We start from the raw sequence: 59208 nt of genomic DNA on the forward strand, positions 1-59208 counted from the left end.
CTAAGCGTGTCATCGATTTCCTGGGAATGGAGTAAGAGGAGGAATTTGGAGCACTCCACAGTTATAAATTCATTTTTATTATGACAATTTATGTCACCCTTAACTTAATGGCGTAGTACATTCCATAACCATCTGTTCACTATGTTTACTTCGTCAGTAAAGATAAGCAGCGCAGTTTAATATAAAGCCGCCTGGATGAATACGATTATTCCCAGCCGACCGTAAAACCTGTGATATATAGAAATGTTCTATCCCCCTGGTATACATTGCTTTCTTATTCCATTTATAATGCAGCAAAAGGCAACACCGTGGATTTAGGTCTGTTTTAGTAAATACTTGTATTTAGTAAATAACAATTCTGAAGAATCTTTTCTTGGAGATCTGCATTGATATGGTCCTCTGTTATTTCTCCTGGAAACATAGCATCATACGAACTGGTAGGTATTCACATTTCTCTGCCCAATAAGGGCTCATTCACACGACCGTATAAATGAGTCTGCATCTGTTCCACAAGTTTGCCGTGTGCTGTCCGCATCCGTAGTTCCGTTCCGCAGCCTTGCAAAAAAAGATAGAGTATGTCCTATTCTTGAAAAATGAATGAAATGTCGCACTAAGGCACTGAAACAACACCAGGTGCTCCTGCAAATTAAGACCACTCACTCAATACAAGAAAGCAGTGCCCTGCTCATTTACATGTTTATGTCCTATTCTTGTCCGCAATCCCGGAACAAGAATAGGCATTTTCTATTATAGTTGCGGCCATGTGCGGTCCACAAATTGCGAAACACACAGGGGCCAGTATCCGTATTTTGCAGATCCGCAAAACACTACGGACATGTGAATGCGCCCTAAAGCATCTCTCTACACAGTCTGACATTGTCAGGAATGATTGAATACGGTCACAGTGTGTAGGGACACTCCCCATTTGCAAAGGGAATGGTAGCAACCATTTGTCATTTTACGAGAGGAATTACAGAAGAAAGGTACAATTCAGCACTGCCCTGCCGCCCGCCACTTGTCACCAGGGCCGCGCCACCTGAGGCGATCGCCTTGCCTCGCTTAATTGGCGGTGCGGCCCTGGCTGTGTGCCATGAAATGGGTCCTGTACCAGCAAATTTCAAAGCATTCCTACAAGGAAACGGCTAAAGTGAAGCCACCTATACTTAAAGAAGTTTTCCCAGACTGAATAGGTCAGCAGTATCTGATCGGTGGGGCTCGTGGATCAGCTGTTTGAGAAGGCACTACCACTAGCTTAGCACCGTGGCCTTCTTGCAGCTTTGCCTAGGCCATGCGATGTCTCGTTCATGAACTGAATGGGGCTGAGCTGCTATACAATGTACGACGCTGTGCTTGGTGAGCTGAGACAAGGCCGCGGCATAGCTGCCGGTGCTGATGCCTTCTCTAACCGGGTGTCTTGAGTGTCGGACCCCCACCAATCAGATACTGATGACCTATCCTGAGGATGGGTCATCGGTATATAAGTCTCAGAAAACCTCTTTAACCCCTTAGGCTGGGTTCACACCTGAGCGTTTTACAGCGCGTTCCTACGCGCTGTAAAACGCTCAACAAGGAGAAACCAATGATTCCCTATGGGAATGGTTCACACTTGGGCATTTTACAGCGCGTACGATCGCGCTGTAAAACGCCCGACGCTCCAAAAAGTACATGAGCGACTTTTGGGGCGTTTGTGGCCATAGGACACTGTAGTGAATCACACAAACGCGCGTCAAACGCGCGTTTACTATTACAAAAACGCGCATAAAAATGTGCGTCAAAAACGCGCGTAAAACGCGCGTTTGCGCAACGCTCAAGTGTGAACCCAGCCTTAGTGACCAAGCCTGTTTGGGCGTTTTTTCTTCCTTTTTTCATGGTCTCGTTCCAAGAGCTATAACTTTTTTATTTTTTCGTCTATATAGCTTTATGAGGGCTTGTTTTTTTACGGGACAAGTTGTAGTTTTTAATGGCACCATTTTGGGGACACATAACTTTTTGATTAACTTTTATTAACTCTTTCTGGGAGGGAGATGGGGGAAAATAGCAATACTGCCACTGCGTTTTTACATTATACATTTTACGGCGTTTATTTTTCGGTACAAATAACATAATATCTTTATTCTCTGGGTCAGTACGATTACAGTGATACTAAATACTTATAATTTTTTTTACGTTTTACAACTTTTTTTTCCAATAAAACCCCTTTTATTAACCCAAAAAATGATTTTGCATTGCCACTTCACAAGACCCATAACTTTTTTTTTTCTTTTTCTATGGAGTTGTGTGAGGGCTTTATTTTAGAGGGACAACTTGTATTTTTCATTGGTATCATTTTGGAGTAAATGGCGCTTTTTGATCACTTGTTATTATGTTTTTTTTCGGTGGAAACTAAGAATAAATCAGAAATTCTTTTTTTATTTTTTCTGTTTGTTTTTTACGGCGTTCACCATAGGGGATAATTTATGTAATATTTATGTATTCCGGGTCATTACGGACGCGGCAATACCAAACATATGGGGGATATTTACTTTTTGCAATTTTTTTCATTGAAAAGCGTATTTTCAATGGAAAAAATGCATATTTTTTTTATTTTATGGATTTTTTTTTATTTAATAAATGTATATTTTTTTTCTATTTTTTTTACTACTTAAAAGTCCCACAAGGGGACTATAATATACAGTATTTTGATTGCTTTTAAAATGTAATGCATTATCTCTATAAAGCATTACATTTCAATAGCAATGCATTTCAAACATTGACCAGCAGGTGGCGCCAGAGAGGCACAGCCTGCTGGAGAGAACTGAAGACAGGCTCGGGCCCTGATCGGAAGTGAGGTAAGCTTCCCAACACATCAGCACCCCGCGATCTTATTTTCAGGGTGCTGATGGGAGACAGAGGGAGTCCGCTCCCTCTGTCACCACTTTACATGCAGCGGGCGCCATTGCGCCCGGCATGTAAATGGTTAAACAGCCCAGATCGGCACTTCTGCCGGTCCGGGCTGTTAGAGCAGGGTCCCGGCTCTCATGTGAGAGCCGGGTCCGTGCTCCCCGCTGCACGGGGGATCCATGCAGCTCTTAGACCGGGCCGCCGTAAAAACGCGGCGGCCCAGCCTAAGGCCCCTTAGTGACCGCCGTAAAAACACGTATGGGTGGTCACTAAGGGGTTAATGGGACATTCCTGTCAAATACATTTTATATCACATATTAACAGCCTATATGTGAATATGCAGTGGAATTTTTTGTTATAAATAAAAGGTTTTCTGGATATAGTTTTTTCAAGTCACTCCATGAATTTTACTTTCTGTCCTGGCCTTTTTACTTCTTCTTTGTTTGAACTTTTAGCATGGCAGACAGTCTCACTTCACTTTTTCAGTCAGGCCATCACTGGGACCAGAGAAAGCCCCCGGTAGTGACCTTGCACTGAAAAGTGCAATGCTCTTCTGTGGACATCTTTTATCAAGTCCTATCAGGAGAACTATAGAGATGTTATCCCAATCTTCAAAAACGCTTCAAAACGGCGGTTGGGGCGCAGCTGGGCAGAAGTGAAGCTGAAACGCCGCCCCTTGGGCAGAAAGAAGAGCTTTTATCTACTTTTAGAACTTGTGTGAACATCAGATACAGTTTTAGGTCAAATTTATGCAGAAATATAGAAAATTCTATTGGGTTCACCAACTTCCAAGCACCACTGTACTATAAGGGAATGTGCCCCAATGTCCACATATTGGAAGTCCCATTCCCTTGATTCAGTACAGTCTACACTGTATAAGCACAACGTTTGAAATCCAGTGTTCCTCACTGGATGCGGTCAATGGCCGGGTTTGGTCACAGAAGCACCGTACAGTCAGTGAAGAGAACTATATTGGAGTAAGGTAGAGAGACTTCCCATATCAGGCAGATTCCATGATAACATTATATAAATTAGATACCTTTAAGACTGTTTGCCGAAATGGCAGCAGAAGATGCGAATATTCAAGATGCCTATGTTGTCCAATGATCCACCAAACAGAATGTTTCCAGAACAAAAGTGATGGGACATTTTACCCCATTCTTGGAAAACTGGATTGCAACTCCACTCATGTGATCTATGTACTTGAATGCCCCTGCAATCACATATACGTTGGGAGAACAATACAAACGCTAAGAAATAGATTGAATAAACACCGATCCAATATCAAAAAATTATATTAGAAACAGCGTCTCAAGACACACTGCAGACTTTCATGGAGGGAGCTCAATAGGTTTCAGAATCACCCCAATCTAGCAAATACCCATATGCCAGTGGGAATATATCTAATATATAAGAAACATTCTATGTTTCTATAGGGGCAAAGGTTTAAAAGTAATATCAGGAAGTATTACTTTACTGAGAGAGTAGTGGATGCATGGAATAGCCTTCCTGCAGAAGTGGTAGCTGCAAATACAGTGAAGGAGTTTAAGCATGCATGGGATAGGCATACGGCCATCCTTTATATAAGATAGGGCCAGGGGCTATCCATAGTATTCAGTATATTGGACAGACTAGATGGACCAAATGGTTCTTATCTGCCGACACATTCTATGTTTCTAAATGTACTGGTTCTTTAAATTGAACAGTCTAAATCCACACGGACTTAAAGGGAACCTGTCACTGGGATTTTGTGTATAGAGCTGAGGACATGGTTGCTAGATGGCCAATAACACATCCGCAATACCCAGTCCCCTTCTGTACGTGAGAGGAGTCAGGGACAGGACTCATCTCAGGTTAATTTGCATATGTATCAAATAGTTTTTTTACACAATAAAAGCACATAGAGCTATGGGGACTGGATATTGCGGATGTGCTAGCGGCCATCTAGCAACCCATGTCCTGAGCTCTATACACAAAATCCCGGTGACAGGTTCCCTTTAATGAGGCGTGGAAATCAACTTATAAGCCTCATCCCAATCACCACAATACATTGCCACAAAAAAATTATTTTCATCAATACCAGCATTCTCATCCTTCAGCTTTTTTTTTTTTTTTTTTTACTAGCCATTTTATGTGTTTATATCCAGTTCTTATCCTTTTATAGTTATTTATAGTTTTCCTTCCACCTACATTATACATACGGTATATAGGCTTCCAGCTTATACCCATGTCCCCCTTTCTCTACCACCTCTATATACAGTACAGACCAAAAGTTTGGACACACCTTCTCATTCAAAGAGTTTTCTTTATTTTCATGACTATGAAAATTGTAGATTCACACTGAAGGCATCAAAACTATGAATTAACACGTGGAATTATATACATAACAAAAAAGTGTGAAACAACTGAAAATATGTCATATTCTAGGTTCTTCAAAGTAGCCACCTTTTGCTTTGATTACTGCTTTGCACACTCTTGGCATTCTCTTGATGAGCTTCAAGAGGTAGTCATCTGAAATGGTTTTCACTTCACAGGTGTGCCCTGTCAGGTTTAATAAGTGGGATTTCTTGCCTTTATAAATGGGGTTGGGACCATCAGTTGCGTTGTGGAGAAGTCAGGTGGATACACAGCTGATAGTCCTACTGAATAGACTGTTGAAAAACTTTGAAAGTGTCCCCGAGTGCAGTCACAAAAACCATCAAGCGCTACAAAGAAACTGGCTCACATGCGGACCGCCCCAGGAAAGGAAGACCAAGAGTCACCTCTGCTGCGGAGGATAAATTCATCCGAGTCACCAGCCTCAGAAATCGCAGGTTAACAGCAGCTCAGATTAGAGACCAGGTCAATGCCACACAGAGTTATAGCAGCAGACACATCTCTAGAACAACTGTTAAGAGGAGACTGTGTGAATCAGACCTTCGTAGTAGAATATCTACTAGGAAACCACTGCTAAGGACAGGCAACAAGCAGAAGAGACTTGTTTGGGCTAAAGAACACAAGGAATGGACATTAGACCAGTGGAAATCTGTGCTTTGGTCTGATGAGTCCAAATTTGAGATCTTTGGTTCCAACCACCGTGTCTTTGTGCGACGCAGAAAAGGTGAACGGATGGACTCTACATGCCTGGTTCCCACAGTGAAGCATGGAGGAGGAGGTGTGATGGTGTGGGGGTGCTTTGCTGGTGACACTGTTGGGGATTTATTCAAAATTGAAGGCATACTGAACCAGCATGGCTACCACAGCATCTTGCAGCGGCATGCTATTGCATCCGGTTTGCGTTTAGTTGGACCATCATTTATTTTTCAACAAGACAATAACCCCAAACACACCTCCAGGCTGTGTAAGGGCTATTTGACCATGAAGGGGAGTGATTGGGTGCTGCGCCAGATGACCTGGCCTCCACAGTCACCGAAACTAAACCCAATCGAGATGGTTTGGGGTGAGCTGGACCGCAGAGTGAAGGCAAAAACGCCAACAAGTGCTAAGCATCTCTGGGAACTCCTTCAAGACTGTTGGAAGACCATTTCAGGAGACTACCTCTTGAAGCTCATCAAGAGAATGCCAAGAGTGTGCAAAGCAGTAATCAAAGCAAAAGGTGGCTACTTTGAAGAACCTAGAATATGACATTTTCAGTTGTTTCACACTTTTTTGTTATGTATATAATTCCACGTGTTAATTCATAGTTTTGATGCCTTCAGTGTGAATCTACAATTTTCATAGTCATGAAAATAAAGAAAACTCTTTGAATGAGAAGGTGTGTCCAAACTTTTGGTCTGTACTGTATATATTCTTTCTAACAATAAATTAGGAAGCTCCTATATACTTCCTTTCACCCTACAACTCTTCATATAGGTTATGTCCCCTTAGTACCATAGGTACGTGCCTGGTATGTCAAACAGGCTGTACCATTTAAGAGGAAAACACCAATGTTAACCCTGAATGTACCACCATTCTAGGTGGTTAATAGTGAAGCCACTGTCTGTTTTAAAGTACTGGTGCTAAATAGTACTTCCATTTGAGTAGTGGGGTGATGAAACAAATCCCCCCCCCCCCCTTCCCTTACAAATAAAGGGCAATAATTTGGATAGTCAGATAGGTCACCAGCACCTGCGGACGTGGCAAACACACACCCTGGCATAAATAAACAGGGGTGGGTTTAACATATTTTTCTTGATCCACATAGTGGGATTGAGGCATCACTCTCCCACTATGGTTTCTGGACCGACAGTCCAGTAGAATCTTACTGGTACAATATATGCGGGACGTGGGGGCACTGCATTCTCCTCTGCTCTTCACGCATTTTGGAGCAAGCGATTATATGCATCGCCTCCTACCGGCCATATCCATCGTCTCTCACAGTGGGTCGCGTGACTGTGTTTTTAACACTTTAGTAGGCTATTCTGTTTGTGTGTCTGTGTCCCATCACATGTGAATCACATATATCAGTGACACTTTTTAATGAACTAAACAATAAAAGTGAAGTATTAAATTTGTACTTGGGCCAAGATAGGTTGTTATTGCCCGTGTAGGCATTTGTAAATAAAGTTGTTATTAACCTTGCCCAGGTTAGGTCCTAAATCTATTATTCATATAGGTTATGACACGAAATAGTGACACTGAGTACTCATGTAAGTCTAGACAGTATCATATTATCATATTCAATAGTAATATATCACATGCATTTACCCCCTTTTTGATATATATATATACAGGTGAAACTCGAAAATTTTTAATATTGTGCAAAGTTCATTTATTTCAGTAAAGCAACGTAAAAGGTGAAACTAATATACGAGATAGACTCATTACATGCAAAGCAAGATATTTCAAGCCTTTATTTGTTATAATTTGGATGATTATGGCTTACAGCTTATGAAACCCCAATGTCACAATCTCAGGTCCCCTTTGCTCAGGGGGTATGGATTTATCAGCTGACTAGAGTGTGACACTTTGAGCCTAGTATATTGAACCTTTTCACAAAATTCTAATTTTAAGCTGCATTAATGCAATTCCTTAAAATTAGTATTACTGAAATAAATGGACTTTTGCACGATATTCTAATTTTTCGAGTTTCACCTGTACATAAAAAGTTTTTTTTATGTATATTCCTTTTGGTATCATCTCTTATGTATTATATATTTAATTGCGCTGTTTACATTACTAATTTTAGTCCCTCATTTTTATGTATTTATAATGTATTACCTATACATTCATTTTTTTTTTCTCCTATGTATCGTGCATTTAATTGGATTGTCTATATAACTTATTTATTTCAGTTCCCCATTTTTATCGATTTATTGTATTGCCTACACATTCTATTGGTCCCCCCCTCCTAAGTTTTAGTATATATGCACCCTTTTGCCCCTAAGTAGTTAGATTGGCTGCGGTGCCTGAAGATAGGATGAGCGTTGTTCTCTCCATGACAACGCATCACGTGACTCCAAGCACCCCGGGCAACACCCACAGCCTTTTCTACATACTGAATATTCTCCGTCCAAGTCCCAGAGCCACATGATCGGAACATACCATGTGACTTACACGTGTCTAATTTCTATTGACAGAGTGGCAGGTCTTTTAACTCCTTCCATTCTCCTCTCCGGTCATGTGACCACCCTAGGACACGTGACCCCACACGATAGGCCAGACCGCTTCCAAGCGTTGCTGGTTAATATGGCGATAGTCATGTGATCGCTGACTTTGCGATCACATGACCCAACCCAGTATTACATCGTCCTTTGCAGTTTATACTAATATTAAATAATAGGAAAACACTGCCATGATCTGTAGTATAATTACACTACCACCCTCCTCCTCCAGACGTGTGCTGTTAATATATATAAACCATGAACTATATACCTGTCACATATGCTAATTAGACAGCACCTGTGGGTGGTCCCATGAGTTGGTAGCCACACACTGGTGCAGTTTTTTGGTGGTTTTTATGTGTATATATACCCCACACTGTATCAGCTATTAATGTCAACCTGATGAAGGGGATCTGAACTCCCCGAAACACGTTGTTTTTTATTTGTGCACATTTTTCAATGGAATAAAGAAACCTTTCTACATTCAAGACTGTCTGAATTGGGTTTGAAGCACCAGAGCAGGATTTCCTTTTTACCATATCAGGATATCAAGCAGATTCCATGATAACATTATATGAATGAGATTCTTTTAAGACTGTTTGCCGCACTTTTGGAAAATTTTCAACAAATGGGGCACGTGGATTAGGGTTTTCTTTGTTAACCCACCCCATGAATGCACATGTCATGTACTTGGGTGGACTTACAGCCTCTTAAATTTCACATTTAGCCGTTTATACTATCCAACAGAGGCAGCAAGCATTGTTTGTTAGATAAGTATGGTGAGAACGCTCTGGGCATTGAATATAACAGAAAGCTTAGGTTGTTCTTTAAGGGATTAACTTTTTCTTTCTTTTTTTTTGCATCTCGTACAATAAGGGATTGGGTTGTCCTGAGAATGAAGACATGAATTTGAACAATGAAATAGACTTATGTTGAGTGAAGATAAAGTCCACCTTAGAAAGGGATTATTTTATTTCTGTCTGTTATCTTCATGTTGTAGCCTCGATACCATAATGTTCATATTGTACAACTTAATCATTTCAACTATAATACATAGGGATAAAGTCCTGAAGTGATTGAAATGCCTATTTGCCTCATCCTTACGTTCACATTGGCCATAAAATACAAATGTCTGCAAAATAATTTAAAGGTGCTGTCCACAATAAGAGAAACATGGTGGCTTTCTTTTCAAAAAAGTTACCACACCTGTCTACCGCCTGTGTGTGGCATTGCAGCTGATCACCGTTCATATCAGCAATACAAGACACGACCCAGGCAGTGGAGCTATTTTTATAAAAAAAAATATCAAATGTTCTTAATCCAGTACAGCCCCTTTAAACAATTTTTTTATGTAAAGGTTTACACATCTACAAGCTGTATCTACAGTAATTAGGGACCAGATGGGCCGTGACAGCAAAAGGGCCCTCACACTAATAAGGGTGTGAGGGTATAAGGAAGAGGAAGGAAAAACATGTTATTTGATTACACTGGCTTGTAATTTGAGAAAGGAGGCCAGGAGACCACAATGCAGTCCATACAATACCAATTCTGAACCTTTCTTTCTGGTTTCATAGAATAGACATTGACCGTTATGTGGCAAAATGTTGGAGAACTTTGTAGGAAAAGACTTCTCACAATTGTAGATTCTGAACTAATGTGAAATTGTTAAATGGTGGTACACAATAGGGATATATACAGTGCTGCCATAATTATTCATACCCCTGGCAAATTTTGACTTAAAGCTACTTTTATTCAACCAGCAAGTAATTTTTTGACAGAAATGACATACAGTAGGTGTCTCCCAAAAGATAATAAGACGATGTACAAGAGGCATTATTGTGGGAAAAAAAACATTTCTCAGCTTTTATTTACATTTGAGCAAAACATACAAGATGTTCCGCACTGTGGAAAATCTCAGAGGACGTGGTCGGAAGCCAAAAGTGACACCTGTGCTGGCCAGGAAGATAGAGAGGTGAAAAAGAATTTAAGGATCACCACCAAGGCCATCCTGGTGAATATGGGCTCTGCTGGTGGCAATGTCTCAAGGCAGACAATCCAACGGACACTGCACACTGCTGGGTTCCACTTCTCCAGATAAGGCACACAAAAGCTTGCTTGGCCTTTGCAAAAGCTCATCTGGACAAAGAAGAAGACTTCTGAAACTTGGCCTTGGGCACCAGTGGACATTTCAGCATGATAATGACCCAAAACACACAGCAAAAGTGGTGAAGAAATGGTAGCAGACAACAACATTAACGTTTTGGAGTGGCCCAGCCAGAGTCCAGGCTTGAATCCAATTGAGAATCTGTGGAGGGAGCTAAAGATCAGGGTGATGGCAAGAAGACCCTCCAACCTGAAAGATTTGGAGCTCATTGTTAAAGATGAATGGGCAAAAATACCTGTGGAGACATGCAAAAAGCTGGTCTGCAATTATAGGAAGTGTTTGATTGCTGTAATAGCCAATAAAGGCTTTTCTATTGATTATTGAGAAGGGTATGAATAAAAATGTAAATAAAAGCTGAGATTTATTTTATTTTTTTCCCACAATAATGCCTCTTGTACATCATCTTATTATCTTTTGGGAGACACCTATGTCATTTCCCGTCAAAAAATTACTTGCTGGTTAATCAAAATTTGCTAGGGGTATGAATAATTATGGGCAGCACTGTATTTGAGCTATATGGGTAAAGCCTCATTCACAATTCAGTGTTTTGGTCAGTGATTTTCATCAGTGATTGCGAGCCAAAACCAGGACTGGAGCCTCCAAAGACATAAGGTATAAGGGAAATATCTGCACCTGTTCTGTGTTTACAGCCGCACCTGGTTTTGGCTAAAAATCACTGATGGCAATCACTGACCGAACACTGACTGTGGTCTGGGTTGACAGGATATATTGGTTGTAGTTCAACGGGAAAAGAAGAACAGGAGGATTGGTCTTTACTTAGTCTTTCAAGACTCAGACATGGTTAAATGTCAACATATGTACCCAATATTATATCAAACGTGTTTGCGGTTCTATTCCCTTCTTTGAAAGGATTATACCATACCAGAACTTATTTCGACTCTACCACAACATTAGAAATTCATTAGATTATGGCTTTGATTGTGTATCTGTAAAAACGTTCTGACCTTTGCGGTATGGAAAGTTTGTGGAATGGATTACAGACATATGCCAGGCTCCTGAATGAAATGAGACGCCTTGATCCAATGATAGACGGGTTTCTTTATTAGTGTTTTTATACTTGCGTGGATCTTTTCAGTATAAACTTCAAATCTGTTTATGGTTTTGCATGCTAGATTTAAAATTTTGTGAAAATTGTTCCTGGATTTGTACTCTTCATGGATGGAAAATAGAGATAAAGAGGTCCTCATATGCTTTTATTTTATGTCCATGTCATATAATTAAGCAGCGACTTGGTGGCAGCCATGTGATCATCTATAACCATCTGTTAACAGATTTTTACCATATTTTGCCTTCTTACATATTGCATAATTGTCTATGTAAAATAGGCAAAGATGGATTCCATTCGCCCCATTTACCCAGAAAGTGCATTGCCTTCCAATATCAAAAACACAGGTGAACAGCACTCCTAAGTACTAATGCTGCGGGGCTTGTCTCCAGGGGAGGTGGTAAAAATCCCCCCAAAAAATAACTTATGAATGTCCAAAAAATAAAAAAATGGAGACAGCACGTCTAAAAGGCGGAACTTTATTCCAGAGGCAACGTTTCGGCTTAGTGATAGCCTTTGACAAAGGCTATCACTAAGCCGAAATGTTGCATCTGGAATAAAGTTCCGCCTTTTGGACGTGCTGTCTCCATTTTTTTATTTTTTGGACATTCATAGTGCATTGCCTTCAAGATCCCTCAAATTAATAAAGGACTACTTATTAAACCCTAGAATAGTTTGTCACTAGTCCATGCAAAACTCATGGAGAAATAAGTATTTTCTGTACAAGCATGGTCCATCACAGCACTTTATTTTATGTACATACTAGGGAGATGTTGTATTATGTTGTAGAATGTAGATTTTTTACGTGTCCTCTGTTTATTCACATATAAATAATGGTCGGGGTGCAGCCACACATTCAGGTTTCTGGATGCAGTTTTGGAATCCAAGACCAGGAGTGACTTAAAAAAGGAGCAGGAGTATTATCTGTCCATTATTTTTTCTCTCCTTTTATAATCCACACCTGATTGTGGCTTCCAAAACTGCATCAAGAAACTTGACCGTGTTCCCTAACACATAAAGAAACATATGGTTGGGTAGGCATACCTTTATCAAGTGTGGTACAGCCCATTTGCAATTTTTCATTTTTCTTTATTTTGTAACACACTTCAAACCTCAGATTGATGCCACTATTTGTAAACCAAAAAACTATTGAATGATTTGTGTATCTGTTCGTGGTTTCGGATTACAAATATTGACGCACAATACCAACCAGAATACACCCTTCTGAAATTAGCCTAAGGCCTCTTTCACACGACCGTATGGATTTTTCATTGTTTTGCGGTCCGTTTTTCACGGATCCGTTGTTCTGTTTTTTGTTTCTGTTGTGTTTCCGTTTCTGTTCCGTTTTTCCGTTCCGTTTTTTCGTATGTCCTATACAGTATACAGTAATTACATAGAAATAATTGGGCAGGACATAAAATTTTCAATAGATGGTTCTGCCAAAACAGAACGGATACGGGAGACATACGGATGCATTTCCATATGTGTTCAGTTTTTTTTGCGGACCTATTGACTTGAATGGAGCCACGGAACGTGATTTGCGGGCAATAATAGGACATATTCTATCTTTCAATGGAATGGAAAAATGAAAATATGGAATACATATGTCACCGCCAGTTCTGTGAGAAGGTCTGACAGACGTTCTTCTCTATCTCTTGTTTGACAATCTTTGTTTTGGTTTCACTTTGTCATCTCCTTTCCTTCTGCCAGGTGTCACTTATTTAGACTAATCGTCTTCCTTTATATTCCCTCCCATACTGCCTCACTTTGTGGTTTATACTACTTCCTGGATGAAGTGTTTACTGCTGGAGGCAGCTGCTGCTGTTTGTTCAGATAAGTATTTTCCTGTATTGTGTTTCCTTGCTGGCTTGATTCTAGGTGACCCTGACTCCGTCTGTATTAAGTGCAGGGAGCCGGTGGTCGTGTCCCCTCACTATTATAGGGTTTTCAGATGTCACACAGTCTTAGGTACGTGGCCATGCAATCGTCTACCATTGAGACCCTTGCATGTGCACAGCAGTCAGGGAGAGCTCTTAGGGTTTTATAGGGCTCACCTATATGCTCCTTAGTTTGGGATCAAGCCAGGCAGTCGTTTATTTATAAGTTCCAGCTATCTGCAAATTTATCCATGACAGCACATGGAATAAATTTTTTTTTTTTGCGCAATATTTGAAATGAATGGTTCCGTATACCGACCGTATACTGAATGCAAAAAACGACCCGTAAGTGGAGAGAAAAAAACGATCGTGTGAAAGAGGCCTAAGACTACTGAGTCTTTAGAAAGACCACAAATAAAAGCTTAAAGAATCACTCCCACAAGAAATGTGTATTCTCTGTTCTGTTAGAAAGGCAAATGAAGTAAACTGTAGTGAAAGTAATCTTCTTACCAATGATGGTATTTGTAAGTTATAACCTCCCTTCTGATCCTCAGCTGTGTCATATGAGCAGCACTGTGGTCTCCACCAACTGACACAGGACAGGAAGTCAGTTACTTCTCTATTCATCCCTATGAGACTAACATAGGAATACATAGAGAAACTGACTTCCTATCCACACATAAGATGCTGTGTTATTTGGAGAGGAAAATTGATGGTCACGTGACACAGCTGAGGATCATAAGGAAGGTTATAACTCACAAATACAGTCTCTGGTAAGAAAATTACCTTCACTACCATTGAGAATTAAAAACAAATGTATGTTCTTCTGTATCAGTCAGCACAGAGAAATAAACTCCTATATTGAAAAGTGTCCCATAGTCAGTTTACTGCGAGGTTAATATTTTATCTGAATTGCAATTCTCATTATTAATAGTAGGTGTAGAACTGAGATAAGAGTATAACAGCCCTATTGTTCTCTTGATGAACGTAGATAATAAAGTCCACAGAAGAGCACTGCACTTTTCAGTCTGATGCTCTAATTAAGTCACTACAGTGGACGCTCTCTCTGGTCACATTGATGGTCAAGCAAGGCTGTTTGCCATGCTGAAAGCCCAAACAAAGTAGAAGATAATGAGCCAGGACAGGAAGTTGAATATTTTGAGTGACTTGAAAAAATTGTATCCAGAAAACTACCCACCCTCTTGTTATATAACTACAATATTCACCTATTTTTATTATTATGTGATTAAAAAAATTGTAATGAAAGTGTCCCTTTAAGAACCATACCATACAGTCTATTTATTTTTACTTTATGCACTTATATAGCTTCCAATTTCCACATGTTTGCAAGGGAAGGGGCATTTAAATTTGTAGATGTTAAGAAAATCTTATTTCCTAGACAAATAAATTTAGTTTTTTCCCATTTTAGCACCTTACTCCTGGAAAACAGATTTGTCCAATTCATGGTTGTATGAGGTCATTGGACAGAATAGTGGTTGTGTGATAATTGCTATAGGAAAGGTTAACTGGCTGGGGACATCATTAGCGAGGTGTTAGAATATCATTATCGCTCAGGAACAGGCTAAACACTCTAATGTAGCACAGACAAATGAAGAAATGGGTTTCGTACTCATACTTTTATATGGTAGGATGATGTCGTGCCAGGGTAAAGGGTTCATTATCGGGAAACTTTCCATGTACAAATGTAACTAAATGCAAAGAAGTGAAAAATGTATCCCACGTAGACCATTATGTTTTCATGTCATTTTGTCCACTTTCTTACATCATGCACCCTTTCTATGTTAATTTGGCCAGACAAGCAGAGGCTTCAAAATCTTATATTAATCAACAGGGGCAGACTGGACATAGACCTCACAGGGAAATTTCCCAGTGGGCTGATGCTCCGGAGGGACTCCTCAGCCCTTCTCACATAATGATCTGATGCTCTCCTGAATTCAACGGCATCTCCATCTTCAGGACAGTGATGCACTTGCAGCGAGGGTGGTGGTATTTCTCGCCCAGTTTCCTTGGGGGACACAGAAGACCTTGGGTATAGCTCATCTCCCTAGGAGGCGTGACACTAAGAAAAAACTGTTAAGCCCCTCCTCCACAGCTATACCCTCAGCCTGGAGAGAAAGGCTGCCAGTTTTTGCTTAGTGTCCAAGGAGGCAAGACACTCCCTGCTACTGCAGGGCTGTTTTCTCCTTGTTTAAATTTTGATTTTTACTTTTTCTTTTCTTTTTGTTCCAGACAATCAGGGACAACAGAGTCGCACTTGACCTCTCTGTTTCTCCCGGGGTCGAGCTGCGCCAGTGCCGGTCATCCGCACTGCTGCCTCCCCCACAGAAGGCAAGGTGGACCAGGGCAGCCCAGCTCCCCTGCATCCCGCCAGCGCAAGGGTCGCCCGCACGCCAAGCCCCTCTTCCAGCGTCCTGCCACTACGGTGCCAGTAGCTGAAGGGGCGACCCTGCTGGAACAGACCGAGGGTGAAGACGGCTATGGTGAGAGAGTGGCTTCTCCAGCCCTACGACCCCCTCCCCCCACCCCGGTCTCCTGCGTGACTGACCCCCATACTTTAGCCTATCCAAGCAGAGTGGCTATTGGGTGGCTGGACCTAGGCTGGTCCCTGGGGTGTCGCAAGGCGGCAATCTGCTACAGCACTCACCCATTCCCTCTCTCCCCTCCATAGATCATAAGGGACGCGGCAGCCTCACTACAGGATGGAGGTCCGCGCAAAGAGGGGGCGCTTACCGGTGCGTGCTCAGGGCAGCCGCAAAACTTTAGTCCACGTTCGCGGCCCGCTGGGCCGCACCATCCGGTGCTCCTTCCCGGGCCCCTGACTCTTCCTGGCCGCGGGGTGGCTCCCGCGGCCGGCGTTACATGTGCGAGCTATGCTCCAACTAGGCCCGGCCGACCTTCGGTCCGGTCGGCCGGACGCCGCAAATTTTGGCCCAGGCGTCGCGGCCTGCTGGGCCGCACCTCACGCTCCTCTCGGGTCCCTGATTCTTCCGGCCGCGGGGTGGGCACCCGCGGCCGGCATTGGCTAGAGCTGTGCTCCAACAGGCCCCGGCCGGCCGTCGGTGCATTCCGGCCGGCCGGGCGCTGCATAGTTTGTCAGGCTTCGCGGCCTGCCGACCGCAATTCCGGCACTCGGGGTGGTCTCCCGCGGCCGGTATGTGGGCAACCGCGGCCGGCTTAGGCCGGCCGGTACTTTAAATGCTTGCGGCCCCGGTCATCCGGGCGCCGGTAAAATTTAGGCCCCGGCTTCACAGTCTGCTAGGCCGCAAATTCAGGCCTCTGTGGGGGGGGGGCGGGAACTCTCCAGGCGCGAATTCTTCCCGCCTGGAGGTTCCCCCGCCCCCAAGAGTTCACAGCGCCGAGCCCCCCCCCCCCCCCCCCCACAGGCCAGATGCCTGTTAACCCTTTGGGTACTGGCCGGCTCCGGATGGGCCTGTACGGCCTGTGCCCCTGTATGGTTGCCCCCCTTTCTGCCTCAGGGAGGCTGTAATATTAATAAATAATAATAATATAATAAAAAAAAAAAAAAAATTATAATTTTGTTTTGAATAACTGGTCTTGTGGGCTGCGCAGGACGCGGCAGCCTCATCATTCGGTATGCTGTCTGTAGGCATGCCCCCCTTTCTTAGGCGGTATGTCGCGCTCCCCGGCTGCGGCGCTGGCCAGGGCATGTTCCCCCTCCCAGGCGTTTTCTTGCCCTCTCCCGGGATACGGCGCTGGCCAAGTGCATGCATAAAAAATTTTCGGACCAGTATGCGTCACCCAGTTCTGGTGGCTGCAGGTGCATGGCCCTCCTTCCTAGGCGGAATACTGCACTCTCACCGGATGCGGTGCTGGCCATGTGCACGACCCCCTTCCACAGGCGGGACGTTGCACTCACTGGATTCGCTGCCGGCCATGTGCATGAACCCCTTCATAGGCGGAATGCTGCACTCTCACCGGTTACGGTGCTGGCCATGTGCATGAACCCCTTCCATAGGAGGTATACTGCACTCTCCCCGGATACGGTGCCAGCCATGTGCACGTTCCCCTTCCATAGGCGGAACACTGGACTCTCACTGGATTCGTTGCCGGCCATGTGCATGAACCCTTCCATAGGCGGAATGCTGCACTCACCGGATACGGTGCCGGCCATGTGCGTTTACCCCTCCCATAAGAGGTACACTGCACTCTCCACGGATACGGTGCCGGCCGTGTGCACGTTCCCCTTCCATAGGCGGAACACTGAACCTCACTGGATCCGTTGCCGGCCATGTGCATGACCCCCCCCCCCTTCCGTGGGCGGTGTGCCGCACTCTCACTGGATTCGCTGCTGGCCTTGGACATGTCTCCTTTCCTCAGGCGACATACGTACACTCTCACTGACTGTGTTTGTTCTCTCGCCAGTGCGTTGCTGGCCATGTGCATGGCCCCATCCATGGCGGGGTGCTCGCACTCTCACTGGATGCGATGCTGGCCATGTGCATGGCCCCCATTTCTGGGCATGAGCATGCCCTCTAACTTGGGTGGAATGCTTGCACTCCCATGGAATCTGTGCTGGTCTTGTGCATGGCCACCCCTTATTCCATGGGCGGCATTTTGCACGCTCACGCGATCCACGGCTGTCCGTGTTTATGCGGTGCTGAACTGGTACACGTCCCCCTTCATTGGCGGAGTGGTGCACTCTCACGAAATTCGGTGTTGGGTGGATTTTTGCACAATCACTTAATGATAGAATAACCCTGTGCATGCCCCCTTTCCCTAAGTGTACCTTCCTGCGTTCTGCTGGACATGTGCGGCCATGGGCATGGCCCCCTTCTGGGCGGAATATGGTATGTCCTACTTTTCCATAGTAGGTACTGGCCTTGGTATCCCCCCCTTTTGGGGCGGGCTTCTGCACTCTTGCCGACTGCTGTGTTGGCCAGGTACATTTCCCCCCTTTTCTGGGCGGACTGCTTGCGTTCCATTGCATGCCGTGCTGGTCTTGTGCATGACTGCCTTTCAGGTTGCACTTGCACTTCCGTTGGTATGGTTGGACTCTGGCTGATCCTTCGCTGAGTGACTATTTTTTTGCAGTGAGCGGACTTTCTTGTGCGCTCTGTCCGTTGTTTGGGCCGGGTATGCCTTCTCCTCCCATGGGTGGGTTGGTCTTCTCACTGCTTACGGGGCTACTCGTACGTATGCCTCCCTTTCTCCTGCAACATACCTTTTTTCTCTTGAGATACGATGCTTGCAGCTAGCCTTGCGCTATCTCTCTAAAGAGCTCGTTCTGTCCACCTGTGTGAGCCTACGGTGGTGTTCAACAAACAGCTAATGAATGCCCAATGTGTTCAAAGGTATATATATATACCTTATATATAAGTAGACGAGCTCTACTTGTTCGCTACTGCACCGAGCTGGGTGGTACTCATTCCTTTCGTCCCTTCCGCCCGGGGTGTGTTCGTGGTCCCTAGATGCGTACCGTTCGTCCTCCCGCGGCATTGTTTCCCTGCGTTGGTGGTCACATAGTCGAGAGTGCTGTCTGCAGCGTCCCTCGAATTCTGCGTTTTCTCTGGCGGGACTACGGTTCCCTCGCCTACGACCATTCCTCCTCTTCAGATGCGGTGTGGTGTGAGTCCTTCCGGTTGGTGCCCTCTGCGCTTCAGTCTGATCTGTTACCAGGTTCGGGCCGCTCTTCTCGGGAAGATCACCCAACTTCTCTTGGGTGCTCGCGTACCCAGGTCCGGAGGACCTCCATCTTGGGTTCTTCAGGGTATTCGCCTTCTGCGGGCGGTGAACCGGGCGTCGGTGTAGCAGGGTTCTGCTCTTGAGCTGTCCTATGGCTTCCCTGTTGCCCACCCCTCCTTTCGGTTGGAGGGTGTTATGCCGGCCTCTGTCTCGACTGCCTTTTCTCGCCGGCTCTGTTTGGCTCCCGCTCGGTACAGTTCACTCCGATGTGGCTTCTGTCCCGGCCATGCTTCAGAGGCTTTCCTTCGCTGCCCTCCCCTCTGGGGAGAGCATGGTTGTTCATGTGGATGGTTCCGGTGTTCCTTTTGGCCTCGTACTGTTTCCCTTGTTCGCACTGGCTGTACTAGCTGTGTGCCTATTTACCGGGTCTGCCGCGTTCTGTCCTCCAGCTGGGTGCAGATTGAGTTTTTTTTCCATTCTCGGCAATGGTTCTGCCATGGATTTACCTTCTCGGTAACTTGGGAGGACTACCATTCGGTCAGGGTTGCCCTTGGATCTCCCACACTGGGACTGTAGAACGGCTTCCGTTCTGGCCGTGTTACTGGTCTGCGCATGATCTCGTTGGGTTTTCACCCGCTTGCCAGGCGACTCTAGCGGGCTCGTTAGTGTTCGCTCCTGGCCGTGTTTCGTCCAGGTTCTGTTGTAGGACTTAGGGTTTTTACCTGGGGTTCTGTGGGAAGCTGGGCGTTTTCCCCTCTCTGCCTTTCTTTCTCCATGGTTCTGTCTTTCTCCAGTCCGACCTGGGACTGGGACCCTGTTGCTTCAAGTGTCGGCGCTGTCCCTCCTCTTTCAGCGTTCCACGGCCCTCTGGGCCTGTCAAGACCTTCTTCCATGGAGCGGCTCTTGGGTTCCCTTTGTACTGCCCTCCGGTACCGCCCTGGGATCTACATACTGGGTTCTTGGCGCTCCTATCTTTCCTTTGGAGCCGTTACAGTAGTTCTCTCTACTCCTTCTGTCCTGTGCGGTTGTGTTTCCGTAGCCGTCGGGTCTCTGACGGGTGCCTGAGTGGCGGTCCTTCTTGTTCCGAGCCTTCTGTCTTTCCATAGGACAGGGCTGTTCTCCATCCCGTCTCTTCCTTCCTTCTGAAGGTGGTGTTTGTCTTTCAGTTCCGCGAGGCATTCGTCCTCCCCTTCCCGCCCCCGGGAACGGACACTTCACCGTTTGGACGTTGTTTGGGCCTTGCGTTTTTGCTTGGAGATCTCCGGCTCTTGTCGACGTTTGGTCTCTTGTGTTTCTAGGAGGTCCGTGCAAGGGTTGCGGCCTCCAGGGTGGCTTCCTCCGCTTTCTCAGAGTGGCTATTGTTGTGGTTACCGCACAAGGGCAGGGTTCTGCCTTTGGTGTCACTGTCCATTTCACCAGAGCGGTCGGTGTCCCCTGGGCCGGAGGCATTGGGCTTCGGCCATGCATTTGTGCAAGGCGGTCACTGGTCTTCCTTGCACACCTTACCGAGTTCTACAGGGTGCATACTCGGGCTTCAGCGGATGCTGTCTTGGGCTGCCTGGTCTGCAGGCGGCGGTTTCTTGATGCCTTCGGGTGCTTCGCCTTGGTGCTGTAGTCCCTCCCCTCTTGGACTGCTATTGAACGTCCCAAGGTCTTCTGTGTCCCCCAAGGAAACTGGGCGAGAAAACGAGATTTTTGTATAACTTACCAGTAAAATCTCTTTCTCGCTCTTTCCTTGGGGGACACAGCACCCACCCATTCTTTGTTTTTATCTACGCGAGTTTCCGAGTTTGTTTTACCCGTTGGGTAGTTGGCTTGTTGGTTCCACTTCTTGGGCTTTGCCTTTTCTCACTACTTGGACACGCAACTGGCAGCCTTTCTCTCCAGGCTGAGGGTATAGCTGTGGAGGAGGGGCTTAACAGTTTTTTCTTAGTGTCACGCCTCCTAGGGAGATGAGCTATACCCAAGGTCTTCTGTGTCCCCCCAAGGAAAGAGCGAGAAAGAGATTTTACTGGTAAGTTATACAAAAATCTCGTTTTTGTGCTGTGGTATTTGGTTCTGCAGGGGTGGTATTTTGTGCTACACTATTGTTGGCCCTGCCTACTTGTGTTGTCCTGACTTCTGTCAATTTGGACTCACCTACAACATACAGCAATTTTTACGCTTCCTGGGCCACTTTAAGTTCCCAGTCCACCCCTGGCTCTAAATATATAAAAAAAAAATCCTATTGTAGTTAGGACTGGGGCAACCTAGTCTAATAATGCTTAATACACCTTCTTTAACCTTCTTAATACATCTTTACATATTTGGTATCTATACTATATTCAAGGGGTGTACACAGATACTCCAAGGCAACGCAAAGTGCAACGTCCCAGTTTTTTTTTCTATTTAGAAGAAGAAATTTTAATTAAAAAAATTGTAATAAAAATTTCGCTCCATCCCATCCACTTTTTCTGACTTCTATGTCGGAAAAAGTGAAACAGATGCTTAATAGATATGGCGCTCATTCTGATCATCATATTTTTCAATGTATTTACACCAAAAATACATTGCTAAATCTCCTGCTTCCCTTCTATTATAAAGCTGGTTGCCCCATTTTCTGCTTCTGTTTGCAGCCTCCACTAGGGGCAGTGTAGGCATTTTCTGTTTGTCACTCCCCTGGAGTCCAATAAGAAGAGCATGCATTAAAGTGAGTCTGTCAACTCCAAACTTGGTTTCTAAGTAGGCATACCGCCATGTAGGGTAGAACCCCTGAAACATAACCATACTTTTCTTCTAAAAATCTGGTCCTCTAATCTCAAGTAATGCTTCTTTTCATTTTTATGTAAATTATACTGCACAGCGGCATATTTGCATTGAAACTGATTTTGGAAGTGACAGAAAACCTTTAAGCTCCTAAGTCTCCTTTCACATCAGCATTTTGGCTTTCTGGTTTTGGATCCAGCAGAGGATCTCAAAACCTGGCCAAAACAGATGCATCAGGATGTCTTCCGTTCCGGTAGCATTTCGTTTTGTGACCGGACACAAACCGCTGCAAGCCACAGAACAAGCCGGATCCTTCACTAAAAACAATGTAAGTCAATGGTGCCGGATCAGTTTTTTTTTTCCGGATCCTAAAAAACCCCGGATCCGTCACCCTTTATTGACTTACATAGTTTTTAGTGACGGATCCAGTTTGTTCCATTTCGATTTAACATAACCGCGATCTAAGAGAACGGATGCATCCTGGTGTGTTGAATCAAACAGAATCGTTTTGGACCCAGACAAATATTTTTGGTAGGGATTTGCTATGAATTTCAACGTATTAGGGTGAAAACCACTGTAAAAATCTGCAGAAAGAATTTAAAATCTGCATCACATGTCAAACTGTACAGATATTTTTTTCTGCAGTGTGTGGATAGGATTTGAAAAGAAAATCTCCTCCACTTTTCTGCTACTCTGATTATCTGTGTGCTATCCGGATCTATGCTATTTTCAGCAATATCCACCACTTTTGCCCATTTTTTGTCCATGACTGATCCGTTCAAATGCATAGGTCCAGACAAAAAATAAAAAGGATGCACTATGATGTCTGTTACGTCTGTGTTTTGCAAATGGAAATCTGAACAGCCCTCTGAATCCAGTCTAACTGTTTTATGGTCCTTACGTGGATTTAGTTTAGAAGATGGAGTACCTCAGTCATAAAGTGTATATCACTAGCACTAAAGAAAAGCTAAGGTGGGGTTCACACCAGTGCTTCAATTTCCAATGTTCTGCTCTGTTATAGTAACGGAATGGTCAAATGACAGTAACGGATGGTGCCCGATGGATCCCATTGACTATAATGGGATCCATCAAGTTTCCAAAAATCTAATGCTAGTGTGTATTTTTAACAGACTGGAGTAAAGAGATTTACACATAAATTGCACTCTTTTCTAGGTACTCGAAGTAATAGTATTCTGTGTCCTGCTGTACATCTACAAGAGGAAGGGGGTGAATCACATTGTGGTCCTGCTACTTTTAGTCGCTCTGCTGGGTGAGTTTTCATTGCTTTCTGATAATTAGTGTTGAGCGAACTTGTTTTTCAAGTTTGGCGTGCAAGGTTTGGGTTAGCTAAGAATTCCGTTATTCCATAACTTATGGTCCGTGGTAGTGGAATCCATAACGGAATTCTTAGATAACCTGAACCCGAACACAAGTTCGCTCATCCCTACTGATGATATCTAGATCTGAGCATCATGTTCTTCTCTCTTTCCATTAGTATTTGTTTAAATCAAACTCTTACTGGAGGCCATCTGGTTGGTGTGTGATTCACTTGAAAGACTTTCTGGGAATGTTGTAGGTCCACAGATTGCATTACATCCAATATTCCACATATCAAATTTTGTTTCAGATCATGGACATTAGACCCCTTAGATGTCTTGGTCAATTGTGACCATGGCATCTTCCTTCCCAGGGTCTGAACGGCTCACCCGCACTGAGATCGAGGGAGCCGTTCATTGTCTGTGGTAGCCTTGAACCTGCTGGAGGCTCCTTTGCCTACCACTGCAATGTTCCTATGGAGTCCTACCTGTGACAGGGCTCCACGGGAACATAATGAAACTCCAATAGGTAATTATTTTCAATCTATGGGAGAAGCGATCACATGTAATATAAGTGCAAAAAAATGTAATTTTTATTTAAATATTTAAATAAAATACAAATTCAAATCACTCCCCTTTCCCCACTAAAAATAAACAATAAAAAAAATCATTGTCATTGCCACATTCGAAAATGCCCGTACTATTAAAATATTAATGGGGAGAAAAAAATAAAAAAAAATGTCTGATTCGCCATTTTTTTATTTGCTTGACCTCCCAAAAAATTGAATAAAAAGCTATAAAAAAATGGTATCAATATAAACTACAGAACACCCCGCAAAAAATGAGCCTTCACACAGAATGCGGCAATGCAAAGAAAAAAATATATTTAATTTTTAATTTTTTTTTTAAGTTTGGTATTGCTGTAATCGTATTGACCCAGAGAATGAAGGGAGCAGGTCAGCTTTACTTTATAGGGACCGCCATGAATATTAAACCATAAAACTGAATGTCGGATTTGTGTATTTTTCCCAATTCCACCCCATTTGGAATGTTTTTCCAGCTTCCCAATATAAAATGGTGCTATTAGAAAGTACTTGTCCCGCCCTCATATGTCTATGTGAACTGAAAAACAGACTTATTCTACAGGTCAGTATGATTACAGAAATACCGCATTTTTACAGTTTATCTTGTGTTTTAACACTTAAAAAAGAGAAAAAGTAATGCAAAATTTTTTATTTTTTTTTGCATTGCCATATTCTGACCTTCATAACTTTTTTTTATAGTTAAGTCTACAGAGATGAGTGAGAGCTCATTTTTTTTCGGGTGATTGATAGTTTTTAATGATACCATCTTTGAGTATGTATGACTTTTTGATCACTTTTTATTCTTTTTTGGGGGGCATGTGAAAAGATGAAAAAGCAGCGACATTTCGACTTCTTTCCCATTGCGGCATTCACTATACGGGAAAATTTTTATTTTAATAGTATGGGCATTTTTTTTTAAATTGTTTGTTTATTTTTATTATGGGGAAAGTGGGTAATTATTATTTTTTTATATATATATATATATATATATATATATATATATATATATATATATATATATTTATATTATTAAAAAATATATATTTGTAAAAACTTATTTTTAAAGGGCTTCTGTCACCCCCCAAAAGTCATTTTTTTTTTTTAGGCTAATTAAAATCCTTATACTGCGATTTTTCAATATATAGTGCTCTTAACCTTTTCTGTTGTCTAGTTTCTTTAAAAACCGCAAATTAAATTACCTGTATATATGACTTTTGGGGGGGTGACAGAAGCCCTTTAAGTCCCCTTAGAGAACTTTAACAAGCGTTTGATCACTTATAGATGATCTTATAGATTGCAATTAATTACCATTACAACCTATGAGAGTTGCTCTAGGTTCCAATAGAGCCTGTCACCTGCAAGCCTCCATAGGGAACTTCGTTTTTCCAGCTTCTGCAAGTATAATGAAAAAGACAAAGGTACTATTACATTTATGTATAGCTGTGCTATAGGACAATGTAAGCACTGTATATGGCCATATGGAGGGGACAGACTTCCTTTATATAATCACTGCTATTATATGTGTCTTCTATGTGTGTACTGTATGTATATAGATATTCAGTATACATAAGATAGCTCTTCATTACACGTCTTAGATCTGTCTCTTATTCATTTCAGCTTCGGTAACAGTGATTTCAGTAAAAGCTGTGGCTGGCATGATAACGACGACCTTCAAGGGGGAAATGCAGCTTACGTACGCCATCTTCTACGTCATGGCAGTTGCAATGGTCGCATCATGTGTCTTTCAGGTCAAGTAAGTCATGTTGCTGTTAGCAAGAAACGTGTCCTCCCGCCTGACAGCCCTCAGTTGTCTGTTTGACCAGACGGGTCCTTCTATAGCAGAATCTTAATGAAAGTTCTGTCTGTGTTTGCGGTGATATGTCGGCCTGTGCTTGCTTTTGTCTTAGTATTGCACTGAGAAATAATTGATGCAATAGTTAAAATCAGGACAAAGAATTAGTATAATTAATCTTCATTAGTGGAAGTCAGTGCAGTTTCATCATTAACTAGACATGGAAATGTCAGCTTCTATTCTCTGTGCTTTACAAGTAAAAATAAAATAACACAAATGCACCCAGAAATGTTGGATAGCTACAAAATTTGGGAGGCAGCCATGTCTCAGGCAGATGTGTAAATGATTACAAGTGTGGTCTGCTTAGACATTGTGTCTTGCCGCAGGAGGGCGTAAAAGTGCTTCCACCATTGTCCTATAAAAATGCTTTAAGAGGCTACATTTGGGTAGTGTACTTATTGGTGAGAGATCGTTGACTGCTAGACATGCCTCTACGACGCACTTGAAGACATTTAGCCCAGTTGATAGACTTTGAGAGTGGGCACATTATTGGACAGAGAACCAGGATGGTCATTTTGATGAATTGTCCACTATCTAGGCCGTTCTGACTTAACGGTTAGGAGGTGTTGGGAGCAGTGGTTACGTGAGGCTCTGGACGGCCCAGACAAACCACCAGTAGAGAGGAACGTTTAAACCGCTGACAAACATGAGCAGCTACCACAGTTTCATTGACGCACCCCTGTCTCTGCCCCGGCCATTTTCCCAGTGCTTAGAAAATAGAAATCTGCTGTCTTGGCTCCCATTACGTGTCCTGCCATTGACAGCCAGCCACCTTACTTTCTTTTGCAGTGGTGTCATGAACAAGAAACCTGGACTGCTATGGACTTGAACAGTATCATCTTTAGCAATGAATCCAGGTTCTGTTTGAGTTACCATTACTGTTGGGTTGAAGTATGGAGGCCTCGTGTTGAGCGCTCTCATTCTGCCTTTGCTGTGGAGCACCACACTGTCCCAACTGCTGGTGTAATTATATGGGGAGCCATCGCATATGACAGTCGGTCACCCCTAGTATTGACACAAGAGACACTAACAGCTTAATGATATGTGTAGGACATCCTGCGGCCACATGTGTTCCTTTCATTGCAGGGCTTCCAACTGGTATTTTTTAGCAGGATAATGCTCTTCCACACACAGCAAGGGTTTTCCAGGAATATCTACACCAGATTGCACAACTTCCATGACCTGCCCGGTCACCAGATTTATCGCCAATCGAGCATTTATGGAACCAACTGGGACTTCAACTTCTGCAACCTACAAATGCCCAGCTGTAATATCTATGGGCAAATATGCTGCAGGATACCATATGGAACCTGTATGTCAGGCTAGAGGAGGCCCAACAGGGTCTATATCCCCTTGTTAGGCTACTTTCACACTAGCGGCAGCCTTCTCCAGCAGGCTGTTCCGGAGGGGGAACAGCCTGCCGGATCCGTGCTGCCGCTAGTGCACCATGCCACCGGAAGTCTGCTCCGGCCCCATTGACTATAATGGGGGCGGGGTGGCATGTTTGCTGTGCTGTGGGAGGATGTCCGGCCCGCCCCCATTATAGCCGGAGCGGACTTCCGGTGGCATGGTGCACTAGTGGCAGCACAGATGCGGCAGGCTAGTTCCCTGAAGGAACAGCCTGCGAGAGAGAAGGCTGCCGTTAGTGTGAAAGTAGCCTTAACCTGTACAGTTTTTCCCAATAAACTTACAGGGTCAGTTATGATGAAAGCTATACCACTCTCTGGCATACTTTTGTTGCAGATTCGGTATCAAAGGGGATTTGTGGCCGAATCTGCATCTTTTCCAAGGTGGTGGAAAAAGGTAGCGTGGTATGGGCGGGGAAGGGGGCGAGCCAGCCGTCCCGTCTCTTTATCATTTACTACTCCTGTCTTTGGCATAGAAAATGACTTCAATGTACGCCAGCAAGGGAGCTGGCATAGATTTAAGTAAGTCACACGGCCAAAGTCTAAGTGGCGCCTCTACATAACTTAGGCGCATCAAGTGCCAGCACAGGGTTATTAAGACTGGCGTCTAAAACTTTGGTCTTAATAAATGACCCCATTATTCTTTTGCTCCAATATTGTAATAACTTACATATATCATCATTACATTCACACATAGAAAGTTTTGTTCGGTTCCAACAACTCCTACTTTTTTTTTTTTGTCAATGAGTGTATGTTCCAGGACAGCAAGTAAAATAAATTCACTGCAAAGAAAACAGCTAATTAAACTGCACTTCAAAGAATTCAACATCTGTCTGTGATGAATGTTTCATATCACTTCCTACGTAAGATGGGAGTTCGACCCAAATAGAATATTGTGCGGAATGAATAAAAAGACCTGGCAACTGTGAATATGAGAAGCTCTTGAATAATGCAAAAATATGTTGACTGTCTCTAAGGAGATTTATGTAACTAAGACACTGATAACCTATCCATAGAATAAGTCATCAATATCCAATCAGTGGGGTTCAGATACCTGGAACCCCTAGCAATCAGCTGTTGCAGTGTACAGAGCCAGAACACCATAGCTCTATACACCGTGTAGTGGTCATTCTTGGGTACTGCAGCTCAGATCCTGTTTTACTTGCAGACCCATGGTACGGCAATGGGTGCGAAATTCGCACCCATTTTCGCCAATTTATTAATGGCGTATTGGGAGCATATATATATTGACCCCTTACTAAGTAGAGTGAAGGGTGATGGCAGTCTTATTCTGTGGAAACGATACATAGATGACTGTCTATGTATCTGGAAAGGTGAAAAAGCGGCTCTGAGAGAATTTATTGGGTGTATCAATGATAACACTTGGAATATTGCATTTACGGAAAACATTAGCAGAAAAACAGTTAACTTCCTCGATTTAGAAATTATAGTAGAGGATGGGTTAATCCATACGAGGACCTTTTTGAAACCCACAAATCGCAATGGTTATATCGATGTCAGCAGCTGCCAGCGTAAATGTTCCAAAATAAGAGATTATGATGAACAGAGTAGAAAAATCCTACAAAGTTTTAAAGAAAAAGGTTTTAAAGAGGAGGAACTAATCAGTAGCAAAGAAAAAGTAAGAAGAGGAAACGAAGGGAAAAAATAAAAACCGACAGTGGTAAATATAGGTTTGCCTTCTCTACCAATACTCCATAATGTGCCCTCAGATCACAGAGGTAATTAAGAAAAACTGGGGAATCTTGAGAAATGACCCGGTTTTAGGCCATTCTATTCCAGAGAGACCTCCGTTTATATTTAAATAAGCCCCAACAATTAAAAATAAGATCATACGTAGCTGCCTGCAGAAAGGGGAACCGCAACCCATAAGTGGCATGTTCACATGGTGCGGCTGCTGCGAAGAAAGGAGTATGAACAGAAATAATACGGTTGCACCGGCAAATAATGAGGGGTTGAAAGTAAAAGGTCATCTATCATGTGAAAGTATAGGCGTTATATACGTGTGGGAGTGTTCCTGTAAACTCCAATACGTAGGAAGAACGCTCAGGAAACTGAAGATAAGAATCGGTGAACACATAAGAAACGTCAGAAAGGGGATGGAGAGGCATAGCGTTTCGGCACGTTTTAAGAACGTTCATAATAAGAATCCAGATGGTCTGAAGTTTATGGGGTTAGAGTTAGTACGGAAAACAATGGAGAGGGGGAGACCCTGTCAAATATATACAGTGTAACTAAAAAGGAGGCAAAAACTGAATGGACACGGAAGGAAAATACGTTTGTGTGTATGAGCCCTAAGGCCTCTTGCACACAAATGTATTTTATTTCCGTTTCCTTTCTGTTTTTGCGGTCTCCCATTGCGGTCAGTATGCGGAACCATTCACTGCAATGGGTCAGCAACAAAAACTCTGTACTCCGTGTGCATTCCGTTTCCGTATTTCCGTATATCCGTTCCGCTAAAGGATAGAACTTGTCTTATTATTGTCTGTATAACAGACAAGGATAGTACTGTTCTATTAGGGGCATCTGTTCTGTACGTCATCCATATTTTTTTGTGGATCAGTTTTTTGGGGACCGCGAAATACGGCATATTACATATGGCCGTGTGCATGATCCCTAAGACTGAGGACACAGGGCTCTTTACTCATTGTGTAGCGGTGTCCTGTGGGAAGATGACATGGATTGCGGTGAGAACACATGGAGTCTCTCCGTGTAGAGAATGGTGCGGGATGCAGTACCTTGTCGCATTGATGGGATTGATGTAGCCTATCTGAGTGTTAATTTTTCTTACAGGATACTTAGTATCCAGGAATTCACGTGTAGCCCATGTGGGGCAATTATGTGGATATTGATCCGTTCAGGAGTATCACTTTGCACGGAACATAGTCAGGTGAACATGTAAATGAAGAGAAAGTTTTGATTGTTGTTCTATTTTATTTATGAGCGTTTTACATATATGCATATGATTATTTAAATGATTGAGCAATACTGAAAGAAAGGGCCATAATAACGAGGGAATGGTATAAGGACATTTTTAGCAATGAGATAAAGAGTGAGCGGATATGATGTAGTGATAAATACCGCCCATGCCCGAAAGGGAAACTAAAACACCCCAGACGAAGCAGGAGCGATACCCGGGTCGGGCTTTATCATATGTTCCATGTGATGTTCAAGATTACGATTTTGCGTGAGAAGCATATCCACTACCACTCGTTGGTTCAGAGTCTAAGAAGCTGCGAAGGAGGAAGGATAAGGAGGAGATTAGAGGAAGCAGCATAAAAAGAACCAGTGATTTTTGTGTCACCCCTACGCTTTCCTTTATTGCAGCGCGGACCCTAACCCCTTTTTATAAGCTCAGATCCTATTCAAATTAATTCTAGGGAATAGGATATCCTAGGTCTGTGATGGCTAACCTCCGGCACTCCAGCTGTGGAGCCCAGTGACGTCACCGGCACTAATGGCCGAGCTTTAGCGCTGCCCTAGCCTGTAAAATGGCTAAAGCCCACCCATCAGAGCCGGTGACGTCACCGAATACACTGCTGGGCGGAAGCCTCCGACGCAAGGTGTGTTATTGTAAATAAAAAATGGCCTTGCCCTGCGCGATCCAGCGCAGGGCAAGGGATGCTAACATCAAGGGGGCTGTCTGGGTGAAATTATGGTTATGTCCGGGTTCAGCTCTGAACCCGGACAACCCCTTTAAATATAGATATTGACATGGAAAATTAGAAATAGCATTATCAAAAATGTTACACATAAAAATGGGATTTAAATAGGTCATTTTCTGATGACACATTCCCTTTACTCCCATCTCATCACAGGAATAGGGTGTTGTAAAAGTTTTTTTTACATCTCAAATGTTCGGAAAAAGAGGCTTTTATATAATGCTTTCCCTTAGTTTTATATCAGCGTCTTAGACTCCTGTTCGTAAAGAGAAGAGCACAGCACATGGCTTATATTTCTACTTGGGTTATTGTCTGTTTTCCTCAACCATAAAGGAAATATAACTGAAAATAAGTGTAGAAAATGAAATTTAATTACGACCATTTGTCTTGTACGCTGCAAGTGCATTACTCAGGGATTCGTTTCACATCGTGTCCGCTCTTTCCTTTTGGTTTTTGATCTCAGAGGGGTAGTTATTTATGTAATTTGGCTTCCTGAGCGCATTATGAAGTAATTTGAGGTCCCGCTGAACACTGCTCTCTATAAATATTCATGATGCTGGTAAATCTTTATTAAAACGTCCACCGCATTATTCTCACTTGGTTTTTCTTTTATATGTTTTTTTTTCTTTCTGGTTTTAGGTTTTTAAATCAGGCAATGCAGCTTTACAATGCAACTGAAGTGGTGCCAATTAACTATGTGTTCTTCACCACCAGCGCTATCCTTGCAGGTACTGTACTATTATGTCATAGTATATAAAAATGTCCAATAAACTGTATATCGTGTTTATTCTGCCTTAAAATATGACTTCATTAAATCAGTCCGCATCCGTTAAGTTATAGCTAGTTGTAATGGTATTGACTAATTTCTGACAACTTTTATCTCCGCAGCGTTTTATTGGATTACTAGTCAGAGGTAGCGCCAGCTTCAATAAAAGTCTCATTTTCGTGTTCGTTCTCCTTCCAAATCAATACTTTCCTATTGCATTCTGTTTTGCTCTTGGCCCGAGGCTTTCAATTGCCAGCCTTATAATGTGTGTAATATGGTTCATTTTAGCTTTATTATAAAAGGACATTAAACTTATTTCTATGAATTATAGAAAATTAGCTTGACGGGCAAATTGACATTAAATTTGCTACGTCAATATTTGAATTGGAAGCATTCATCTTGCATATTACTCAAATAAATCAGAACTCCAGCCATGTTTGAGTCATCTTTGGAGGCACTTCATGTGCTTGCATATGGAGCTTCTCTATGACACCAACACCTCGCACACCCGCTGATCAGCTGTGACCTTGTAGCTCTGGCACAGGCACTAGGCAGCTCCGTCCATTGTGTAGTTGATGGAACTAGTAACCACCGCACTGCTCTCAATGAACTAAATGGGTGCAGCGCAGCAGTCACCAGCTCTGTGCAGGATAGGCATTCAATATTAAAATCCTGGACAATCCCTTTAACATATAGAGAGGTCACTGGTGACAGATTCCCTATAAATTTGGCAAATAATGGAAATAAACAGGTAATACTTTATGGGTGGTTCTTAGCTGTGGGTGGGTAGCTGTAGGAATTACAGCAGTTGCTGTCAGTTCCAGACCTAAAGACCCCTTAGCCCCTTGTTATAAATGCAAAAGGTAGGAGGGGTCTCTGTTACAGATTTTGCATTGAGACCAAATAAGTTCAAGTCGTACCGCTGTGGAAAACAGTAGTTCAAGTAGCTACTATTCGTTATCTGCAACCACCACATCACACACACAGTATACAGCACAACACAAGGACAAGAAAAGGATATTTATTCCGCTTAGGAGATACTGGGATGATGGATCTTCCAAAATATGAAAACTTTTTGCTTTAATATTATATTAATTTATTTGCAGTTCTCCTTTAATGTCATAGATTTAAATGGAATCTTGTAGGGGTTTGCAGCGAGCCCCAGGGGAGGTGTAGATGATGGGAATAGTTGTAATCACAGTTTGGATGCTCCGTAAGCTGTGCAGTGACCGGCTAGGTGCTACACTTCTTCCCTTCGGAACATACCCTGGTGGTGAGGTTCTCTTTCCTGGTGTTGGTTGGGGTGCCATTGGGGGTGATGAATTGTGTAATTGCAGGGTGCCTATCAGCCGATGGTGTTGGTGCAGTATGTCTATGAAGGCGATAAGGACACCAAGTTAACAGTTGAACACTTCTTTACTGAATAATCAAGTTTACGTACAGTTCTTACACAAAGTGAAATCTCCACAGTTCTCACAGTTTACATGGCTGCGCTAGTAGTTAAAAGGCCAACATGTCTCTCCAAAGCAGTTCTCCTCACACTGCACTTCTCTAACTGTCTTCATCATAAGCACCTAGAAATAGGCATGTAAAATACTTTTTCCACTATGCACAACAGATTAAGTTCTGCACTATTTGTATATTGCTGTATTCGCAATGTCCTCAGAGGGATGAAGACCTTTAGCAAACCTCCAAAGTCTGTACATTAAGTACGTCCAGGCACCTGAACAAGTCAGCTATGGAGTCCAATGTCCTTTTTGACAGATTACCTCCACAGACTTTATGTTCCTGCACACCTCCTCTCAACACTGGAATGCTTTTCAAGTTCTCTTTTGTCTTTTTCTTCACTTTTCCTCTACATCCTTGTTTCTCTATGGTTGCTTCTTATCCAGAGCTGTTTTCTGCCTTCCTTCCTTTTGCTGTCTAGACACTGACCCTTTTCTGCACTGTCACCTCACTATGGGGAAAGTAGCACAGCCCCACCAAACACAAAATAAAGCACATTGTTAATCCTTTTATCAGGGGACCACTGCCATGGCAGCGGGACACGGTATATGTAATGATACCTTTCACTTAGCGACCTGTTGTGTCATTCTGGAGAGTAAATACTTTTAATCCATATGCAAATAAGCAGTTAAGTGCACTAAGGGTGGGCCCCTTAGTGGGAGTTTGGGGTGCCCTTGGTGTTAAGGAGTTGTGGGTGCAAGGTAGGGTCCCAGTGATGGGCAGTGGAAGCAATGCCATACTGTGGAAATACAGGTATTGGTGCATGCAATGATGAGGCCAGGTTTTGTAACAGTTCTTTACTTGGCAATTAAGTTCAATACATCGGTCACAGTCTTTCTCATGCATGGACTGGCAGATCTTTCACAGGTTACAATTTCCACAATTGATATAGTCTGCAGATGTGGTGGACAGGCCTAGATGTTTCGTCTTTGGGTCAATCTCCCTGAAACTTTGCTTTTCTTTCCCACACATACAACCACAGAGGTGCAATATTTCTCCTGCAACTTTTTAAATTACTTTTTCTCCAGAATGAAGCAGCGGATCGCTAAGGGAAATGTATCATTCTGTAGATAGGGAAGAGTATGCTAATCTAACATAAATACCTTTTATAGATTTACATATAGATTTGGTTTTAATTATTTTTTCTCTCATCACTTCACAGGAATAATTTTTTACCAGGAATTTCGGGATGCCTCCTTACTGAATATATTCATGTTTCTTTTCGGGTAAGTCATTTAACGGTATTTGTTTGTTAGTGTTCTAAACAGGCAATATTGACTAGAATACAAAGCAAATCTTGGCACAGGAAAGGCAACTCTTACAATAATCTTTTTTAAAACCTCTCTTCTATTCAACTCAGTGACCTCTTCTAAATTTAAAGTGGTAATTAGAGAATTAGAAATTTTCATAGGCTGCTTTGTCACAGCATTCTAATGGTTGTTGGGCAAAATCTCATTAAGCAGCCCTGATTTGTCCTTCATGACTGGCACCAATCTAAATGATACATGCCATGGGGAGAATACGTGGAGAGGATGGGAGTGGTGGCTGAAGCAATGAGGGTGATCATAGTCCTCACGGTCGCTGATCCTAATCCAACTGTCTGTCCTTCCCTGTGGGCAGTGAATAGAGGAGTGCAACCCTATTTTCCCTTGAGGCACACCACTGGTGGTGGCTCCAGCCTGCTGGTGTCTGGGGCGGCCTTGATGTCAGAATGACCACTGGGGTGCAAAGCAGGATAACCAGAGGTGGATGATAATGATTGAGTATAGAGACCACAGACCAGGCCAGCTTGATTATAGCAAAATAAAGGATCTCTTTACTGAATAGATTATAGGAGTCACAATACAAATAAATGCAGCAAACACAGTTCTCAAGTTCTTCACAGAATAGGCTTTTTCCCCCCAAAAGGCTGTATATAGAAGGTGGCAATGATGCTAGTAATCCTCCATTAGTTTCTCACTCTAGAAAAATCAACAATTTTCCCAAATGACCACAGAACAGAGGATAGGATTGATAATAGCAAAATTAGTGGTAGCAGTCAGTACTCACCCTTATGCTCCCCAAGGCCATGCAGTGATGGGAAGGACACACCTTTCTTCGCTTTGGGGCGCAATCAGGTTCTTGGGATTCTCTTGCCTGGTGTTAATGAATTATGAGATGCAAAGCAAGGGTCCCTTGCAGTGTTGGAGTAGGCAATGATGAGGCAGTTCTTACCTGAAAAATCAAGTTCATGCAATGTAGTCACAGTTCTCAGTACGCATGAGCTAGCAGATCTTTCAAGATCTGTGCAATTTCCACAGATCTTACAGGTTTCAAAACTGTAGTAACAGTCAGTAAGCCAAGATGTCTCCTTAAAGCAATTTTCCTCACACTGCACTTCTCTAGCTGACTTTTGCATAAGCATCCAAAAATAGGAGTGTCTCACTATGCAAACTCAGGGCCAATTCCAATGTCAGACTAAGCTCTGCACTTTTTTACAGGTTGTTGTTCTCGCAATTAGACTTACTACAGGTTTCCAGTACAGAATGTAGTGGGCATATCCATAACCTGCCTTTTAGGTTTGTCCAGGGTTGGAAACCTTTCTCTTGCTGGACAATGTCTTCTATACAGTCTATGAGCGTCTTGTTAAGCAGTTTATCTCCACAGGGCTTTTACTCGCTCCTCCTCTTGACATTTGTATGCTTTTGATGTATTTTTCTCCACCTCTGTTTCTCTGGCGGGTTTTCTCTCTAGAGCTGGTTCTCTGCATCTATATTCCTCAAAGCCCAGACAACTCTAAACTGATTTGTGTCTACAAATTTATCTACTGCCTATAGGGAAAGGTTCGCAGTTCCACCTAGAGGCTAGTATCTGCGGCCTAATAACTGTTAACTGTGTTTTTTCACATGAAAATTCATGATCACATAAATCACACTTTTGATCTTTATGCAGCACACACATATCATTTACACAAAAAAAAAAAACATTTATGGGGAATCACTGCCATAGCAGTGGGTATTTGTATGTGCAATTCTCAAAATATATCTGCTATGCGCAGTCTGCAGGGTGCAGTCCTAGACCAGATGGCCAGTCTGTCTCAGGTGTGGCACATGCTAGATGCAGTAAACCCAGACCATGTAAAGTACAAAACCATAAGTGTGTATTCCTTTAAATAGTCACTGTACTTTCACAAAATTTCAATGTAATTAGGAAATTTGTAAATCACTTTATTTAAAAAATATGCCTGAATCCACCTGAAAAAAAGCTGTAAAGTCATGGCCACTAGGGGTCTCACTTCTACCTAAGTTGCAGTCCACTGCCTGTTATCAGGCAAGATCTATGCCTGGTAACAAAGATTTAGAAGATGGCTGACAGGTAGGGGGGCAGAACTAGCTGATTATCAGCCTGATAGAACCACTGCTTCTGAACATCTCAGTAGCCTCCTACTTTTCTGTAAGTGTGATCTCTCCCTCCTTTTCAGCTTTCCGAGCTCAATAGAAGAAAACAAACATAGTGAGTAGTAAGGGAAGTGAGGTCACTGCATACAGTGCTGGCAGAAAGGAGATGCTGCCTGCTCCTGAGAGAAATGCATCTAGCTGTGCAACTGAAACAGGGAATAATATGGCTGAAATTAACTTTAGGGAAGCCCAAACATAAATATTCCTTTACAGTTCTGATTGTACAAAGAAGCACAGCCATTTTGCAAACTTTAAAAAAAGCACGCAGGTACGCTTTAATGGCTCAGTCCAAGCACAGCCTCCATGGTCTTCAATCCCAATCTCAGAGGTAGTACTCAGCAAAGTTGCTTTTTTCTGTGAGCTTTTACTTGATGGAGAAGAGTTCTTCAGGGCCTATTTGGCAGAGCACACCAAAACAGGTCTTCTCTGTAGCTTTGATTGCTAATCAGGGGAAAATGGGACCATCCTATAACCTGGTAATTGTAACTAAGGCTGCCAGTTTAACCATTTCCTACCGATATACATAGGGGGTCATTTATCAAACTCGTGTAAAGTAGAATTGGCTCAGTTGCCCAAAGCAACCAATCAGAACCCTCCTTTCATTTTTCAAAGGAGCTATCCAAAATATAAGGTAGAAGCTGATTGGTTGCCATAGGCAACTCAGCCAGTCCCACTTTACACCAGTTTGATAAATGATCCCCTATGTATAAAGGTAGGAAATAGTTAAACTGGCAGCCTTAGTTACAGTTACCAGGTTATAGGATGGTCCCATTTTCCCCTGATTAGCAATCAAAGCTAGAGAGAAGACATGCTAAAGAGTCTCTTTGGATCACATGGGGGTTTATTTATCAAGACCAGAGTTTTTGACGCCAGTCTTAATAAACCATGCGCTGGTTGTGAACCCGCCCCAAGTTATGTAGAGGTACCGGCCTCTACATAACTTTGGCGTATCCACCACCAGTCTAAATCTACTCCAACTTCCTTTGCTGGCATAGATTTAGAACATTTTCTATGCCTAAAACAGGCGTAGAAAATTATAAATGAGATGGGCCTGGCATCTCGCCCCCTCACCTGCCCATGCCAAGCACCCTTTTTTTAGACCTGGCATGAGCGAGGAAACATTTTCACTGCAATCTGAGACAAATATGGAGGCCGTGTGACTCCGTACTGAACTGTATGGGCTGTGTGCACATGGCTCCACCGTGTATACGACACTTTAGAGATGAGTGGTAATTTTATTTGGTTCAAGGTTTAAATAACATGTTTGCCATTATCTTTCTATGAAATACAGATATCAATTAGGCAGTATACATGGAGGCCTTGCCTTGTTTTCATTAAATGAGTACTAAAAGCAAGCTTTGGATTCTTGACAAGTCGATCTAATTCTAGGCAATAAAAATGCACTTTATAAATGGGCCATCCATTAATTAGTCTAGTGCTCCGCGGTGATGATGTCTGATTTAGGCTTATTTTCAAGTCTCATAGACCAAAAACGAGGTTTCGTTTTATTCCATTTAGCCGTCTCAGAAAGTGAAGTGCTTCACCAGACAATGAATATCATAATTAACAGGGATAATTGCTGCAGAAAGCAGCTCCGTGTGTAGGAAGACGAGCTTCTTGCATATTAATGCCTGATATTATGAAAGACATAAAAAAGTGAAGGGAACTAAAACGATGCTGTAATGTGTTAATCTGTGCTTTATGGGAAGTGGTTTCCAAATGAAATTATATTTTTCCATGTGAATGAGCCAATAAAGGAGTTGTTCTCAATCAATCATTATAAATTTATGTTTTAATCTTCGTTTCAGTTTTGCTTATCCTTCGTACCTCACTAATATCCCATTTTAATGAAAAAAGGTGACAAGGCTTTATGAAACGTACCACAATAAGGATGCTATGAATAGACTAAGACGAATGTTGTTAGTAAAAGTAGTAACTCTTTATGTATATAATAGGAAGCTATATATATACTGCAATTCCTTAAAGGGGCTTTCACAAGAAGATAACCCCAGCTGTTTTTCAGTTGTCCTCTGGCCCTTGGTCATAGGCTCTACAGTGAAAAACCATGGCAGGCCTGTCACGTTATGGCATCTTGAGGTTGGACGACCCCAAAAACGCAATAGCGTTCAATAGCTCAGCACTCAGTGCTGGTAGTACCATGCCTATGTCTATACAGACATTACATTAGTTATATACTAGTGTTGGTTGATTCGGATTCATCCTGCTTTGGACGAATCCAAATCTTTTTGCTGCTTACAGTAAAAATTAGGAGTTCCCGCGCCAAGTGCCTTATACTGCATTGTCTCTGCTGCGGCCGAATGAACATGGTCGCCAGTAACGAAGACTATGTAGCGGCACGTGCTGATCTGTATTACAGAATGAATCCAAACCCGGATTCGTTGATTGTGCTCAGCAGGAAGCAATTGGATGTTGCAGAGTACATTTCGTGTCCTGTCATTGACAGCCAGCCACTGTCTCCTTCGTTTGCGGTGGTGTCATGAGTGAGAAACGTGGACTGCTATGGACTGGAACCGTATGGTCTACCGACGAATAGTAGCGTAAATACTTGACTGCCACTCCTTCCGTAAGGGGAGATATAGATAGATCTTGTGATCTGTCGGGGCCATCACAGTTTTCTCTTTGTAAAAGTCACTCAGATTCTTTCACTGCCCGATACATGAGCTTCCAGTACTAAAGAACAGGTCCCAATGTAACAAGGTCATCAATTCACTTCATCTGTCAGTGTTTTGAAATGTTACAGTAAGGCCTCATGCACACAACTGTAGTTCGGGTCCGCATCCGAGCCACAGTTTGTGCGGCTCGGGTGCAGACCCATTCACTTCAATGGGGCCGCAAAAGATGTGGACAGCACTCCGTGTGCTGTCCGCATCCTTTGCTCCGTTCCGTGGCCCCGCAAAAAAAATATAGCATGTCCTATTCTTGTATGTTTTGCAGACAAGAATAGGCATTTCTACAATGGGCTGCCCATTCCGTTCCGCAAATTGTGGAAGGCATACGGGTGGGTTCCAGTTTTTAGCTGATCCGTGATGTATATGATATGGTTTAGTAGATCCGAAGTTGCTATTATTTGTTCTTTATGGCTGTATCTGAAACAACCCCCTCTAAGCCATGTTCTATCAAACATTGGACTGACAACCTTAGATTTCGTTGCCAGATTCTCCTAAATGCTTTGTGACATTTCTAAAGGAGAACAAATCTGCTTGACAGCCATGTCTTCTGGGAATGGATAGTGCTGGTTACAAGGCATCCTTTCATTTTCATACTAACTTTAGTTATTTTAAGTAATTTTTTAGTGAGAGAGCTCAAAAAGAACAAAACTAAGGGTACTTTCACACTAGCGTCGCTGGATTCCATCAATCTGTATGCAAACAGATACCATTTGTGGACGGATCCGTCTCACAAATGTATTGCAATACCGGATCCGTCTCTCCGGTTGTCACCCGGAAAAACAGATCCAGTATTTATCTTTTCACATTTTTAAAGGTCTGCGCATGCGCAGACCGCAAAACCGGATCCTATTTTCCGGAACACTTAGTGCCGGATCTGGCATTAATGCATTTCAATGTAAAATAATGCTGGATCCGGCATTCTGGCAAGTGTTCCGGAAATTTGGACGGAGAAAATACCGCAGCATGCTGTGGTATATTCTCCATCCAAAAACCGTACAGAGACTGAACTGAAGACATCCTGATGCATACTGAACGGATTGCTCTCCATTCAGAATGCATTAGGATAAAACTGATCAGATTTTCTGGTATTGAGCCCCTAGGATTGAACTCAATACCGGAAAAGAAAAACGCTAGTGTGAAAGTACCCTAAGATAACATTATTCATATTTATGAAGTAACTTTCTGTACTGTGATCAAATGGAACCCTTTTAGTTTTCTGGATTCTGCAAATCAGATAGCATCCCTTTGGCCATGGGATCACGAACCAAATTAGATGGGGCTATATCTCTTCTCGGGCTCTTTTGTTATAATTTGCATACTGTGTTTTTAATAAAAGTGTAACTGTCATTTTAGTTTTTTTGTATATATAGTGTAGAGATAGAGCTGTTAAACATTTTTGTAATATACTTTATTAGGGGATAGATGTTTCTTTGATCTAGAAAATAGGGTGTAAAGAGGCTTCTTAGGAAAGCCTAACCATTGCTAAGCCTAAAGCATTGCTAAGGACAGTCTGTCTTCAGTCTTCAGTTCTACTGAGCACTGAACACAACCAATTAAGACAGAGGACACACATATACAATTATGACAAATATTTTATTGAGTAATAAATATTACAACAAAACCATAGACAAAGATAAAATAAGTAGCAGCAGTGCAGGCAAGCGCTGCGATCAGCAGCTCACCGCCAGACTCTGGGTATAAAAAGATCCAATAAAGAGGAAGGGATACGGCAATAATGTATGCTGCATCAAGCAGGCAATGTACATCCTACCACCTATGTATGTGCAAGCCTCCAACCCCCACAGATGAACACACGACAACTGCAAAAATCAGAGCCAAATGTAAGCGCCAACAATATGGCACTTATAACTAGCCCTAAAAACAGTATGGAGGGACAACAATAGTAGTAGTAATAAACTTAAGTAAACATGAAATGATATAGTATATTACCTAGAGTTGGTAGAAGGCACAACGGATCCGACCCAAGCAGAGAGCGCACCCCGACGCACGTTTCGCTCCTCTGCTTTCTCAGGCGAGCACTGAAGATGCCTGTGTGTAAAATTCAGAGGCTTCCAGCCTCTTGTCATTACCCTCGTCCCTGACTATGTATATATGCAGTGTCCCCCACCTAAAGTGTCACTACCTTTCTGTGCCGGAGCCCATTAAGTGTAATGGGATCCGGCCTGTTTACAGCATTAGTGCTAGGATTTGGCAGGGAAAAAAACATTATAATCAATGGGCTCTGACAGGGAAAGGTAATATCAGGCTATGCTATGGAAAGCCTGGCAAAATATTTTAATGCAAATGTGAAATAAGCCTTAATGTATTTTACTTTATGCACTGTATGTCTCACAGACTGTATATTAGAGAGCAGTGAGGCCCTAGTTACTGACAGCCCCACTGCTTCCTTAGCAGGAAGTGAGATCAGTCTGATTTAGACAGTGAGTGTGAAAGCAGCTTCTGTGCAAAAGGGACAGCCTATGTGCCAGCCCTTCAGGGAAGAAGTTACTGGAGAGTGTACAGTTCTACAAGTGGGAGTGCAAAGCATTCTTTCGGAGAAGGTAAATGTCAGAATTTTGGCTACAGACTTCCTTGCATGTGGTGGGATCTTATGAGCTTCAAGTTACCTATCATACCAAAAGAACAGTCTGATCACCTGTTTAGAGGCTGTGCTATGTTGAGGAGATACCAATATAGTGAGAGGAACAAGTTGCACTCCTTTGTTGAGGTGAGAGCAGATTATAAGAAGGGGACTTGACCCACTGCCTCTTGTACATAGTCTTGAGAAACTGCACATGGTAACTGTAAAGACTGCACTTGACATATTTAGTGTCTGTGTGAACCATCTATTGAATCACTTCAGTAAAGTACAGTGGACTTGTTGCGAACAAACTTGGCCTCATCATTGTATCACACTGCACTACTGTGTGTTTCATCAAATCACTGCTCGGCCTCAGGGAGCATGGTGGTTGTACATGTGCCCCAACTATCACCGCCCATCACCCCGCCTATCTGACTTTTTACACAGTTAGATCTTTGCTAAGAAGGCCATTTACGCTCTGTTTTCTAGTACAAAGAAACCTCTTCCCCAATAAAGTATATTACAAACATGTTTAACACCACTGTCCCTACACTACATTAATAATGAAGTGAAACAACATTTACACTTTAAAGTATACATAAAGAGCATATGTCATCATGATCAACCCTTGTAAACCAGGCATACTGCTTGGTAAGGTTGATCATGATGACTGCAAAGACTCCTGTCATGCAGCAATCCATTTGGTCATTTTGGAGAAATTAGTACTTGGATGTTTATGCTAATTAAGTGTTCAGAGCACCGAGGGGCAGGTCTAGCTCCTTGGAGCACGGCTTCGTCTCTGGCTTTCCGATCTTAGCAACTACTCTTTCTTCCACTGATTTCCAGGGCCAGGTATCCTCACTGTTCCAATGCCTGACCCTGAAATCTTGAACATGCACCAGTGAGAGTTCAATCATCGCATGCGCAGTTCGGTTTTTCCAAATTTGGTTGGTATTTTGCAAAAAATGACAACTGAAGTAGGTACAAAAGAGGCACATTCGCAGTCAACTGTTTCCTAATGTGGTATTTTGGCTCTTACAGTATCTGAACAGTGTGTGCTTAGCTGGAGAGACCCTATTTTTGTAATATACGCTTGACTGCCTCATCTGTCATGTCAAATTTCAGCCTGAGTTTTTCAGTGACGAAAGGCTGAGATATTTATAACTGTGGTTAGAGAACTTTTCTTGTGAGTTAAACAGATTGAGGGATTAGCAAAGTATGGAGATAACATTCACAGGACTCCACTGAATAATGTGGTTTGTTCTCTTCATCTATCAAGGATCGTTGTTCTCAATATTTATGAAGCCATTTGCTTTGGTTAACTTCCACCACCTGATTAAGCCTTTCTTCTAAACCTCCAATGTTTTATGTTTTCCATCTTCTCAAGCCTATAAAATGATATAGTGTAATAATGAATACAAGCTGGCAGCATATAGCGCTTTACATCTGTGGGTATATTCATTGTGTTCCTGCAGGTGCCTCTTATCTTTCCTTGGGGTGTTTTTAATTGCGAGAAACCAGAAGAAGCATACTTCCCAAGAACCTTATATCAACTGTGGAGAAATACCTGGTAAGTGTAATAATTATAGATTATATCGAGGAGTATAAATCTGTAGTTTATGTGTTCCAGTGCAATTGCCAATATTGCACTGTGTAAATTTATGACGGGCAATTACTGTACTTTCTACTAATGAGCATCTCACAATCAATAATTAGTTCAGTAGATAGATGACCACCAAGAGCGGAGAGTCATTCTGTATGTGCCGTCCTTTTCCTACTCTAGTATCTCGCCACGGTGAGACTACAAGTAACATATTGTTGAGCTAGAGTTTGCCATTGATTCATTTAGCTCCCCCATCTGTGTGGCTAAATAATTTACTAATTCAGTAGTTCAAATTAAGGGGAAAGGGTGATGGTGGAGTAGAGTATATAATAGTAATTTTTTCATTTGCCCTGTTTACAGGGATGTCCAGGATTCTAAGGCTACTTTCAAATTTTCTCTATTATTTCCTTTCTTCTGCTTCGTTCTATTAGCTGTAATGGGATCCGTTAGGATTCCATTCGGGAAAACTTTTTTTTAGCAGAGACAAGCAGGACTTTTCTCTCAGCTATTTTTGACGAATTCTGTAATGGAAGGCCCGAACGGAGCTTCCCACGCAGATGTTGATAGTAGCCTAAAAAGAGTCTTTTTTATATTCTGCAAACAGCATCGTATCTGACCATGGGTTCTGTCTGCTATTCATCATTCAGTTCATCATTATTCAAGTGAAAGTAGAATTTTTTTTTTTATCTTGAACAACCCATTTAGGCTGAATTCACTCGATCAGAATGGCGTGCAGATTTTCCGCACGGATTTGCATGCGGAAAATCCGCACCATAGGTCATGTACATTGTATTCTATGAGAATTTGAAATTCTCATGCACACGATGCAGATTTTTTTCCACGCTGATTTTTTCCACACGGATTTCGACCTACGGTGCGGATTTTAAAATCCGCAGCATGTCAATTTATTTTATTTTTCCTGTCCGGATTATCTCTATTCACTTTAGTGGGGAGAGTAAAATCCGCACAAAATCTGCATGTAAATCTGCACCAATTGATGTCCTGCGAACACCTGCAGATTTCGGTGCGGATTGTCTGCACATAAATCCTGAACAAGTGCATTTACCCTTAAAGTTGTTGTTCAAGAATGGCAGGGATTTTGGCAAAACCCCCTCCCCCACCTGGCCAGACCTGTGAAGGGAAGCTTACATACCTGCTTCCCGGCACTGGTCCCTGCTCCTTCTCCTTCCAGCCTGTGATGATCCGCTGCACCTCTGCACTGAAATCGTCCAGTTTGCCACTAGCCAATCACTGGCGGCAGCGGTGACCGATTATTTACTCTGAGTCATCTTAATTATCAGCTTATTGAGGGACCAGGTTATATATGCCTATAAAAGTCTATGGAGATGGGAGGCGGAGAAGAGAGCTACACAGAGACAGTGTGGCTAGGTCTAATGAGTTTTTTTGTTTTATCTCACACCATTGCTTCATTCACAGCTACACTGCTCAGTACTGCTCTATAATATCCTCTATGCTACTGCAGTTTTTAAGGGTGCGCAACAGTGAGATCTCCTATGTATGCTGTGTATGGGAGACATCATAGCAGCTTGTTGCAGCCTACTGTGGATCTGAGTTCAGGGACAACTGACAATTAGAGCCTGCAGAGGGAAAAATCATGCAAAATACAAGTCCTTTATTGGCCAGATATATAATTACTCATGTACACACACAGATCTAGTGTTATACCTCATGTACACACACATGGCCGCTTGTTTTCTTTAAAGGGAACCTGTCAATTGATTTCTGCTGCCCCAGCTAAAAGCAGCATATAATAGAGGGAGATATATACAGGTACAGGGAAAGCTGTCAATCATCCTGTGTGGGCAGAGTAATCAGGACACTCACTGTCTCTCTTAGGAGTCCTATCAGGGTTTACTCTGCTTTTTACTCAAAAGTTTACTAAATGCTCCCAAAGGGAACAAAAAAGCAATGCACAAACACAATATATCATAAAAATCTAACGTTTATTCACCGAAAATCAAGAACACATAATTAGAAACATAAAAGCGGCAAAAAACATCAGATAATGGTAATAGTGACCACAAGTGCTGTACCGAATCAGTGGCCCGTGATTCAGCACAGCATTTGTGGTCACCATTACCATTATCTGATGTTTTTTGCCACTTTTATGTTTCTAATTATATCTTCTTGACTTTTTGTGAATAGACTTTACATTTTTATGATATATAGTGTTTGGGCATTTTTGTTCCCTTTAAGGAGCATTTTATAGGTTAATATTATGTGCATAGATATGCACTAGGTATTGCTGTTTTGAGGCTGTTTTTTGTGCCTTTTACTCAAAAGTCCTGCAAATCGCATAAATGTTTATATCACAGGACTCCGCTTCTCTTCTCCTATCATATCCTGCTCTCATATAGGGAAGCAGAAATCACCTGACGGGTTCACTTCAGGTTATGAATGTGGTTCATGTTGACATACCAGCAAAGTGCAGGAGGTAGGAGGGAGCAATAGTAGAAGTTTGCTTTGATGAGTTGTCTGTCTGAATGACTGTCCCAAATCAGTGTTATCAATGGCACATGCTAGGTGGGGCGCTTGGTGCTAATTTTACAATGGTTCTCAGGAGCTTCCAGATATACTTCTGTCCTGGGCCTACTGGAGGAATAAAGCCATGCAAAACACCAATCTCAACTATTGTCCACAATGTGACCATAGTGTAGGAGGTAGAATTTATGTGTCCATATTTTCGGTCTCTCAATATCTGTTTATTTTCTGCTGAATCTGTCTCCTCCTACTTCTCATTTTCTTAGCCTATCATTGGCATTAGGGATGGGCAGCCTGCACAAAGGAGTGAAGGCTCTGAGTAGGTAAAGTGTGAATCTATAGCTGTTGATTAACCTGATATAACATCATTAAGAACTTATGGAGTGAAATTCGGCAACTAATATATCAACAGGGCAACCATGTCTTCCTAATTTTCAAAACCTTTTGCATTGTCCATTTTCATTAAGTGGGTTTTCTGGGAGTTTAATGTTGATGGCCTATCATCAGGATAGGCCATCAAAATCCGATTAGTGGGGATCCAACTCCCAGCACTCGCACCAATAGGCCTTTGCACACCAGTGTGCACTGCGGCCTCCTCACAGCTTACCAAGCATAGCGCTGTATAGTGGCTGTGCTTGGTATTGCAGCCCAGGCCCATTCACTTGGAACTGAGCTGCAGATAGTCCATGTAACAGATGACTGTGACGTCACTATCCTTGGAAGAGGCCACAACGCTCACCGGCAGGGGTGGACTGGGAATTTGGACTGGCCCTGAAAAAAAAAATACTAAAAGTGGCTCCATTTTGTAGTTGGGTCCAAATTGATGGAAGGCAGGGCCAACACAAGTTGGCGGGACCAGCAATTCTATATTATGGGACATTATACCACCCCAACAGAGCCAAATACCAGAGTCCTTCACAAAATACATCCTAAAAACTTCCACTGACAGCTGTGAGGAGGGTCCAGGCGGCCCGTCGGGAAATTTCTCTGTAAGGTCTATGTCCAATCTGTCCCTGCTCAGAGTTGATCATGGTGGTGCCAGAAGTTGGACCCCACCTATCAGAATAAATGACTTCTCCAGAGAATTGGCCATCAATATTGAACTCCCGGAAATGCCCTGTTGTTGAATTTACTACTAATAGGATCTCGTACTACTTTACTAGAAAAAGTTTATAGTTGTTTTATGCCTTTGTATTGAAATTAATGGAAACCCCATGGGCTTGCACATAAGAGCAGGGGTGGACTGGGAACTTAAATTGACCCTGGAAAAAAACCTAAAAGTGGCCTCAAGTTGTAGGTGAGTCCAAATTGGCAGAAGGCGGGGCAACACAATTAGGCAGGGAAAACAGAAGTAGGTGGGGCCATAGTGCAGCACAAAATACCGTTGAATTCAGGAGGGCACTTACGACTGCTAGCCAGGTCCAGAATTATCTGATGCTTCTAGCATTAATGACTGCTAAGAGCATCAGATTATTATACAGCTGGCCAGTGTCCGTGAGGAGGGTTCAGGTGGCCACCTGGAAATTTCCCTGTAGGCTAAATGGCCAGTCTGCCCCTGAATAAGAGTGCCTAGTTCAACATAGGAGAGCACTAATTCAAGTAGGCACAGATGGCTTGAGGTATGACTTAGCAGGCACAAGACTGATATACATGGAGGGAGCGGTAAGAAACCAAAGAAATATATATATATATATATATATATATATATATATATATAGTTATTTAGCTTTTCATACAAATTTCAGTTGTCTTTGGCTTTAACTTCTTTTCGCAAAAAGAACACCAGCTCTGGAGCATAAACAGCTGCTTTAGTAAGTGAAATCCTATGTACACTAAGAAAGGAGTAACATTCTTGAGTCCATGTTTGGTGGTCAGAGATCTGTTCTCAAGAGATAATTGTCTGGATGGTTGTCAGAGTATAGATTAAGGGGTAATTTATTAAGACCAGCATTTTAGACCGGTGGATCTGCTGAAGTTATGAAGAGGTACATAACTTTGGCGTATCCAGCGCCAGTCTAAACGTAAGCAAGTTTCCTAGCTGTCTTACATTTAGACCATTTTCTACGCCTAAAATAGGCATGGAAAATGGTGAATGAGACGGGTCTGCCGGGCCGCCCCCCTTCCCCGCCCACACAACGCCCACTTTTTTAAACCTGGCGTGAGCAGGGAAAAATTACAGATTGCCACCCAAATAACCTTTGCACTGCAATCTGCGCCAGAAATAAGCCTAATATAGGTGCATTTCTATATAGTAAATGACCCCCTTAGTTTTTCCTTCGATCAGAACAAGTGTACATGTACAGACATTGGCCCGTAGAACCCCCATAAGTCTGTTTTGATTATTTCCATGTTGACAGATGTTTGCCCCTCCAAAATGAGGACTCTCCATGTCCTCATGTTTTCCACAATTAGATATTTCCACAGGCAGGGAATTGGGAGCGTTCATGTTGAATGCAGCATACTATAAGAATTCCAATTAGGCCCGGGCCAGAAGAGGTCCCAAAAGTAGAGGATTATCTCATTCAGTCTTGTGAGTAACAGTGAATCATGTTAACTGCAAGGTGAGAAGGACATGAGCTGCACTCGAACCGTCATCTACGAAATATTCTCAGTGTGGCCATAGAAGAAATTTTACAGTAACAGCTTTAGATAAAGACTAAATGTTTTTAACATACTGATATTAAGATTAAATGTTCCCTGCAGAACGTTAAATCTTGAAATGTGATATGAACATTTTCTTAAAGGGGTTGTCTGAGATTAGAAAAAACAATGTCTGCAAAACTTGGAATGGGGTTGCTCCCCACCATGACCACCTTCAGCAGCAAATTCAGAACATGAAAGCTTCTGCTTATTTTTGTTTCCCTAATTCACAGCGATAAAGCACAAAATGATGTCACAATAGTGGTATAATGCACAAAGTGATGTCACAGTAGTAGGAGGGTAATGCAAACAGTGATGCACACAGTTATGTCACAATAGTGGAATAATACACACAGTGATGTCACGATAGTGGAAAAATTGCACACAGTGATGTCACGATAGTGGAAAAATTGCACACAGTGATGTCACGATAGTGGAAAAATTGCTCACAGTGATGTCACGATAGTGGAAAAATTGCACACAGTGATGTCACGATAGTGGGAAAATTGCACACAGTGATGTCACAATAATGGGATATTGCGCAAAGTGATGTCACAATAGAGGGATAATGTGCACAGTGTGGGTACAGCGCCGGAATTCTACAGTGATGTCACAGTACAAGCATGATGAACACCACGTACACAGTGACATCACAACATATGAAAGAAATACATAATGATGTCACCATCAAGATATAATGAACATGTGATGTCCCTGGGATAATGCAGTGTCTCAGTTCAGAAATAGTGCAAAAAGTGATGACCCCCTTAGTCATGGGCCCCATAACCGCTGCTGTGCCTGCTATGATAGTATGTAGACCCATGCAGACACAGCCCACAAGTGATGCGGTTTTAATTGCAAAAGCAGAATCTTATTTTTTTTAATCTATGGCAGTCCCTTTAAAGGGAATGTGTCATCAGAAAATAACCTTTTGTTTAAATCTTATTTTTATGTTAAACATATTTTTTTTTTAAATGTTATTCAGAATTTAATCATGTTACTATCTATATTTTAAAGGAAAATCATGTATTTTTCCCACTGACCACTAAGCCCAATTATAGCTGCCACTTCTTGTTCTGTTCAGATCACTTTACTGCACTTATCTGCTTATCACTACAGGCAGGATTAGAATGACAGTTATCACCTACTTTTTAATGGCTACCTGAAAAGATGATGACAAAACTGCAAGCTTTTGAGCTTACACTGCCTGTCCCTGTCATCAAAGTGGAGAGGGCACGGCAGTTGCAGAAAGATCAGAGCCTCTAGGTGAAACGACAACACCCCCGTTGCTCTTAGAGGCTCATTTGCATATATTAACCAAGGGCAGGCCCAAGTCACTCTGTGCATCCTTACTCCTCCTGCATCCTCTCCAAGCCCCTTCATTTTCTATTTCCAACTTTATCTGAAGAAGGGGTTCTCCCTGAAACACATTATTTGTTGAATTAATAAAGTCATGGATCACTTCTGGTCGCTGCTTGTAGCATCTTTCTTTGCATCTCCTTTCTGATTGACAGGGCCAGTCAATATCATCATGAACCTGGTCCCGCTAATCAAGTAGGAGGAGGAGGAGGGACTGGTGGAGGAAGTAGGAGGAGCAAGGGTGCACAGACTGGCTTGGGCCCGCCCTTGGTGCACTTAACTGCTTATTTGCATGTGGCTTCAAAGTCCCTTATCTCCAAGCAACGGGTCGCTAAGTGAAAGGTATCATTACATTCAGTTGGGAGAGCATTACAAGACTAGATTTTTTCTAGATTGTCATCTCCCATTGCCTTGTGTGCAGGTAACGTTTCCCATGAACAACCAGTGAAAGTAACGCAACTAACATCCTACTGGGAAAACAGAATGTAAAGATGTTTTTGTAATTAATTCTATTTTTTCTCTTTGCAGGAAAGGAAACAATGGATAAAATCCAGCCAAATTCAAACAGCATTACATATGGGGCTCTGCATGATTAGCTACTCACACAGCAGCCAAGCAGAGAGATGAAAGTCAAAGAAAAGAGGTCGTGAAGTAGCAGCGTTTATTTACTGCGCAAGATTTTCAGCACTGTGTCGTCTCTGTGTCTCAGATCATTTTCTGTATCGTTTTCATGTGTTTTATGCAAGAAAACTTGTTAAGTTTTCTCGAGAACCTTTGATGTCTTCACAGTTTCAAAACTCAAATGCTGCACAATCTCAAGAGTTTGGACTGGTCTTCATTTGCTAATGATAAACTCTGAGCAGTTGCTCTGTATAATTACTGTATATGCCGTCTCAGGGAGGTGGAAGTTCAGTAGAAGTTTTCAGATTCGGGTCGTATTGCTAAGTGTACAGAAGTCATGTATGTTTCAAGGTACCTCACGGTATTGTGCAGATGTATTTTTTTTTTTTGCAAACTGTTTTTATTGGAACTTTTTACCAATGCGTAAAACAGACTTTTTTTTTTCAGTTGCACACAAGTTGCGTGAAAGTCGCGTGACAGTTACAAATGAAGCTGTAGTGATGCGGAGCAAATTGGTTCTGTTCTATGTCCGATGCTGGAAACCAATCCTTCTATGGAGCTTTGCAAGAAGGGATTCCAGCACCTTAAAGGGGTTGTGGTCATCTTGGACTTTGATGGCATATCGCTGGGTTGGGACATGCCATCAAAGTCAGATAGATGAGGGCCCCACCTCTAAGACCCACAGCTATCTCAGGCCCCCGAAAGTGAAGGAGAGCACACCGCATATGTGCAGTGTGCTTTCCATTAAATTCTATGGGAGTTCCGAGAAAAGCCGAAAAAGCATGCTTGGCTATTTTAGATAGTCCCATAGTAATGAATGGAGAGCGCACCGGGCAAGCGCAGCCACTGCTCCATTCACTTCTATGGGACTGCCGGAAATAGCCGAGCCAGCGCTCTGTTCTCTTCAGAATACGTGGCTATTCTCTGCGCAATTTCAGGAATCCAATCTTGAGATAGGTGGGACCAGCACCTATCTGACATTGGTGGCATATCCTAGCGATATGCCACCAATGTCTCCGATGAGACAACCCCTTTAAGGCTACATGAACACAATGCGTATTAGTGTAAAATATCCACAGCATAATACGGTACCAGCAAAGTAAATGAGATTTTTTAAATCTCGTATACACCGTGGGGAAATTTTCAGTGCAGAAATAGACATGGTCCTGTAGTTCAGATTTTTTTTAATCTGCAGCACGTAAATTGCCTCTGTGGATTTTCAGTTCAGATTTCACACTTTGCATTGCAAAGTGTGAGATGTGGGGAGAATCCGCAACAAAATACTTGACTTAATCTGTAAGTAACATGTGTGGATTTTGTTCTGAAATGCAGTGAAATCCACTGGAAACTTTGCATATACTACACTGCTCTGTGTACGTACCCTTGAAGAGAACCTGATGCCCTCTACATTGCCTTGTAGGGTTAATCATGGTGACTAAAATTTGCCTTTTTTCTCTGCAAACGGTATGACCGATGCAGCGACATTTTATTTTTAGCTATATGCAAATTAGATGCTTGGAGCACACAGGGGCTGGCCTAGCCCCCCCGGAGCACCAAATCACCTCCTCCTCTCCCCTTTGCCACTCCCCCTTCCAATGAGATTGACAGGACCAAGCATCCTCACTGCTCCAATGCCTGGCCCTGAAATTTTGTGCATGTGCCAGTGGCAGTCCCATGGGCTCATGTGTATTGTAGATCTTAGAGCGGGGACAACTGCAAGAGACCTTCACTGTGTTGGAGCATGCTTAAGGTATCGGAGCAGGTCCCTGCTGACAACACATACATGGTTGCCAATCCAAACTTGTACATGTGTGAGTGAGTCGGGAGGGATAGCCAGCGGCCGAACGATCGCTTGGCCAACTGCTAATGACTGTGTAAGGACACCTAAACAGTTAAAAAACTCCAAAGCACGTGCTTCATATTCTCCACAGGGAATTGGGGAAACACTATTTTGGTGGCTTTCATGTCATAATGTAAAATTAGGAGCCATGAAGTGAAATTAAAAAGTTATTTTGCTTTCACAGATCTCTGTTACTTGTAATAAGAACTGTACAGGCTCGTCAGCATCTATCTGGAGACTCGAGGTGGTCAAAGCATCACAGATGTCTCAATAACATATGTGAAGATAGGAATTTGAGTAGCAACCTAATCACTGCCTTTAAACAAAGATTGTAGGCAAAGTAAGAATATCTGTTTTATTCTAACCATAGGATGTATAATATATATATATATATATATATACATACACATATATATATATATATATATATATATATATATATAATCCCCAATTTATGATGCAGAACTACAGGCTGTAGCATGGCCCAGTATGATGTTACCTGCTATCAGGCCTTTATAGATAGGTGGGCGTCATAACTCCAAAATGGAGGCACCCAACTGAGAAAATACTAGAGGAAGCCCCACGGTGCTACACGCTAAACTGAATTTTTCATGTTGCTTGAAGAGTTTTTGATTGATGATATCTAACAGTAACAATTTCCTCTATATTCACATCAGCCACAGTCCATTCCACTGGAAATTCTGCATATATGGTATATTTTTGTTGAAAGCTGCTATGTAACTAAGTGATGAACATTGCAGAATGATCGGTTAGTTCCTGCTCGTTTCTCACCCCTAATGCCGTTATGATGTATATTTTAGTTTTTTTTGTGTGTATTTTGTTGCTTTACATTTCTGTTTATAAAAAGGTGCTGAATAGTCCTTTCTGATGTGCCCCCATATGTTGTAAATATGTAGTGGGCATACATTCACTGTATATAAGGAGGGCAATAAATTCTTACAAACTGGAAATCGAACTGATTACATTTTTTCACTGGTGTTTATTTCTTTCATCATGAAAATCAAAACATATATTTTGTTTTCAGACCTATTGTCACGGACGGTGTACAGGAAACAAGACAATGCAACATGCATATATGACTCACTGGATCCAAAGCTAAGGAACCAAAAGGGAGACCCCTGCACAAGAGCTGGCACTTTCCCTGGCTGCTCAGCCTATGCAAAAATCCCAAAGGTGGATGGTTGCATATCCACGTACCTCGACTATATAACACCTGAACACCCTACTATAGTGAGGGGACACGACCACCGGCTCCCTACACCAGACACGGAGGGAGTCAGGGTCACCTGGGATCCAGCAAACAGAAAATAACAGATAAATGTACAGCACTTAACTTAGTAGCAGACTGGGAAATAGGATCAGCATGCACACACACTCCAGGAAGAAGTATAAGCCGCCCAGTAAAGCATTATGGGGAGGAATTTAAAGGGAAGCAATCAGTCCAACTACATGACAGCTGAGAGAGGCTAACGAGATGAGGAACTGAATACCACAACAAAGAAAACTCAAGGAGGAGGTTCTGAAAGGCCTCTGTCAGAGCTTCTCAGCTGTCTGGTTGTGACAGTACCCCTCCCTCTACGAGTGGACTCCGGACACTCAGAACCCACCTTCTCAGGATGGGACCTATGGAAAGCCCTGATGAGACGAGAGGCCTTAATGTCCGTCACTGGGACCCACATCCTCTCCTCAGGACCATAACCCTCCCAATGAACAAGGTACTGAAGAGAACCGCGGACAAGACGAGAATCCACAATCCTAGAGACCTGAAATTCAAGATTCCCATCAACCATAATCGGAGGAGGAGGCAAAGGCGAGGGTACAATGGGTTGAACATAAGGTTTCAATAAGGACTTATGAAAAACATTATGGATCTTCCAAGTCTGAGGAAGATCAAGACGGTAGGCCACAGGATTGATGACAGACAGGATTTTGTAAGGCCCAATAAACCTAGGACCCAACTTCCAGGAGGGAACCTTCAATTTGATATTCTTGGTAGACAACCACACCAGATCACCAACATTCAGGTCCGGACCAAGCACACGTCTCTTATCTACCACACGCTTATATCTCTCACTCATGCTCTTTAGATTATCCTGAATCTTTTGCCAAATAGATGACAAAGACGAGGATAATCTGTCCTCATCAGGTAAACCAGAAGACCCCTCTCTCCGAGAAAGTCCCAAACTGCGGATGAAACCCATATGCACCAAAAAATGGTGACTTATCAGAGGACTCCTGACGACGGTTATTTAAAGCAAACTCAGCAAGGGACAAAAAAGAACACCAATCCTCTTGATTCTCCGCCACAAAACAGCGCAGATATGTCTCCAGATTCTGATTGACGCGCTCTGTCTGGCCATTCGACTGCGGGTGGAAAGCAGAAGAGAATGACAACCGAACCCCCAAGCGAGAACAGAAAGCCTTCCAGAATCTGGAAACAAACTGCGTGCCCCTATCAGAGACTATGTCTGAAGGAATACCGTGCAATTTGACAATGTGAACAATAAATGTCTGCGCCAGCGTCTTAGCATTGGGCAAACCAGGAAAAGGGATGAAATGCACCATTTTGATAAAACGGTCCACCACCACCAGAATCACAGTCTTTCCCGAGGAACGAGGCAGGTCCGTTATGAAGTCCATAGACAGATGTGTCCAAGGACGGGAAGGAATGGGTAAGGGAAGGAGAGGACCTGATGGCCGTAAATGAGGGACTTTGGCACGAGCGCAAGTCTCGCAGGCTGCCACAAAACCCTCAACCGACTTACGAAGCGCAGGCCACCAGAATCTCCGAGCGATGAGATCCAGTGTGGCTCTTGCCCCCGGGTGCCCAGCAAGGATCGTATCGTGGTGTTCCTTAAAAATCTTGTGTCTTAAAGCGAGAGGCACAAACAACCTCCCAGGAGGACAAAGATCAGGAGCCTCTGACTGGGCTGCCTGCACCTCTGCCTCCAATTCAGAAAAAAGAGCAGAGACCACCACACCTTCAGCCAAAATGGGACCCGGGTCTTCAAAATTCCCGCCTCTAGGAAAACAACGTGACAGGGCATCTGCCTTCACATTCTTAACTCCAGGGCGGAACGTGACAACAAACTTAAACCTAGAAAAGAACAAAGACCATCTGGCCTGTCTCGGGTTCAGACGCTTGGCTGACTCCAAGTAGGCCAGATTTTTATGGTCAGTAAATACGGTAATAGGGTGTCTGGCTCCCTCTAGCTAATGGCGCCATTCCTCAAAAGCCAACTTGATGGCCAACAATTCCCTATCTCCCACATCGTAATTTCTCTCTGCAGAGGAGAGTTTTTTCGAGAAAAAGGCACACGGTCGCCATTTGGCAGGAGAGGAACCCTGAGACAAGACCGCCCCCACACCCACCTCAGAAGCATCAACCTCAACTATGAAGGGTAAAGAAATATCAGGTTGCACCAAGATGGGAGCGGAAGCAAAACTCTCCTTGATATTAGAAAAAGCCTTACGCGCCTCTACTGACCAAGAAGAAAAATCTACCCCCTTTCTGGTCGTATCAGTGAGTGGTTTAACAATAGAGGAATAATTCAAAATAAACTTCCTGTAATAATTGGCAAAGCCCAAAAAACGCATCAGCGCCTTCTGATTCTCAGGAAGCTCCCACTTAAGCACAGCGCGGACCTTCTCGGGGTCCATGCGAAAACCAGAAGCGGAGAGAAGAAACCCCAGAAATTTAATTTCTGGAACCGCAAACACACATTTTTCCAGTTTCGCATATAATTTATTCTCCCGCAGGATGAGCAAGACCTGACGTAAATGTTCCTTATGAGTTTTGAAATCAGGAGAAAAAATAAAAATGTCATCCAAATACACAAATACAAATTTTCCCATCAAATGATAAAAAATGCTGTTCACCAAATGCTGAAAAACGGCTGGGGCATTCATCAAACCAAAAGGCATAACCAAATTCTCAAAATGGCCCTCAGGGGTATTGAAGGCCGTCTTCCATTCGTCTCCTTCTCTGACCCTGACCAGGTTGTATGCCCCTCTTAGATCTAATTTGGAAAAGACTTTAGCCCCAACAACCTGGTTAAACAGGTCCGGGATCAGAGGAAGCGGATAAGGGTCACTAATAGTGATACTGTTCAGCTCCCTGAAATCCAGACAAGGTCTTAAAGAACCATCTTTTTTCTTAACAAAGAAAAAACCAGCGGCAACAGGTGACTTCGAGGGTCGTATGTGTCCTTTTCTCAGACTCTCAGAGATATAAGCACGCATAGCGATCCTCTCAGGTTGGGAAAGATTGTATAAACGAGATTTAGGCAGCTTGGCGCCTGGGATGAGATTAATAGGGCAATCGTACTCCCTGTGCGGGGGCAAATCCTGAACTCCACTCTCAGAGATGACATCCGAAAATTCAGAGAGAAAAGATGGTACAGTCTTAGTAGCAACCTCAGAAACAGATGTCGTGAGGCAATTCTCTCTGCAAAAGTCACTCCAACCATTTATTTGCCTCGCTTGCCAATCAATGGTGGGGTTATGTTTAGTGAGCCAGGGTAGCCCCAACACTAGAGGAGTAGGCAAACCGCTAAAGACGAAACATGACACATCCTCAACATGAGCATCACTCACATTTAAACGGATATTGTGAACTATGCCCTTTAATGATTTCTGAGAAAGTGGAGCGGAATCAATAGCAAAAACAGGAATATCCTTTCCCAAAGTGCGCACCTGGAAACCATGAGTTATTGCAAATTGATTATCAATGAGATTGTCAGCTGCTCCACTATCCACAAAAATCTCACAAAAAATGTTCTTGCTCTCTAGCGCCACCCTAGCAGGCAGGACAAAACGGGAACTACAAGCAAACGGAAACCCTTCAATTTCCGCCTCAACCCCAATAGTAACAGACGGAACATTTTTGAAAGATTTTTTCCTGTTTGTTTCTTTATTACTCCCAGAAAACTGCCTGAATCTCCTAGAGGGACAAACATTTGCCAAATGATTTATACCTCCACAACAAAAACAAACCCTCCCATGCGAGCTGAATCTTCTATTGTCAGAAGCAATCAACCCCAGCTGCATGGGCTCCTGCTCAGAAGGGGCTGACAGCGACCGAGACCCCTGCGCACAGAATGAGACCGCTGCACTGTCCTGGGACTGAGTATGACAGGAAGGAGATATCTCTCCTCTCTCTCTAAGACGCCTGTCAATACGAACGGCCTGAGACATAGCAGAGTCCAAGGAAATAGGCCTCTCATGAAAGGCAAATGCATCTTTCAATCCCTCTGAAAGACCATGGCAAAATTCATTTCGGAGTGCAGCATCATTCCAACCAGTATCAGCTGCCCATCTCCGAAATTCTGAGCAGTATATTTCTGCGGATTGTTTACCCTGGCATAATAGACGTAGTCTAGACTCAGCCAGAGCAATACGATCCGGATCATCATATATCTGACCCAGGGCTAAAAAGAATTCATCCACTGAACGGAGAGGCCGTGCCCCCTCCGGCAGCGAAAAGGCCCAAGACTGAGCGTTACCCCTGAGCAGCGATATAATGATCCCCACCCTCCGTTCCTCATCACCAGAGGAATGGGGAAGAAGGCGAAAATGGAGTTTGCAAGCCTCTCTAAAACGCACAAAATTCTCACTACCCCCGGAGAACGTATCCGGGAGTGAGATCTTAGGCTCAGAACAAACTCCATGAACGCAAGCTGAACCGGTCACTTGAAGCTGAGAAAAAGTCTTACGGAGATCAGCTACCTCCAATGAAAGACCCTGGAAGCGTTCAGCCAAAAGTGAAACCAGATCCATGCTTGAGACGGTTTAGGCGGCTTATAATGTCACGGACGATGTACAGGAAACAAGACAATGCAGCATGCATGTATGACTCACTGGATCCAAAGCTAAGGAACCAAAAGGGAGACCCCTGCACAAGAGCTGGCACTTTCCCTGGCTGCTCAGCCTATGCAAAAATCCCAAAGGTGGATGGTTGCATATCCACGTACCTCGACTATATAACACCTGAACACCCTACAATAGTGAGGGGACACGACCACCGGCTCCCTACACCAGGCACGGAGGGAGTCGGGGTCACCTGGGATCCAGCAAACAGAAAATAACAGATAAATGTACAGCACTTAACTTAGTAGCAGACTGGGAAATAGGATCAGCATGCACACACACTCCAGGAAGAAGTATAAGCTGCCCAGTAAAGCATTATGGGGAGGAATTTAAAGGGAAGCAATCAGTCCAACTACATGACAGCTAAGAGAGGCTAACGAGATGAGGAACTGAATACCACAACAAAGAAAACTCAAGGAGGAGGTTCTGAAAGGCCTCTGTCAGAGCTTCTCAGCTGTCTGGTTGTGACACCTATGTGTCTCTGTGTGAACAGACTACAGACAAGCACGGTGTAGTCTGAGTCATTAGTTCCTTCCATTTGTCTCTTATTTCTTGCTGAAGTACATTTGGAAGGTAAGCACAAAGGAGATGACATGAGTCTGACTTTGGGAGAAGAATACACAGTGTTTATTTATAGGGTGTAACCATGCAGACACATTGGTCTGTATACTCAAAATGGCAGACTATTTCTAATAAAGGTCATTTGCCAAATGTAAGTATTTTATATCTATTCAAGTAATTAATATTACTGTGCATTGGATGAAAAGGTGAATGTATCCTTTTGAAAATTTTATTTGTATCTTCTGAATTCTTGATTCCAAAAAAGAGAAGAGAGAGGGTCAAGCTTGTATTTTGGCTGTACTTTAGGCTGTGTACCCAGCACAGTCCGTGCCTCATTTTGTGATTTACCACAGGTGAGCACAGCAACCCCTTTCCTTTCTTCCAGAATTCATTCATT

At 42.9% G+C, this 59208-nt stretch overlaps 1 protein-coding gene across 1 annotated transcript; it reads left to right on the forward strand.

Annotated features, from left to right (window-relative positions):
- Positions 1-22897: 22897 nt before the first annotated feature.
- NIPAL2 (NIPA like domain containing 2) lies at positions 22898-51802 on the forward strand. The gene is given in 7 exon segments (XM_044295385.1): positions 22898-22950; positions 23121-23248; positions 25496-25631; positions 31456-31544; positions 34251-34314; positions 43272-43366; positions 50429-51802. Coding segments are annotated over 7 exon segments (633 nt in total). The 3' UTR covers positions 50497-51802.
- The last annotated feature ends 7406 nt before the right edge of the window (positions 51803-59208 follow it).

The sequence above is a fragment of the Bufo gargarizans genome, chromosome 5 (genome assembly GCF_014858855.1).
Source record: "Bufo gargarizans isolate SCDJY-AF-19 chromosome 5, ASM1485885v1, whole genome shotgun sequence".
In the NCBI taxonomy this organism is placed as follows: domain Eukaryota; kingdom Metazoa; phylum Chordata; class Amphibia; order Anura; family Bufonidae; genus Bufo; species Bufo gargarizans.